Genomic DNA, 72,089 nt, shown 5'->3' on the forward strand with positions numbered 1-72,089 from the left:
CTCCAGGGAGGGGAGGGAGGCGAGGTGGAGGGAGGGGCCTGCAGGGGGCGAGGTGGAGGAGCTGCTGGCCTCCTGGTCGCTGGTTCCAGGGAGGGGGGCGAGGTGGAGTGGTGGAGGGGAGGGGTGCAGCGAGGTGGGGTGGTGGAGGAGGGGTGGCCGAAGGGGTGGCAGGGTGCAGGGGTGCCAAGGGGGGCTCGGCAGGGAGGGGAGGGTGCAGGGGGGGCGACGGTGGGGAGCTCCTGTGAGTTTTCGGGTGCCGACTCCGGCGAGATGGCGCGCGAGCTAGAGGCGAGGAGAGGGGAGGGTTTCAACGGGAATGGAACGAGGAGGTGGAGGGGGTTCTTATAGAGGCGACGGGAGGTGCTGGGAAGGGAAGGGCTTCGCGAATCCCGGAGGTGGGGATCTTCTGTCCATGGAAGGAAAACTTCCTGTGACGTGAGGGAGAGAGGAGGAAGAAGATGATCTTCTTGGGCCAGTGAAAGGAAAGTCTTAATGGGCCACCTGGAGTTTCCTAATAAAAACGATTCCTTTCCTATTTCTAAAACTAGGAAACTAAAACGATAAAAAGGAAATCAAATCAATTCGGAATAAAGAGTTTCTATATACTAAAATTATCAGAAAAATAAAATATAGATGATGGGCATTTTTCCACGGCAAAATAAAAACTTCAGAAAAAATTATTTTCACAAAATTTCCTAAAAGGTTTATTTTCTTTTGCAAATAATTTTCAAATGACCCTCTAAGTTTGAGGGTTCAAATAACTTTCAAAATGCCCGTGGGTTCGAGGGTCATGTTCCTCCTCTCTAGAATGTATTTCCCGACATTTCTTGCACGAAGAAAACGAATGGAAATGCAAAAGAATTCTATGCAAATATCTCCGTTTAAATTCGTTATAGTTGAAGAAGTCATGTCATCTTCTCTCTTTGCTTTTAAAAGATTGAATTTGAATTCATCGGAGAAGGGGAAAGTCATTTTATTCCCTCTCATTCAAAAGTTTCGAAAAGTTTCAAATTTCACACAAGTTTCAATCACTCAGGCAACCAACAAACAATCTAATAATAATTATATTAACATTCCAAAATTTGGGATGTTAGAGAGTCGGCCACGACCGTTAACCACGCTAATACTTAGTCCAGGCCTACCGCCTGTCTGAGGGTAACCCGCACGGAAATCCGGCCGAGGTTTCCGCCACGGCCCCAAACGATGTGCGCAGGGTTCCCAAGCCCACCATCCGGGTGCCACTTGGTACACCGTGCCACTGCCTACCGCATCACAACCCACCTCTCAGGTCAGCGCTATGCACGGCCTCCAGCATGACTATAAACACGAGAAACTACATGCAACTCTTGGACCGAGTACTAAGCAATTAATAAGTCGAGAGGGTCAATTAAGTATCCCAACGTGTGGTAGTATCTAGTCTTGGATTACATACACGGAACTCAGTTCCTAAGGACGGTTCCAATGAAACAACCCGCCATGTACTCCTACATGGCCTTTCACCGATACCTTTACCAAATCAGGTTCAACACACAACCCTTACTTACTGAACACATTCTCACAATTCTGTTCATCTCCCAGATGACAGACCATACACAACTCTAAGCATAGCATGCATAGCAGGATAAGGCACATCATGGCTCAAGCAACTACCAGGTATGCTAGGTTGCAAGGTTCACCTATTTACTGTGACAAAGACATGTCATGCAAAGGAAGTGGGTTCAACTAACGTGGCAAAAGCAGCTGAGCATTTGATCCTAATGCAATAAGTAAGTGCAGGAGAGAGAACATGGGATTTATCGGGATGATCAAAATGGTTGCTTGCCTTGTTGCTCGGAGGAGGGACAATATCCGTTAGTCAGATATTCAGTGGAATCCGGAGGAGCGGACCCTACCGAAAGAAATGACAACAATCAATAACAATCAAATGCAACAAAATGATGCATGAGCATGGCATGAGGATGCAAGGTGGTATGCTAATATAGCTAACATTTATTAGGTTTGAAGTTGATTTAAATCAGATTCAATATCACTTCAAATGGGGTATTCTCGAATACCGTTTTAATTGATTCGACCTGATGCTCAGATCAACAGGGTTTTAACTTGCATGGAAATGATATGTTAAGTTGCTGGTTTTGATTGGTCAAGGTTTGATCATAGCATTTGTAATGGAATTCAAATGATTTTCAAATTCCATCTCCATAGCATTTATAAAATTTAACGTATTCATTATTCTACATGTTTGGTCCAGTAACATTTTCAAACATGTTTGAGAATGACATATTCAGATTCCTTGGATTTTTCTGATACTTTTTCATATATAAATTATTTTCATTGGAGTTATAGATTAATTTTTATGATTTTTAGAAGTTTTGGCATTTTCTGGAATTCTTTTAAATCATAAATCCACTTATTGCGTCACCATGGCATCAGTAGGTCCAACTGGCCGTTGAAAGTCAAACCTGACCAGCGGGACCCACTGGTCAGTGACTCTGGTCAGTTTTAGATTAGTTTTAAACTTATTTAGCTAATTAACAGAAGTGGACCCACATGTTAGTGACTTAATAGTTTAATTAATTTTATTTTTATTAACTAAAATCATCCAGAGGCTGGCCCCACGCGTCAGTGGCTCAGGCCAGCTGAGAACCACCGGCGGCGAGGTCGTCCTCGCCGGCGGTGAGCCTCCGGCGACACCAGAGACGGCGGAGGGCATCGGAAACTCGTCTCCGACGACCAAACGCACGGCGGAGACCACAGGGAGATCGGCCACTCGACGAGGCGCACGATGGGGCAAACCCCGAGGGCTGGGGTAGCCGGAATCGACGCCGGCGACGAGCTCGGTGGCGACCAAAGCTCGGCCATCGTCGAGGTCATCGGAAACAGGGTCAATTCACGCGGGACTGGGCTCCTAAAGCATCTACGCGACGGCATGAAGCTGTTGGTGGCCTCAGATGGACCAACCGTTCACCGGAGAGCTACCCGCGACGAGCTGCAGCGGCAGTCCTCGTCGGGCTCCGGTGGAACTAGGCCTAGAGGAAAAGATCGACGGGGAAAACTTGGGGGAAAGCTGCGCAAGCTCACGGGGAGTGCAGTGGTGGCGCTAGTTTGTTCGGGGAGGCGCTGCAGGCGGCAAATCGATCAAAGCTCGCCTGCAGCCGAAGCTTGAAGACGGCGGTGCCGTGGGCGTTGTAGGGCTCGGGGGACCTTCAGCTTCTGCAGGGAGGACCAGCTCGTCGAGGCGGAGCGAATGGGGCACTCTGGGGAAATAACTAGTGGCCAGAGGCACGGCCAGCTCGAGCTCGAGCTCCTGTCAATGGCGGAAGAAGGGGAAGAAGGAACCGAGAGGAGAGGGGGGACATGGTGCACGGGAATGGATAGGCCAGTGCTCGGGGAGGTTATCCCCGCGCGTGCCAGCGCGAAGCGGCGGCCAGGCAGGCAGGGAGCTGCGTGGAGGCGCCGGACGTCGCGGCGGTCACCTCCTGCTCCTATTGGCGAGGAGGAAGACGACGCACGGACTGGGCCTGGGCCAGGTGAGCGTCAGGTAGTCTTTCTTTATTTCTTTCTTGTTTTGTTTTCTGTTTTACTAACTGTTTTGGTTTGCTATTTATTTCAGCTCCAAAATAGTTTACCAAAAATATTTTGAACACACCAGAATATTTGTTGGAATATATCCAACCATTCCTGAAGATTTCAGCATTTTTGAAAACTTAAAGTTTTTGAATTCAAATTTAAAATTGAAACCAATAGCTTTTTGCATTTAAATAAAATGCCAAAAGTGTTATGAAAGTAGTTTTCTTCACTGCATATTTGCTTCCATGAATTATCAGAAAAGTTGAACTTTTCTTGAGGCCATTTTGGGTTCATTGATTTGAACAAGTTTAGAATTTCTTTGAATTTGAGAAGTGGCTAGGGTTTTTGAGTTTTGCTTCACCACTTGCTTTGATCTTGTTGAAAGTTTCTTGGATGCAATGCAAAGAAGATATGAGCACAATGCTATACTTGATTAGGGTTTCAGGGATGTGACAACCTTAATGGTTGGGCGTGAACTCCAGATCAAGCCCCAAGAACACCTCATGCTCCGGCGCGGCGTCAAGCCACTCCCGGAACCGTGACAGAAAATTTGGCACCGGCCTGCTCTCGTTCGTGTACCCGCACGTGAGCCAGGTCGGGCCATGTGCGTGCACCTCTCCGACTAGATATGTCACGGTGGAAGAAGAATGGAAGAAGAGAGGGGAAGAAGAGAGGAAGAAGAAGAACGGAGGAGAGGAGAAGAACAGAGAATGGCGAGAGACTCTGCTTCAGTTGCAGTTTTCATCACTGGAAACGAAGCGGGAGGGCGGACCTTTTGGACCTTTAGTCCCGGGTTGGACGACAAACCAGCACTAAAGGGGTGATTCGAAGGGTCACAACCCCGGTTTGATCCACCAACCGGGACTAAAGGGGATACGAACGGTTGTCGGCCTATTAGTCCCGGTTCTTGACTGGAAGTGAGACAAAAGGGGTGAGACGAACTAGGACCAATGTCCCAAGATGCCCGGCCGGCGCCCTGGCCTCACGAACCGGGACTAATATCACCATAGGTCCCGGTTCGTATGAGAACCGGGACTAATAAGATTTCAGGACCTGGACCAAAGCCCTCTTTTCTACTAGTGATTGGTCAGAGGTCATGGGATAAAATTATCCACGAAAGAGGGAACAAGATCGGCGTTGAGCCGTGGTGTTGTCCAACACATAGCTAGGCACTCGTGGCCCCAGCCACATCGCTCCTCCTCTCGACACGGCTCTCCACAGCGGCGAGGAACGTCCACCTAGCCCTCCATGCGCAGCTAAATGATATGGACTTAGATATGTAATACTTATCTCACATCTAAATGTCTCTTGTAAAAACAACAGCAAAGATAAGAAACCTTATATGTTTGGCCGCTTTAACCCATTATTTTTTTGTTAGGTCCTCGGACTAATATAATTTCCAGATTAGTAATCAAATCAGGCTATGTGCTCAATATAAGCCTTCGGGCTTAAATTTCCATCATGTTATTTGCAGGTTATTACTGTTTTCAGCAAATATACACTTTCCTTACTACTATTTGCATACATCATAGTTATACACCTTTACAATTGGTATAATTGTCATTTGAAGACCTCATGTCTTCATATATTTCCATAAGTATATAAATTGATTTTCCACCTATATGTATTACCTCAGTAATACTATTGCAAACAGTGTTCTACTTGCATTTCAGATCCTACTCCTTCGGAATTTAGGGCATCATCTATGCCTTTACACTTAGCATTACATGTGATTATGACAACAACTACAATTTGCAATAGAAATTATTTTTTCTTGCAAAGGGTCATGCAAATCCAAACAAGGATTATGAAGTGTCATACTTAGACCTGTATGGAACCACAATAAATTATGATAATCTGGGTCATGAAGATAGATTATATAATGAGGTATACAAAAATAATCTAGGTGGACATGTTTGGAGGCCAGATTATATAAAATGTAATCTAGGATTTTACATTGCATAATGACCTGTATGTCCTGTGCGCGCACTGAGGAGAAAAAATAAGGAGGGTGACATTGGCAGAAATTAGTCATTACCTCCAACTTTACAAGGATAATGGGTCATTAGCAATCCATAATCTGATTTTATCTGCGGTAGAGTAGATTGTGAGTTTTTAATAATCTGTCCATCTAGTTTTTATAATCTACAACATAATCTGTCATGTTTGAAGACAATATAGGTTATAAAAACCTGGATTATCATAATCCGAATGGTTCCAAACAGGGCCTTAATATGACTACATCAAATTTTATTTGTGAACCACAACGTATTGATGACATCTACTACACAATTTACATATTATACATCAATATTGTAAGGTCTATGTTTTGTTATTTTGATAAGATGACTACCTTTGACGTGCTCTTCCAAATATTAATGTGACTAGCCGATATTTTATCTGTAATCACAACGTATTTGTGGCATCTACTGCATGATTTGCAGATCATCCACCAGTATTGTGAGGTCTACATTATGTCATTATGACATATGACTACACCATGTCATGAGTTGCATGTGTATGAAAAGTTAATGGAAGCATGCGCATGAAGAGTTAATGGGAAAACGTTTTTACATAGTGACTATTTGATGATATGGATACGGTGCATGTCAAGTTAAATAATATAGCGGGATGAATCTATTATGTATATAGGATTTCTACCAGATCTTTCTACTATTATCTTTATATTGTGATTCTGGTATATAAGATATTATGTTTTCTTGGGAAGATAGAGCAAATGTGAATGCTCTTACACACACTACAAAGATGACTTCTGAGGCGATCGGAGGGGTGCTCCCCGAGGCGTTCGGAGGGGCGCTCGGAGGGGCGAACGGAGAGCCGAGTGGAGGGGCGATCTGCACACCCCCTCTGATCTGGAGTGACGACGAAGGGAACTGCGGGGCATCTCATCGGAAGTGGACGGTGTCGTTCGAAGACACCTCCTCTAATGATCGACTGCAGCGATTCGGTTTCATCAAACTTCATCAGGTATCTTGCTGGATTACCATTCGGGATGAAGATAACGACATATTGGCAGGTAGATACTTGAAGGATGAGGAATATCCGAAGATCGGGCATACCATGGAGATTGATGGTTTTCAGTTCATCGTTGGAGAGCTCTGTGAGGCTCATCAAGGGGATCTTTATAAGAGCAAGGTAGGTTTTGATCTTAATTCTAATTCCCCTCGGTTTGGAGGGCGTTTTTGGGTCCTCGCAGATCAGGAATCAGATGATGAGGTAGAGGAGATCAACTACGAAGAGACAGATAGTACAAGAGATGAAGCTCATGCTTGTCGATTGGAGCCGGTTACCATTAGGCAAGGTGTTAAAGCAGAAGTTAGCTTCCCGAGGAAGGACATGATGAAGCAGAGAGTCCGTCCATGGATCGGTCCCTTGCCAAAAGGGAAGCTACCACCGATCACTTTGTCCGATTTCTTCACGACGGCTGCCTGGTGTGCAGGCAAGAACAGAAAGAAGAAGATGGTAGGTACAAGGATCATGGAGATAACGCCTATTACAGAGACGATATTACCGCATGCAGCGGTGCGTTTCCAAAAGGAATCATTTTTGAAATCGGCAGCGGTTGCTGCGGGATTGGTGTTGGATTCCAACAGCCTAGATATCAATTACAATGGGTATATGGCCCAGGCGGTAAGGCCTGTTGTTGACATGGCCAAGTTAGACAGCGATAGTCCTGGGTATAGGGCCCAGGACTTAGCTTCTTCGACTGTATCCAACGTTTCTACCGTGCAAAGGATTGGTCTGGGCGGAATAGATCACATCGCGGCTCCTTCTCTCCTAGACGCCATCCCATGCATGAAGTCGCCTGACCCTAGGGTTCTTCGGCGACAGAACCGCGGCTTCCCGGTGTTGGGAACAGGCTAAGCAGCTCGGGTGTCGCCTCCTCCTACTGGCGGAAGGGCCATGGCGGGTAGGGGTGCTAACAAGCAACCGCCGACAACGCAACCTAGACCGCCGGGACAAGGGGACATACCCAATATCGCAAAACCGGCTGCTGCTGCGCAGGTCGCGAGACTCCCTCATGGTGCTGCACAGGCGGGGAGACCGCCCGGGGCAGCCGGTCAGGTGGGGGAGGCGGGGGATCATCGGTCTCAACAGGATGGACGCTGGGGCAATGATGGAGGTACCACTTATGGAGACGGTCAGTTCCGTGGCTCAGCATCATATGGTGGTGGGCGAGGTCATGCATCACTAAACAATGGGGCTAGCAACCAGGGTTTTACTGCACCACCGGGCAAATTTGTGCCGGGGACGTCGGGACCTTCGCATCACAAGAGAGGTGGCTTTCGACAGAATTGGGCGGGCAGAGGGGGAGGTAGGAAGAAGAGGCCTCCTGTGCCTGCTCAAGAGGCGCTGACAGATATTGATGAGTCTGCTAGGGCGACTGTGCCAGAGCCAGTGAATGAGGTGGCCGATCCTGCACTAGCTGAACAAAATCTTGTGGTGGCAAAAGGAGATGGAGGTGATAGACCCTCCAAGTGGGCACGTAAGGAAGAGAAAATGGTGTGTTATCGATGCAGTGAGGCAGGGCACTTTGTTTCTGAATGCAAGGCCGAGCTCTGTGTGTATTGTCTTAAGCCTATGCATGGTTCAGCTAAGTGCCCTCTTACGATTGGGCCTATGCCGGTTGTGACCATTTATGGTGTTTTGAGTCAAGAATTAATGTTCTTTGAGTCGCCGGCGGCGACGGCGACACTTCATACACCAGATGCTGGATTCACGGGCACGGTGATGGTGACTCGGGGGATCTTGACTGTGGAGCAGGTGGTGCAACAGCTCAAGGAGCTTGTATCATCGACTTTCAGGTGGGAACCGGTTTTCATATCAGATAATGTTTTTAAGGTCGTTTTTCCTACTAAGGAGGATTTGGCTCGCTTGCTTAAGTTCGGTATGTGCAGAGTGGCTAGCACAAGCTGCATACTTGAGTTTGATGCCTGGAAGTGTGAGGAGCCCAAGGGTGTTCCTCTACCTCAGATTTGGGTACACTTTGCAGGAGCTCCTTCCAGGGCTATGAATCACTTTAGAGCTGCATGGAGTTTGGGTTCGCTTATTGGTAAAACAGAGGAGGTGGATATGGTGTTCACTAGAGCCAAAGGCGTTGCGAGGATGCTGGTGAGTGTGCTAGATATTCAGCTTATTCCAGATGAGGTCATTTGGACATATGAAGGGATGCGTTACACTCTCCAGTTGGAAATTGAGAGCCCTACTCTTTTTGATGCACCGGACACGGATACGGATACCAATATGACTGATGGTGATGATGCGGATGGTGCCAAGGATAATGCGGATACTTCAAATGATTCAGGGCCTAAGTTTTCTTCTCAGAAGAATACACAATCACAACCCACTCAGTCTATGCAATACTCACGCACGGGTACAAAACACTTGGTCTCTGCTTGTGATCTCGACTTGCGGTTTGGTTCTTTTGAGCCTGCATCTGCGCCGGCAAAATTTTGTCGGTCGACACGCAAGGATACTTACTCGCGCGAGAGACTACCGAGGTTCATGGGAAAGAATCCCCGGAGCAACATAGGTATTCTGCAGTCTACTAATAAGTTGCAATCAGTTTCCTTGGAGACGTATTTGGCAGAAGCAAAGTTAGTTAGTAACCAACCTGGGTGTATTCGTTCTGCTTTGGAGGCTGAACTAGTACGTCGTATCGGTGGGATCGAGGGTGCTCCTGTGCTGGAGAACCTTCCCGCTATCAACATGACGAGAGGTGCGGGAGGGCCGGTGGTAGCTGCTGGTGCCATGGCGGCATCGGGCGGGACGCTAGCGGCAGCTCAGCCAGCTAAGGCTGCTGTATGTGCACAGATGGGAGGCGGCCCATGCATGGGAGGAGACCCAGGCGAGCTGGCTGCGTCGAGTAAGGTTGCACCTATTTTGGCAGCTCATGCAGCCGAGGCTGTTGCTGCTCATTTGACTGTTGCTGCTGACCACCTTTTGCATGGCGGTGCACAAGCATGTCCAGCCATTAGTGATCGGCCAGCTGGCATCGGAGTCGAGCTGGGCGCCGCTATGTGTGCTGCTGAACTGGGAGATGCGAGCACGGGTACCATAGGCTCTTTGCCTGTACCGGATCGGCCTATGGTGGGTGTGGAGGCTATCCCACTTCCAGTTCCTACATCACAGCTCGTTGAGATCTTTGTTGACGAAGTCATAGCATTTGGAGGAGTTCCAGATCCGATGGGTCCGGATAGACGGGCTAGTCAATGGCTACAGTCTCAGCCAGATGCGGATGACTTGTAGATTGGGCGAGCTATGCGGGCGGCTATAATGAAGGAGGTTCAGAATTCGACAGGTATGTCCATTAATACTGAGCATTCCATTCTACATTTTTCTCCGCAAGACATATTAGATAATGCTACCTCTGTGGGGGTCAACTTGGGTAGTACAAGAAAAGAGGTTTCCAAATCTATTAACGACTTATTGGACTTAGAAGTTGATAGGGCTTTGGATATTATTCGCAACCTAGCTGCAATTAAACCAATGAATGATGAGGCAATATCTAATATGGGAGGTCTGAATTTACTTTGTGAAAATTTAGTCTCACCTGAGGATAGAGAAGAGCCACAGGTGTTTCTGCATCATAACCAGCAACCCAATGTTACACTTAATGATGGTGGCAAAGATACAACTGGTTATATGGACCAGGAGTATGCTTTTGAAAAGCCAAAACGAACTTACAAACGGAGGGTCTATACAGTATCTGCAATACGTAGGAGTGCTAGATTCAAGACTGCTAAAAAGTTCTATGATGAAAAATGAAAGGAATGTTTTGGAATAGCAGAGGTCTGAGAGACTTGGCTAAAATTTGGTTCCTTGCAGAAACAACGTTACAGCATAGTCTTGACTTCATTGCGTTGATGGAGACGGGGCGGGATAATTTCACATCGCAATTTCTAAACTCTCTTTCGGGAGGTGTTGAATTTGATTGGCATTGTCTCCCTCCAAGAGGAAGGTCCGGAGGGATCTTACTTGGTGTCCGTTGTCATACACTTCAAGTACAAGAAGTGGTGCTAGGGGAGTTCTCGGTCAAATTTCGAATTAGAACCAAAGGAGATGGGTTCCAATGGGCTCTTGTTGCGGTTTATGGGGCGGCCCAAACAGAGCAAAAGCCAGCCTTTCTTGCTAATTTGGTTCGAATTTGCGATGACACTTTACCACTGGTGGTAGGTGGTGATTTCAATATCATCACGAGAGCTGATGAGAAGAACAATCATAACTTCGATGGTAGATGGCCTTTTATGTTCAACACAATTATAGAGAGCCTAAACCTACGGGAGATTGATCTCTCAGGTAGGAAATATACTTGGGCCAATTCTCTACATAATCAAACTTTTGAAAAATTGGACAGGATACTTACTAGTGTTGACTGGGAACAGAAATTCCCGCTAGTCACGGTTTGTGCACTTCAGAGGGCTATATCTGACCATACCCCGCTCCTACTAGATTCTGGCCAGGCCACTCACAAAGGGAAAAAAGATGCTTTCTCTTTTGAACCAAGTTGGTTCACACGTGAGGGGTTTGTGGACATGATTGCTCGGGAATGGAACAAGGATGCGGGTGGGAAGTCTAGTGTTGATATCTGGGAAAATAAAATCCGCCATCTTAGACAATTCTTGAGAGGTTGGGCTAAGAATGTCTCTGGGGTTTATAAGGATGAGCAAGACAGACTGCTCCAATTTATAGATACTCTGGATCGTCAGGCAGAGACTCGCATGCTGGATGAACACGAGAGGTCGTTAAAGAACGAGGCTGAACAAAGAGTTCGAATCCTTCTTCGAGAAGAGGAAATGAAATGGTTGTCAGAGCCAAAGTTAGGGCAATTGTCCAAGGGGATGACAACACAAAATTTTTCCACTTGATTGCGAATGGCAAGCATCGGAAAAAGAGAATCATACAACTAGAGCAAGATGAGGGTACAATAGTAGGTCATGAGAATCTAAAATTGTACATCACAAATTATTATAAACGGTTGTTTGGTGCTCCGGCTCATAGTTTTGTGTCTATGGACGAGCATGAGATCGCGGATATTTCTCAGATCGGACAAGCCGATAATGAGAGTTTATCCGCTCCATTCCTAGAGAAAGAGGTGTTACAGGCGATTTAGGGTATGAAAAACGGTAAAGCTCCTGGGCCAGATGGGTTCCCAGCAGAGTTCTATAAAAAATGTTGGCATATTATTAAGAAGGATCTTATGTCTATGTTTCATGATTTGTTCTCCGAACAATTACAACTCTTTCGTCTAAATTTTGGTACGATAATGTTGCTACCAAAGAAAGAGGGTGCTTCGCGAATTGAACAATTTCGTCCGATATGTCTGCTCAATGTTAGCTTCAAAATTTTCACAAAGGTGGGAACGGATAGGCTAACTAAGATGGCACATTCTGTGGTGCAATCTTCGCAGACGGCCTTCATGCCTGGTCGGAATATACTTGAAGGGGTGGTCGTACTACATGAAACCCTTCACGAATTGCACTCCAAGAAGCTTAACGAAGTCTTATTTAAGTAGACTTCGAAAAGGCTTACGATAAAGTCAAATGGTCTTTCTTGCAACAAACTCTACGTATGAAGGGGTTTGGCAAGATTTGGCGAAAACATATCGATTGTTTTATAAAAAAGGGCAGTGTCGGTATTAAAGTAAATGATGATGTCGGTCATTTCTTTCAGACACTTAAGGGACTTAGGCAAGGAGACCCTATGTCACCTATTCTATTTAACATTGTAGCGGATATGTTGGCACTAATGATCAGGAGGGCTAATGACAAAGGTTTAGTAGGGGGACTAGTGCCACATCTAGTTGATGGGGGTGTATCCATCCTACAATATGCGGATGACAGGATCCTTTTCATGGAACACAATCTCAAAAAAGCCAGAAACATGAAGCTAATATTATGCTTATTCGAACAGCTATCTGGGCTGAAGATTAACTTCTATAAAAGTGAACTCTTCTGTTTTGGGGACGCAAAAGCAGAACAACTCACTTATAATCAACTCTTTGGTTGTGAGGGTGGTACGTTACCATTTACGTACTTAGGGATACCTATTCACCACCGAAAATTAACTATTAAGGACTGGAAGTGTATCAATGATCGGTTTGAGAAAAAATTGAGCTGCTGGAAGGGCAAGCTACTATCCTATGGAGGATGATTGGTTTTAGTCAACTCAGTGTTGACAAGCATGCCAATGTTTCTTCTATCCTTTTTTGAAGGACCAATCAGGGTGCGAAAAAGGTTGGATTTTTACCGATCCCGATTTTTCTGGCAGAGTGATGAGATCAAGACCAAATATAGGCTGGCTAGATGGGATATTATTTGTAGGCCAAAGGATCAGGGAGGTTTGGGGATTGAAAATTTAGAGGTTAAGAACAGGTGTCTGCTCAGCAAGTGGCTATTCAGACTCCCTGTGGAATCAGAAGGTATGTGGATACAAATTCTTAAGAACAAGTATCTACAGCAAAAAACCTTAGCTCAGGTCACCGTGAGACCTGGAGATTCACCTTTTTGGAAGGGTCAAATGAGGACAAAAACGGTTTTTTTAACAGGACTAAATTCATCATAGGCAATGGTGAATCTACTAGATTCTGGAGGATACTTGGCTAGGTGACGAGCCCCTAGCTCTTTAATATCCGTAGTTGTATAATATTGCCCAGCGCAGACAGACGTTCGTTGCGGCAGTGTTACGTGAGACTCCTCTTAACATTCAGTTTCGCAGATCCTTAGTTGGCAATAGATGGGTTAGATGGCTACATCTAGCCAGAAGGCTAATGGATGTTAGTCTTTCTGACCTGATAGTATTACTTGGAGGTTGACCTCCAATGGTACATTCTCGGTGAAATCAATGTATCACCATATTATTGATACTTCACTTATTCCAAAATCAATGCATATTTGGAAGGTCAAAGTTCCCCTTAAGTTAAAAATCTTTATGTGGTTTGTTCACAAAGGAGTTGTTTTAACTAAGGATAACTTGGCCAAGCGAAATTGGAAAGGAAATCGAAGATGTAGCTTCTGTCAGACGCATGAAACAATTAAGCACCTCTTTCTGGACTGCCCTATGGCTAAAATCTTATGGCGCTCAATCCATATTACTTTTAACATTTCCTCGCCTAGTAGCATTAACATGTTATTTGGGACGTGGCTGGACGGGGTTAATGTTTCTTTCGCCAAACTAATTCGAGTTGGAACCTCTCCACTTTTGTGGGCTATATGGAACTGCAGAAATGACCTAGTTTTTAACAGACAACAATGTATTAATTTTTTGCAGGTCACCTTCAAGGCTACCGCCTTGATCCGCATGTGGTCCTTACTCACTCCTGTGGAAACCAAGGAGCCTTTGGTTACTGGGTGTGCACGATGGAAGATGGTAGCTCAGGCTATCTTCAACCGATATGGATGGCGACGTGCTGATAGAATAGGGAGTTAGTCAACTACGCCTATTTATATCATCGGTTTTGGCGTTGGTCGCCTTGTAATTTCTTTTCGCAGTTTTTCGATCTACTTTGTACTTTTTTTAAACTGTTTCCGTACTTAATAAATGGCTACATGCATCACTCGATGCAGAGGCTGGGCGATGCCTCCTTTTCGAAAAAAAAACGCACACTTCAGCACCTTTGAGAGGCTGATTCGGATCTATAGATTGATGAAATCCCCACGATGCTTCCTAGTTGACAAGCAAATCATACGCTGAAAGAATAGTGTCTGAGAACCTGAAACAAATTTAAGAAATATGCAAGCATTCATACCAAATTTAAAAGTTGAACCCACATGGATTGGTTCTATCATAAGAAATCTAACCATCTAAGCTTATGCTTAGTCATGTACTAGCTTTTTGAAACAATAAAATCCAGGATTCTGCCTTCCAGGTCCAGATTTATAAAATAAGTAAAAGTACAAGACCATGAAACTGTTGGTGCAATATACTGATAGGGATGCGTGATGCTCCAGAAATCTTTAGAATGGGACACGGCAGTTCGAATGCTTAAGTATATACCTAGGGCGACAACATACATTCATCAACCCGTGTAAAGCCATGGGATAGCCATCGAGCATGATTGACTACACGCAACGGCGAGTGCAGTTTCTCCAGCTTCGCCGGCAGCGTCTTCCCCGTTCACCTCCTCAGGCCGAGCAGAGCGAGGACCAGCGACACGTAGTCATAGCGGAAGACGTGCCGCAGCAACCCGAGTTTGCTTTCGTCGTTCCACGGCGGGTATCTGAACATGAACTCCACCAGGAAGCTTCTCCTGAACACCGCCTTCTTGTGGCTGAACATCTCGAATGAGTACTTGCCGTGGTACTGCCCGAACCCGCTCTGCCCGACGCCGCCAAACGGGATGCTCTCCAGCCCGTACTGCACAATTGCGTCGTTGAAGGTGACGCTCCCGGACGATGTTTCCTTGATGATCTGCTGCTTCAGCGCCTCGCTCGTGGTGAAGGCGTAAATCGCGAGCGGTTTGGGCCTGGAGTTCACGAACTCGATGCTGTCCTCGATCTTCTTCACCTGCAATCACAAGCATCACATGTTTGCTCAACTGTCGGTTTCAGTGAAAGTCTGCCACTGTTGTCGTTGATTGATGTACCGTGATGATCGGGAGGAGAGGGCCAAAAATCTCCTCTGTCATGACATCAGAGTCGAGTGGTGGATTGAGCAGTATGGTGGGCTCGATGCTCCTGCACCATTGGAATCATGGTATAAGACAGACAGAGACACACGAAAAGCCAAGTACTGCAGCGTACAGGGAGAGCCAATAATAAGAAGCTAAACACCGAGGCTAGGTGCTGTGGAGGAACTTACAAGGTCTTTGGGTCCAGGTCTCCACCATGTACAATGGAACAGCTCACCTTGTGATCCTCCAGGAGGCCACTCAACCTATTGAACTGTCTCTCGTTCACAATGCGCGCCATGTCCTCTGGTTTCGTGAAGAATCTCTCGAGTGTTGATTTCAGCAGCTCAATCTTAATTCAGAGAATAACTATATTGTCAGAACGAAAACAGCAAGTAACTGGTCTCATGACACAAGAATAATTCAGCAGAAACTAGACCAGAATCGGTGCAAACTGTTCCTCCACGAGTATGTAATCGATGGCTATGCAAGCTTGACCGGCACAAGTAGACCATTTCCCGCCTATTATACGATTCACAGCAACCTGGACATGTTGAGATGCTTGTCGTAAGGTTGTTTTATCGGCACCTTAGGAAAACCGTAAACCAGGACGCTTACCTGACTGTCTCTTCTGCTATCCAGCCAATCTACAATGCAGGGGCATTTCGAGCCAAGTTCAAGCGCCACTGGGGTCAAGTGCTTTGCAGCTTTTGTCATGATAATGCGACCTACACGGGCACCCCCTGAACGCCAACAACAGAACAATGATCATCAGAATACGAATGCCTTTTCTTCAGAAATCAGGGTCCAGATGATCATCAGAATACTGGCAGGCTTGGAGTACCTACCGGTGAAGAGGACCTTGTCCCATCGGTGCTCCATGAGTTCTTGTCCAACTTCCGGTGCACCCGGGACGACCTTCACAGCCTCGGCGTCAAGGTATCTCGGTATGTTGGCAGCCAAAAATGCTGCGGAGGACGGCGCGAGCTCCGAGGGTTTCACAACCACGGCGTTGCCAGCCGCTAAAGCACCGGAGAGCGGCTCAAGAGCTAAGACTGCATACATCATAAACGAAAGACGGTGGACATTTTGATTATGATGAAAACTACAACAGTTAAAGACTAGGTTAAATACAGGTGTATCTGATTAAAACGTGTCTAGTCTAGATACATTTATATGTAGATAAATTTAAAATAAATTTCGGTTTTTACCTCTTATTTTAACAGTTTTGACACTAATTACCCCATTTAATGAGATTTCATTCGTTTTACCCCATTTAGTAAAAGTTCTGTCACGATTTATCCTTTTTAAAACTTTGTGAGCGTTCTGTCAGATAAACCTTTTTTCCTGCCTATTTTTCTGTCTGCTGAACCGGTCATCACAACTTCTTCGGATCAGGCCCGACCCAACCCGATGAAGGTCGCTCGCATCACGTCCAACATACAATGTCTGAGTCGGCCGCGCGCCACACTCGCCCCTAATCGATTGCATCACCCATTCAGGTTTCTGATTGCACGCACCCATCAGGCTGGCTCGAACATAGGTTTAGGGATTGTCAGGCAGCGACGACGACGATGGCAGCGCGATTTCATACCTCTTCGAGTAGGGCTATATGGCCGCAACATCAAGGCAAGATACGACCCATGGAGTCTTACAATTCCGTCAAGCTCGCCGACGTCTTTGTACTTTCTACTTTGACGACATAGCTGGACACCATCAGGTTGTGCTCTATAGATGGCGGGTCTATGGCCCTGTCATTCGTATCCTATTTCATATGATTTTGATCATCACTATCATAGCAATTTGTATATTCTGAAATTTCCGTGGTTCATGCATTGGGCGATGAGGCATTTGATTCGGGCATAATTAAGATGCTTATTAGAAGATCACGTGTATACGTGTCACCCTTCTAAAATCAAGTTATGCATTGGCCAAGTGACGCGAACGAACTGTATTGGTGGGATCATATCGGGCCCGCCAGGTCGGGATAAGCTGCGAGGACCGGTTCAACATGGAGCAAAATAGGCAGAAAAAGCCCATCGATTTGGCATGCCAGATGAACCTGACAATTGGGACTTTCCCATCCAGACGCTCACAAAATTTTAAACAAGGTAAATTATGGCATAACTTTTGCTACTCCCTTCGTCATAGTTTAGAAGGCATGCACGTGTACCTAGGTCGTCAATTTAACTTACGTAAAAATATTGTTTAACATAAAAATTATATTATTAGAAAATAGAACAACTAAAGTTTCTAATGATATGTTTTTTTATAATATATGTCTTTAATTAAGTTGGTCAAATTGATGACCTAGATACATGTGTTGGACTTGTAAACTGAGAAGGAGGGAGTAAATGTGGTAAAACCGATGCAATCCTATTAAATGGGGTAATTGCTGTAAAAAAATGTCAAAACATGGGGTAAAAATCGGAATTCACTTATAAATTTAATACAAGTAATTTGGGAGGAAGTGAGTGTGATTTTGTCATTGCAAAAGAAGACGATTACATTAAATTTTATCAGATTTCCTTTCACTAGAGTATTTCGATTTACCGGGCAGACAAAACCGCTTGTTCGCTCTCTCCGCTTTTGGGGTATACGCATGTGCACCTCCTATGCACACTATGAAATGCTGCTCATCATGTATGACATGCTTAGGCTTTTGGGATATACGCATGTGCACCTCCTATGCACACTATGAAATGCTGCTCATCATGTATGACATGCTTAGGACATCTTTATAATGGACCCGCAATCCCATGCATCCATTGGGGCACGTTGTCTGGACTGTGATCGTCATCCAATGTAGACATGTATAGTTTCGTGGGACGATTAGGACACCATTTTTCATGTAAATCAAATACAAAAGTGGGGGAGCTTTACGGGAGTGCGGACATGAGAAACGTCGATATCCATCACCCGTGGCCCACCCAAAACCATTTACGGACCCCATGACTCCATACCTTTTATTTTCTCTCCTTCCTTCTTTCTCTCTTGCCTTCGCCGCCGCTGCACCACCCCGGCCACCATGCTACATCCTAGCTGGAATTTTGCGTCTTCGTGATCACCCTCCGGCACTCCAGCGGAGCTCCTCGCCGCTTCTCCTCTGTCTCCGTTCAACTAATGCCCTCTGACCGCCCCGCCAGGTACTCCGATGAGATGGCTCCTCAGACAAGGAGGAGTACTATGATGAGACGGTGATGATGCATGTGGTCCTTAAAGGCATGGAGCATGCAGAGGAGCATGTTCTCAGTTTCAAGCGATCAGTCAAGGGTCATCGAGTGCTCAACCGCAACAAAGCACGTAGGCATTTGACACTTATAGCGGACTACTTTGCCCCCGATGCACTATCTGTTAACCATTTTCATCGGCATTTTCAGATACGTAGGACTGTCTTCAACCGTTTATACCATGGCGCGCGATCATACGATGACTACTTCATCCTGAAGAAGGACGACGTGGGAACGATTGCTTTCTCTGGTTACCGGAAGTGCACGGACCCAATCCGGATGCTTGCATATGGCATGTCCACTGATTCGTGGGACTAGTACCCGTTATGCTAAGTCCCTCCACATGGAGGTGTGTTGGCAGCCTAACATCAACCCATAAGTCCAACACATGATAGCCGTTGATCCTTACTGCATCCAACGATTGAGAGTGCTTCGAGGGAAGGGAAACAAGAAGAAAACCCTAGCCACTCCACCCATGCTGGTGGTGGCTAACATTCGTGAGAGTGAGTGAGAGCACACAAAGAGAAAACACAACCTGTGAGAGAGAGGAGAAGAAGTGGAGGTTCTGTCCAGATTTGCAGCATGTAACTAGAAAGTGTTCAACCTCCTGATTGGAGGCTCGATCAAGCGTGCTTGGATCGACCTCGAACTTGGTGAGGCCATTCATTACTTTGAGTAGTTCGATCTAGTTAGCTGGTTTGAGGATTGAGTGAGTGGAGCATCAGATTTTAGAGTGATTTTCATCTCTGACTACTGCAGTTTCAAAACAGAGTAGTTTTGGGAGACGAACAATTTGGGTAGGCAAAAGGTGTCCAATTGAGCTGAAATTTTGAGGGGATCTCAGGAACTCATGCGCTAGCTGTCTGCCAAATTTGGTGTTGTTTAGTTTAGTGTTTAATAGCAGCTTGCAAAATAGTGAAGGGGACAGAAGTTGTGTGTACTCTACTTTGCTGAAATCTTGCCTCTTGTGGTTGTTGTTGCTCTTGCCGGTTAGCAATGTGTAGAATATGTTGTAAATATCTCTAGAGGTTCTATAGAAGACTTTATACTCATAATTCTAATAGTGAAATTGTGTGGACCGGTCCGTCCACATCCATGGTTTTTTACTCCTCAACTTGAGAAGGTTTTTCCACGTTAAATCTCGTGTCACATGTGCATGTTGTTTCTGTTATTCCGCTGTTTACTTCATTGTTGAGCTGTTAGTAAAGTTTATCACAGGTGGAGGGGCTGTGTAGTATGCATATTTGTTATGAGAGTGAATTTGTGCAGGTCATTGTTGTTGTCCAGCTCTAACAAAGTGGTATGAGAGCCTTAGTTTGCTTGTGTAAATTGCCGAGTTTCTTGTGATGAAAGATGGAAGTGAATACCAGCAAAATGGTGTTTTTGAATGGTACACATTATAAAGCATGGAAGGGCAAGATGGGGGACTTGTTATATGTCAAAGAATACTGGAATCTAGTGTACTCCACCGAGATGTCGGAGGGCAATGAGGAAGGTCAGTGGAAGGTACTTCATCGCAAAGCTTGTGGGTTTATTCGGCAGTGGGTCGATGGCAATGTTCTGAACCATATCATTGATGAGACACATGCACACACTTTATGGTAGAAATTAGACGAGTTGTTTTCCTGAAAATAAGGTACAAACAAGATATTCTTGATCAAATAATTGATGAGGTACAAAGAGGGCATTCTAATTGCAAATCATGTGAATACATTTCAAGGCATTATAAATCATCTTTGTTCAATGGGAATTATATTTGAAGATTAAGTGAGAGCCTTTCTTCTACTAGGCTCATTACCAGAGAGTTGGGAGACCTTTAAGGTCACTATTTGCAATTCAGCATCTAATGGGGTTGTCACTTGGAATCTTGTGAAAACTAGGTACTAAATGAAGAATCCAGAAAGGTGGCTGAAGCAAGTTCTTCCTCACATTCAGAGGTGCTAGTCACTCGGTCCAAAGGGAGAAGCAAGAGTAGAGGTCTAGGTAAAGGGGAAGAAAGAGGTAGGAGAAAATCAAGAGGCAAGTAAGCTGATTATGAGTGCCACCATTGCAATCAAAAGGGCGAAATTAAGTGGCAATGTGACAAGTTGAATAAAGAGAAAAAGAAAAAATGAGAAGCTAGAACAGAAGCAAGCTGACAGAGATAGTGACATAGGGGCAACCGAGTTACTACAGTAGAAGAGGACACCATGCTTATTATGCATGAAGAAAATGAGGGAAGGTTTGGTTCCACTGTTGAGGAGAGGATCACTGTTGTTTCTGATGAAACTGTCAACCTTGTGGGTGGTGTAAAGATGATTTGGATACCGGACAGTGGTGCTACCATTCATGCTACATCTTGCAGAGACCTCATCAGTAACTATATATGTGGTGATTTTGGTGTTGTTTAGATGGGGAATAGTGATAAGGCCACCATAATTTGGAAAGGAGATGTGCATTTGGAGACCAAAAATGATACAAGGTTAGTTCTCAAGTCTGTGACGCATGTTGAGGCACTTCTTCTCAATATTAACTCACTTGGTTTTCTTGATGGAGATCATTACTTGAGCAGTTTTGGTAAAGGGCAGTACAAGCTCACCAAAGGCAACATGTTGTTGCAACAGGTAAAATGGTCTTAGTTTTGTATCATGTTCATACTAAACTCTTTAGTGATTATGTCAATTGTGACAGCGTGAGACCGACGCTCCAGAAGATTCCCCTTTTATTATGTTTTCGTCATGTGGTTCGTTTGTCTGTCGCATTCATCATCGCATCATGCGCATAACCTGCATTGAATCGGCACTCCGTTGCCGTCAGTTTTCAAAACTTGCATATATTATTAGTTTCTGGTTCTTTCCGTGTTCATCGTTGTCCGTTTTGAGCCCGACCACGCACGCACGTGCCCGCGGCATCGATAAAATATTGTTTTTAAACGTGTGCAGAAAATATTCTCGGATTGGGTTGAAACTTGGCGTGCGATCTTAATATAGTGTAGGTAGACCGCCTGTCAAATTTTGTCACAATCAAAGTTTGTTTGATAGCCGAATGATCGACCGTAGCGGCACCATCTTCCGTTAACATTGGACGTATTCGTTTTGTAAAATTGTGTCACGGGCCGCACAATTATTCCCTCTCTTCCCCACCTAGCCCCTCTAACACAACCACCTAACTCTAGGGCACAACCGAAGCCGTCCGATTGAGATCGGAGGGTCCGAAAAGGCCCCAAATAGCAAACCCTAGATACCCCCGCTATAAAAGGAGGGCTAACCCTTCCTAGATGATCAAACCCTAACCCTAGCCTCATTTTCCGTGCCCCCCAGCAGCCATCCACCACTCCACCTCCACCTCTCCCCTCAGCCGCCAAGGGCCCGCTAGGCCCATATGAGGCCCGCCTCGGGCCCGGACATAGCCGCCTCCGCTAGCCAAGGAGCCTCGTAGCCCCGAGCTCCCCTAGCTGCCCGCCCAGCCTCGCACTGGATCTCGTGCAGGTCGCCGCTCCAGCCGAGGCCGAGTGATGCAGATCTGTCGGCCATCGCCTCGAGCCGCCCGCGCAGCTCCTCTCCACCCTGCCGCCGCCCAAGCTCTGCGCCGCCACCTCAAGGCCGCCACTAGTCGGATCCCGCCGCTGCGACTGCGCCACTCTCGGATCTGGCCCGTCCCTCGCCGGTCCCTCGCCCCTGCCTCGCTGCCGTGTGCTGGAGTTCGAAGCCGCCGCCGCCGCCCTCGTCCTTGGTCCTATCGGGATCAGGATGACTAAGCGCATCCGCATTCGCGTTGGTCTGGGATGTAGCGCCCTGACCCAGCCGACTCGCTTCGCCCCTGCCTAGCCCAGGGGCTCGCGGGCCCATCTTCCCGAGCGGCCCAGCTAGGCCTCGTCCCCTCCAGATCCGGCCTCTGGGCCGAGGTGAACAACCGAGCCCTATTCCTTTCTCGTGCACATTTTTATTAACTTGCGCCATGACCTATTAGGCCAGTGTAGGGCAGATTCGGCCTAGTAGTGTTTTTTAAGCACCTCTGATTTTCTTTAATTTCAGTAAAATGCAATATTTTCAAACGACCGTAGTTTTAAATCCGTGCGTAGGGTCGCACGAGTTATATATGTAACTTGTCTAGAATTTCGTGTAGATTGATATTTTCCAAGTTCCATGCATGTTTAAAGGTGTTAGCCTTGTTGTTTGCCTCGTTTTGCGTGTTGTGTCGTGAAAGAAACGGTTTAGGTCGTAGTTAATTAACCGTAGCTCCGTTGGAGATGACTCATATATGTAAATGGACTAGAATGACGAGTAGAATCACGTGAACCATTTTATTTTTCCGTTTAACAAACATAAAAGTTGATTAGGTAAAATCTAGACATATTATAATTTAACATATGGGGTCCTATCGGAGATGCTATATGTCGTTTCTGGCCTCATTTAAAATGCCTAGATTGGTAGATTATTTGTGCTTCACTCCTTGCCATGTAAACAACATTTTAATACTGATGTGTTAATAAACGGGAGTTAACTAAATAATTAAACGTGGAGTTTCGTCAATATGCAACTCGTTGCATATTGAGCTTCACTTAACATGTAGTGTTTGACTGTTGTGAATGGTCATGCCGTGCCTTGCATAATTTAAACTCGATATGCATCATATTAGGGTGTGCATCATATTGGTTGTGCTTGTGTCGTGGTGTATTTCGTGTGTTGATTCATGTTTCCGGTTTGCTTCGTCGTGATAGAGTTCCGCAAGCGTGTCGGAATGTGAGGATCCGTTCGACTACGTCGGTTTGTCTGCTTCACGGAGTCTTTCTTCTTCCAAGCGGGATCTCAGACAAGATGACCATTTCCCCAGATATCATTACAATCATTGCCATGCTAGTTGTCTCGTTTCTTTCACTATGTCTCGCTGCCTACCACTTAAATGTCAGCCTCTCAACATTTCCATGAAAACCTTCAACTTGATCACAACCTAGCAAACCACTGATTGGCTATGTTACCGCTTGCTTAACCATGTGTTAGCGTTGCTAGTTGTAGGTGCAGTTGCTTCCATGTGATAACATAGGTTCCTTGTTATATCACCCTACTATTGCTATTTAATTTAATGCACCTATATACTTTGTAAAATGTGGAAGGCTTGGCTTTCTAGCCTGGTGTTTTGTTCCACCTTTGTTGCCTTAGTTTCGGCTACCGGTGTTATGTTCCATAAATGAGCGCTCCTAACATGCTTGGGGTTGTTATGGGGACCCCCTTGACTTGGGATAAAGCTCATCTAGCAAGGCCCAACATTGGTACTATATTTGCTCAACATAATAATACTGATATTAATGTGACGCATAGGGAGTTAGCGCTACCCGAGGAGTAATTCAACATAATACACGGATGGCCAGTGTTGATGGTGCTGGTCCTAAACAGAGTCGTGTGCGGGGCCAACCCGGGGCAACTTGGGTGATTTCTATCAGACCACTGTATGCAGCGCTCATCCGATTATGCCCTGAGAACGAGATACGCGGCTCCTATCGGGATTGTCGGCACGTCGGGCGGCCTTGCTGGACTTGTTTTACCTTTCTCGAGCGTCTTGTGCAAGGGATTCCAAGGATGCTTTGGATTTTCTCGAGGTTGAGGTTTTCCAATATGAACCAGAGGAGATCACGGGTTTCCCTGATCGAGGTCCTTCCATCGAAGCGTGTGGTAGTTTGTGATGGACTAGTTGGAGCACCCCTGCAGGGTTAAATCTTTCGGGAAGTCGTGCCCGTGGTTATGTGGCAACGTGGGAACTTTGTTTAACATCCGGTTCTAGATAACTTGAAGTTAACTTAATTAAAACTTACCAAATGAGTGCGTAACCGTGATTGTCTCTTTCGTGAGCTCCTTCTCCGATTGAGGACACGGTGGGGTTATGTATGCCGTAAGTAGGTGATCAAGATCATTCATTTGATCATCAGTAGTTCACGTCTGCTATGTGTAGATCACCCCCCTCTTTTATTCTTGTACTCGTAAGTTAGCCACCTCAAATAAATGCTTAGTCGCTTGATGCAGCCTCACCACTTAACCATACCTCACCCATTAAGCTTTGCTAGTCTTGATACCTTTGGAAATGAGATTGCTGAGTCCTATATGGCTCACATATTACTACGACACGAGTTGCACGTACAGGTAAAGGATATTAAGAAGTGAGCGCGATGATTGTTCATTTGGACTTTCTTCTTCTTCTTCTTCGTCGATCTAGGATGGGTTTCAGGCCGACAGCCTGGGATAGCAAGGATGGACATCGTTCTTTTATCGTTTTTTTTCATCCGTAGATGGACCCTGCTCTTCTTAACGATGATTGTATGTATTGTACTAATGTGACTTTGATGTAGCTTGTGGCGAGTGTAAGGCAACTCCATATACTCATATTTTCAGTACATGTACTTGTAATGATATCCGTTCTTGCGAAACGACGAGATGCGTTTACACCCTTGTCGAGGACGTCGCACGAAAATAAGGATAGGACCACATCTTGGGTGTTACAAGTTTCTATCGGAGCAATACCGACCTAGGATCCACCTTGATTGATCGAACATGGGCGAGTTGAGTCTAGTAAAAAAACTGCTTTGAGTCTAGTTATATATCGGAGAGTAGGATTCTTTTTTCTGCTCTTCTATGCTCTGGTGAGGAATCTTGACGTAAGAATTTTAATTCTACTCCTCTTCTCACTCAATTTTTTTTAGGATCATGCGGATATTTTTGGAATCTATATGATGTTGATGTGATGGAGTTCTGTCTTGGTGCCTCCTGCTGTGTTGATTTTATTCCGGGGAGTTGAGCTCCAAGGGGTTCTTGAGCACATCGTTATCGTTCAGATTTCTTAGTATCTCACGACGAAGGATGTTCGAAATTTCTTCAATACTGGTAGCGGCGAGATAACCCCAACATCCCCAGTACTGGTGCGGAGAGTTCGGGGGTACTGTCGTACTTGTTATCGTTGTGATTACGAGGGTGTGAGATAGATGAGTTTCCGAGATCTCTGGTTATGTATTGACGGATGTGATACACTTGGCGGGTTAGATGCTAGGAGTTGAGTGAAATTTTACTCCTTGTATCCGTGGACCCGATTGCATGACCAGAAAATTTTGGGAGTTCTTAGGTGGGAATTCAAGTAGTTACTTATAGGACAATCTTCCAACTGATGCATGATGTGAAGTTGGGGTTCAACATCTAGCGGATTCGTTTTTCACGGTCGTCTTACAACGGTTCTCGTTGTGTCTTAAAGAGTCCTTGTAGCTTGCTACGACTCAGGGACACTTTGTATGTTGTGTGCACTGCCTTGTACATGATGGTTGTTGTAAGATAGATCCCGTGCGAACCTCATCCATGAAAATATCGAATGTAATCTCTGTCATAAATTTGTTCCGGCTTGTTTCGTAAGCTTCATCCTTTGTTTTGTTGGAGTATGGGAATTCGAGTTGCTTCAATGTCAAATGGTGATTTCATATCTTTTACAAGAGGTGTTCTCATATTTGTATGGGAATGATGATTCTTTTGCTCAATCAAATTGTCTCGTCAATTCTTTTCACCCGGTGTGCTTCTCTTCAAGTGGATTCAATCCTCTCCAATTTTGCAAGATCAATCTCTCATTTCTTTTCGGAGTTCATCTCATCTGTCCCAAGTTGTCTTTGTTTCTCCCTCCTTCCCTCCATTTTTGTCCAATGATTTAGTTATCATCCAAGTGCCTTTCTTTTAATCAATGCTTCCGCTCTATTTTCCTCTGTATTGTTTCCGGCGATTCATTGTGAAGATTCTCAAGAGTTCCGAGTTCATCATTTTTCATTCGTTTTCTCTTTTCCAGTGAATTCAATTCAAGTTATCTGTGTTAATCATATCCTTTTCATCCTTTAAATTCGTTCCCATGTTGAAAATTCTTATCAAGCCTCTCTTGTTATTCATCTATCTCTGTTCTATCTGTGTTGTCCAAGATATCTTAGATTTCTTGTTCTCAATCCTTTTAATTATTTTGAGGTTCCCAACCTCATCAAGTTTTCAGTTATACCAGTGCAGTATCTCTCTTTCTGAGCAATCATTTCAACGATGTTTCTTTTGAGTGGGCTCATAACCCACAAGTTTCTCACAGGATCTTATCTGGCTCTTCTAATCTTTTCTGGAGATCCCTAATTCTTTTCAGCTATGATGTAAGTATGAATTTCATCAGATATATCCCTTCTCCAAGATCGTTTCAAATTCATTTTCATCATTAGCTCAACTTTTCCTTTTTCTTATACCAGTGTGTCTCAGTTATTCTTGGTGGTGGTCTCATCATCATTTTCAGCTTCGAAGACCGGAGGAATGTTTTTCTCAAAATCTTGGTCCATTCTCTTGAAGATTCATCATTTCAGCTCTGTGTTATCATCTTGAATTGTTTCCAATCATGAGAATTCCTTCCATGTCTATCGAGTGCATTTCTCAGTTGTTTTCATTTCTTGATCATCCGAAGTCCATCATTTCAGAAGATTTCTTCATCCTCACCTTTCAACTTTCATTCTCAAATTCTACTCGGTTATTGTCTCTTTGTTCGTCTTTCAATTATTCCGATGCCATGTTCAAGTTTTTCTCTCAGGTGGTTCATGATCTCTTCATTCTCATGTATCCCCATTCATTCCAATTCTTACCGGTGTCTCTTTGAAGACTTCTTCAAGTTTGTGATCATGTCCCTACTCAATCTTTTCAAGAAGAATAAGTGGTATGCTAAATCCGTTGCTTGTCATCATATTAACTTGATGAAGGATAAGCATAACATAATTCTTATTCTTGTTTCATAGTGATTTCAATTCTTCTTCCGGAGTGGCTCATGATATCAATTATTTTCCCAACTGCTCCATCTTTTCCTTTATCCTTTGAGGTGGTGTTATACGTTCTTGTTAGTGGAGGAGTCTCGAAGAGAATTTGTTTCAACAATTAATTATGTAAACCCACCAAATCCTTTGATCATGAGATTTTTAACCCATGGTTTCTTCATTGAGTTATCTTGGATTAGACTTCACCTAAAGCCTTTTCTATGGATTGTTGCTATTATGGTGATTATTGTTGATCCAAGTTTTCAATGTGTCCTCTCGGTGTAAGAAGTTTTGCCTTTCTTGTTGCATCCAATCAATCCTTGTTTCTGTCGCTGGCTGCTTGTCACCTCACTATTTTGAAATGGTTTCCATAAGCCCACAACAAGCTTGTTCTTTCGTTGTTGATTTCCAACAACTCCATTCAATTCTTCTGTTAGGCCGCTCTTCAATTCAATTGTGATGGAAATTGTCATTCTATTCTTCATTGTTTCTTCTCAAAGATCTAGTTTCTATTCTCTTGTTCCAGAGTTGTGGTGATGTTGCTCTCTTCAATATATCATATTGTTCTATCAAGATCATGTTCTTTCATTGCTTATCAATTTAGTTAGTTTCTTGTGAATCTTCTCAAGGTCTTGCCATCTTATAATTTTTGTCCTCAATTTCCTACCGAAGTGTTGCCGAAATTTCATGTGAATTCTTGCCTTTTTCTCATATCATTCTTCATCCCTTGCAACCTTCAAGGATCGCTGGTTTCACTTGTTTGTCAAAGAAACGGCTAAGTTTTACCTATTGCTTTCTCATCCTCTCCCCCCTTTCATTCTTTCATCTCGGGGCGAGATCTCTTGTTAGTGTATAGAGTTGTGACAACCCGAGACCGATGCTCCAGAAGATTCCCCTTTTATTCCGTTCTCGTCGTGTGGTTCGTTTGTGTGTCGCATTCATCATCGCATCATGCGCATCATATGCATTGCTTCAGCACTCCGTTGCCGCCAGTTTTCAAAACCTGCATGCGTTATTAGTTGCCGGCTCTCTCTGTGTTCGTCGTTGTCCGTTTTGAGCCCGACCACACACGCACGCACCCGCAGCATCGATAAAATATTGTTTTTAATAGTGTCCGGAAAATATTCTCGGATTGGGTTGAAACTTGGCGTGCGGTCTTACTATAGTGTAGGTAGACCACCTGCCAAATTTCATCGCAATCAGCGTCTGTTTGATAGCCGAACGGTTGACCGTAGCGGCACCGTCATCGACTTAACATCGGACGTTTTCGGTTTGTAAAACTCTATCACGGGCCGCACAATTATTCCCTCTCTTCCCCACCTAGCTCCTCTAACACAGCCACCTAACCCTAGGGTGCAACTGGAGCCGTCCAATCGAGGAGGGTCCAAAAACACCCCAAATAGTAAACCCTAGCTACCCCGACTATAAAAGGAAGGCTAACCCTTCCTAGATGACCAAACCCTAACCATAGCATCGTTTGTCGTGCCCCCCAACAGCCAGCCGCCACTTCCACCTCCTCCTCTTTCCTCACCCATCAGGGGACCGCCAGGCCCATCCGAGGCCCGCCACGGGCCTGGATAGAGCCGCCGCCACCAACCAAGGAGTTTCGCATCCCCAAGCTCCCCTGGCTGCCCGACCAGCCTCGCGCCGGATCTCGCGCAGCTTCCCCGCAGCCTGCAGGTCGCCGCTCCAACCGAGGCCCATCGTTGTAGATCCGTCGTCCATCGCCCCGAGCCGCCCCGCGCAGATCCTCTCCAGCCCACCGCCGCCCAAGCTCTGCGCTGCCACCTCAAGGCCACCGCCAGTCGCATCCGGCCGCCTCGACCACGCCACCCTCGGATCTGGCCCGTCCATCGCCGGTCCCTCGCCCCTGCCTCACTGCCGTCTGTCGGAGTTCGAAGTTGGCACCGCCGCCCTCGTCCTCGGTCCTATCGGGATCGGGAGGAGGAAGCGCCTCCGTGTTCGCATTGGTCTGGGCCGCAGCACCCCAGCCCAGCCGGCCCGTTTCTCCCCTGCCTAGCCGAGGCGCTCGCCGACCCATCTTCCCGAGCGGCCCAGCTCGGCCTCGTCCCCTCTAGATCCGGCCTCTGGGCCGAGGTGAGCACCCCGAGCGCTATTCCCCACTCGAGCGCATTTTTATTAACTTGCGCCATGCCCTGTTAGGCCCGTGTAGGGTAGATTCGGCCTAGTAGTGTTTTTTTAAGCACCTGCGATTTTCTTTAATTTTAGTAAAATGCAGTATTTTTAAACAGTCGTAGTTTTAAATCCGTGCGTCGGATCGCGACAAGTTATATATGTAACTTGGCTAAAATTTTGTGTAGATTAATATTATCCAACTCTCATACATGTTTTATACTGTTAGCCTTGTTTTGTGTGTCATTCCATGATAGAAACGGTTTAGGTAGTTAATTAACCGTAGCTCCGTTGGAGATGAGTCATATATGTAAATGGACTAGAACGACGAGTAGAATCACGTGAACCACTTTATTTTCACGTCTAACAAACATAAAAGGTGATTAGGACAATTCTAGATAGATTAGAATTTAAAACAGAAGGTCCTTTTGGAGATGCTATATGTCCTTTCCGGCCTCATTTAAAAAGCCTAGATAGGTAGATTATTTGTGCTTCATCCCTTGCCATGTTAACAACATTTTAATATAGTTGTGTTAATAAACGTGGAGTTTCGTCAATATGCAACTCGTTGCATACTGAGCTTCACTTAACGTGTAGTGTTTCAGTGTTGTGAATTGTCATGTTGTGCCTTGCATAATTTAAACTCGACATGCATCATATTAGGGTGTGCATCATATTTGTTATGCTTGTGTCGTGGTGTATTTAGTGTGTTGATTATTGTTTCCGGTTTGCTTCTTCGCGACAGAGTTCCGCAAGCGTGTTGGAATGTGAGGATCCGTTCGACTACGTCGGTTCGTTTGCTTCACGGAGTCGTTCTTCCAAGCGGGATCTCAGGCAAGATGATCATTTCCCTAGATATCATTACTATCATTGCCATGCTAGTTGTCTCATTTCTTTCGCTATATCTCGCTGCCTACCACTTAAATGTCAGTCTCTCAACATTTCCATGAAAACCTTCAACCTGATCACAACCTAGGAAACCACTGATTGGCTATGTTACCGCTTGCTTAACCATGTGTTAGTGTTGCTAGTTGTAGGTACAGTTGCTTCCATGTGATAGCATGTGCTCCTTGTTATATCACCCTATTATTGCTATTTAATTTAATGCACCTATATACTTTGTAAAAGGTAGAAGGATTGGCTTTCTAGCATGGTGTTTTGTTCCACCTTTTCCGCCTTAGTTTCGGTTACCGGTGTTATGTTCCATAAATGAGCGCTCCTAACATGCTTGGGGGTTTTATGGGGACCCCCTTGACTTTCGTTTTGGGATAAAGCTCATGTGGCAAGGCTCAACATCAGTACTATATTTTCCCAACATAATAATACTGATATTAATGTGACGCATAAGGAGTTAGCGCTACTCGAGGAGTAATTCAACATAATACAGGAACGACCAGTGCTGATGGTGCTGGTCCAAAACAGAGTCGTGTGTGGGGCCAACCCGGGGCAACTCGGGTGATTTCTATCAGGCCACTGTATGCAGCGCTCATCCGATTGTGCCCTAAGAACGAGATACGCGGCTCCGATTGGGATTGTCGGCACGTCGGGTGGCCTTGTTGTACTTGTTTTACCTTTCTCGAGCTTCTTGTGCGAGGGATTCCGAGAATGCTTTGGGTTATCTCGAGGTTCAGGATTTCCAATAAGAACCCGAGGAGATCACGGGTTTCCGTGATCAAGGTCCTTCCGTCCCAACGTGTGGTAGTTTGTGATGGACTAGTTGGAGCACCCCTGCAGGGTTAAATCTTTCCGAAAGCCGTGCCCGCGGTTATGTGGCAACATGGAAACTTTGTTTAACAACCGGTTCTAGATAACTTGAAGTTAACTTAATTAAAACTTTCCAACTAATGTGTAACCGTGATTTTCTCTATCGTGAGCTCCTTCTCTGATCGAGGACACGGTGGGGTCATGTCTGACGTAAGTAGGTGTTCAGGATCATTCATTTGATCATCAGTAGTTCACGTCCTCTATGCGTAGATCATCCCCCCTCTTTTATTCTTGTACTCGTAAGTTAGCCACCTCAAATAAATGCTTAGTCGTTTGCTGCAGCCTCACCACTTAACCATACCTCACCCATTAAGCTTTGCTAGTCTTGATACCTTTGGAAATGAGATTGCTGAGTCCTATGTGGCTCCTAGGTTACTACAACACCAGTTGCAGGTACAGGTAAAGGACATTAAGACGTGAGCACGATGATTGTTCATTTGGAGTTTCTTCTTCTTCTTCTTCGTTGATCTAGGATGGGTTCCAGGCCGGCAGCCTGGGATAGCAAGGATGGACGTTGTTCTTTTATTGTTTGTTTTCGCTCGTAGACGTACCCTGCTCTTCTTCATGATGATTGTATGTATTGTACTGATGTGACTCTGATGTAGCTTGTGGCGAGTTTAAGCCAACTCCCTATACTCTTGTTTTAAGTACATGTACTTGTAACGATATCCATTCTTGCAAAACAACGAGATGCGTTTATACCCTTGTCGAGGCCCTCGCGCCAAAATAAGGGTAGGACCGTATCTTGGACGTTACATCAATGCACTAGAGAAGGGTGATCATTGTGCTCTATGTCACAAGAGACTTGGGCACATGAGTGAGAAGGGGTGACAGTGCTAGTGAAGGAATATTTGTTGAAGGGTGTGAAAGGAGTTCACATCAAGAAATGTTCAAAATGTCTAGCAGGGAAGCAACAAAGAGTTGTCTTCAAGACTCTACCTCCTCACAAGAAGCACAAGAATCTGGACTTGATACATTCCGATGTTTGCAAAATGTCAGTCACATCTCTTGGTGGTGCTAAGTACATTGTGACTTTTATTGATTAATTTTACAGGAAAGTTTGGGCCTTTACTTTGAGGACCAAAATCAAGTACTAGGTGTATTCAAGAAATTGCAAACCTTAGTTGACAGAGAAATTGAGAAGAAGATCAAGTGCATTCGCACTGATAATGGAGGAGAAGAGTGGTATTATACATCAATTTACCCCCTCTAAGAAACCACAACTGGATGGTCTTGCTGAGAGGATGAACATGACAATTTGTGGAGAGAGTTAGATGCTTGCTGTCAAGTGCAAAGCTATGTAAACACTTTTGTGGTGAGGCTTTGATGACTGCAGTTTATCTTAATAATTTCTCACCAAGTTATCCTTTGTAGGGAGATGTTCCTATCAGGGTTTGGTATGACAATGACGTCTCATATGACCACCTGAAGATTTTTGGTTGCAAGGCCTTTATTTATATTCCTCAAGATGAAAGGTCAAAGCTTGATTCGAAGACATGACAATGCATCTTTCTTGGCTATGGAGGTGCTGAGTTTGGCTACAAGCGGTTTGAACCTATAGCAAGGAAAGTTGTGAGAAACTGTAACATTGTGTTTGTAGAAGATGAAACAATTTAGGACATTATGAAGATAAAGGGACAGGTTCCTCCTCAAAGCAGCAAGACATGATTGATTCCGACCCAGTTCCTACAGTTCCACCTCCTTAGCAAGTTGAAGCAGATGAAAAAGATTTACAATATGATGTACATGGTGGTGCAGGTGAAGAAGGTGCTCCCTAATAGCAGCAAGACTATGATGTTGAAGTTGATGATTCGGATCAGCAGGAAGCACAAGCACCAGAAAGTCCAACAGTTGATCCACTCAGAAGATCCAACAGAGGTTGAATTCCTTCCAACGGGTATCCCTCAGATCAATACATGGGGTTATTATCTGACGGTTCAGAACCTGGATGCTTTGAACACACAATGGAAGATGAGCATAAGGAGGAGTGGAAATATTCTATGCAAGAAGAGATTGATACATTGCATAAGAATCATACTTATGAGTTGGTTAAGTTGCCCAAAGGCAAGAAAATTTTGAAGAACAAGAGGGTCTAGGGAATCAAGAAAAAAGGGCACACATCACATCCAAGGTACAAGGTCAGGCTAGTTGTAAAAGGATTTAGCCAGAGAAAACACATTAACTATGATGAGATATTTTCTCCGGTTGTGAAGATAACATCCATTAGAGTAATCCTTGGCATGTCAGCAAGTCTCAGCTTGGAGGTTGAGAAAATGGTTGTGAAGATTGCATTCCTTCATGGTGAGTTGGAGGAAGAAATATACATGGAGCAACCTGAGGGATTTATTGTGAAAAGTAAATAAGACTATGTGTGCAAGATGAAGAAAAGTCTTTATGGCCTCAAACAAGCACCAAGACAATGATACATGAAGTTTGAAACTATCATGGGGGAGCAAGGCTACAAGAAGTGTAGCTTAGACCATTGTGTGTTTATTCAGAGGTTCTCAGATGATGATTTCATCATATTATTGCTCTATGTTTATGATATCCTGATTGCGGGAAGAATGTCTCTAGGATTGCTAAGTGGAAGAAAGAGTTGAGCAACTGTTTTGCCATGAAAGACTTAGGTCGAGGGAAGAACATTCTCGAAATGAGAATTGAGCGAGACAGAAATTCCAACAAGTTGTACTTGTCTCAAGAGAAGTATATCGAGAAGGTACTTTAGAAGTTTAGGATGGAGAATGATAAAGTTGTGAGTTGTCCACTAGGATCCCATTTCAAGTTGAGGAAAAAGTAATATCCTACTAGTGATGAGAACAAAAAGGAAATGCAAAATATTCCTTATGCTTCGGTTGTTGGTTGTTTGATGTATGCTATGGTGTGTACAAAGCCTCACATTGTTCATGCGTAGTATTGTGAGCAGATTTATGTCTAATCGAGGAAGACTTCATTAGGAAGTCGTGAAGTGGATTTTGAGATATCTTCGGGGCAGCACAAATCTGAAGCTTTGCTTTGGTGGTGGTGAGGCCAAGTTGATTGCTTTTTCAGATTCTGACATGGTTGGAGATGTTGACAAAAGGAAGTCTACTTTAGGTTACTTGGTTACCTATCCAGGGGGGAAGTGTCATGGCAAAATAGGCTGCAAAAGTGTGTGGCACTTAATACAACTCAAGCTGAATTCATTGGAGTAACATAGGCGAGCAAAGAGCTATTGTGGCTGAAACGGTTGGCTTGTGAGCTTGGTTTTAAGCAAGACAAGTATGTGTTGTTTTGTGATAACCAAAGTTCTATCCACTTGAGTAAGTATGCAAGTTTTTATTCGAGGCCTAAGCATACAGAAGTCCTCTATCATTGGATTCGAGATGTGTTGTATTCCAAGCAAATGCAACTTGAGAAGGTTCACACCGATGACAATGGGGCTGATATGTTGACTAAAGTGGTGGATAGGAAGAAGCTCGAAGTATGCTGCTGGCTTACTGGCATCGCTGCCGGAAGGCAGTGAGACCCTCCATGATGTCGGGAAGGGGAGTTTGTTGGGATAAGTCCCTTCACATGAAGGTGTGTTGGCAGCCCAACATCAGCCCATAAGTCCAACACATGTCAGTTGTTGATCCTCGCTGGATCCAACGATTGAGAGCGCTTCCAAGGGAATGGAAGCAAGAAGAAAACCCTAGCCACTCCACCCCTGTTGCTGGTGGCTGCCATTCATGGGAGTGAGAGAGAGCACACAAGGTAAAACAGAACATGTGAGAGAGAGGAGAAGAAGAAGTGGAAGTTCTGTCGAGATTTTCTGCATGTGACTAGACAGTGTTCAACCTAGTGATTCGAGGCTCAAGCATGCTTGGATCGACCCCAAACTTGGTGAGCTCGTTCCTTACTTTGGGTACTTTGATCTGGTTAGCTGGTTTGAGGATTGGGTTAGTGGAGCATCAGTTTTGAGAGTGATTTTGTTCGCTCTGACTGTTGCAGTTTCATAACTGAGTAGTTTTGGGAGACAAATAGTTTGACTAGGCAATCAGTGTATGATTGAGCTGAAACTTTGAGAGAATCCCAGGCACTTGTGTGTCTACTTGTATGCCAAATTTGGTTCTGTTTGGTTCAGGTGTTTAATAGCACTTTGCAAAATACTGAAGGTGACAAAAGATGTGTGTACTCTACTTTGTTGAAATCTTGCCTCTTGTGGTTGTTTTATCTCTTGCCGGTTGGCGAAGTGAAGAGTGTTTGATAAATCTCTCTAGAGGTTCTAGAGAATACTTTGTACTCATCATTCTCATAGTGAAGTTGTGTGGACCGTTCGGTGCACATCTGTGGTTTTTTACTCCTCAACTTGAGGAGGTTTTTCCACGTTAAATCTTGTGCCACATGTGCATGTTGTGTGTGTTATTCTGCTGCTTACTTGTTGGTTGAAGTTGCGCTCAAAGTTCATCACAAGTGGAGGGGACTATGTAGTGTGCATATTTGACATGTTAGTGAATTTGTGCAGGTCATTGTTTTTCTCCAGTCCCAACAGTACCTACGGATGTCTGAGAGCACGCGAAGAGATGTCATGGTGACGTTTGCAACTGTTGTTGTCTAGGTATTCGAACCACATTACGTGAGAGAACCGACTGTGACAGACACCAAGAGGCTCTTGGCAATCTCAAAAGCAAGAGGATGGCCAGGTTTGCTTGGATCTCTTGACTGCATGCTTTCAAAATGGAAAAACTGCCCGAAGGCTTTACAAGGACAATATTAGGGTCATTTTAAGAAGCCGAACATCATTCTTGAAGCAGTTGCATCACATGATATTTGGATTTGGTACACTTTCTTTGGCATGAACGGATCTCACAATGATATCAATGTGCTGCAACGATCTTCGTCCTCTCCGAGGCTGTCTGAAGGAAAAGCTCCTCCTTGCCACTATACTGTCAATTGACATGAGTACAACATGGGTTACTATCGGGTAAACGATATCTATCTTCATGGGTTACCCTTGTCAGCACCATCTCTAACCTAAAAGGCCAAAAAAGTTTCACTTCCAAAGACAAGAAGCTGTTGAAAAGGATGTCGAGAGGGCATTTGGAGTTCCTGGGCGTTGGGGCAAGCATATCACCGTGCCACTTGTCCTCCTGGGCACTGAATCGAGCCTCGCACGCTCCCAGGCCGCCTGCTAGATACGTTGGACAATAGACGATCGCTGGCTTTCTGGCAATTGTGTGGGCGTCTCGATCAAAAACTGTGTAGCCACATCAATACGGTAGGAGGATGTCGACCGCATATAGAATTGTAGAGGCACGCGAGACGGTACATCCAGACCAGATCAAGATCGATCGCATCCAAAGTCGTCGACAGATGACACGGTGACAGGCGAGTCAACGAGCCTACCGTTTCATATTAAGTTCATCAGATCAACATGTTGCTCTCACCAAAACAGGTAGCAAGCTGCCATTCGCTTGTCCTCCTAATTAACTTGGGCTGCGATAACGCCCACACGTGTGGGTGTTAAAGGGTGTTGCCCACACATCCCGTGTGGTGTGTAAGGAAAACAGCCCACACACATGCGTGTCGGCAAAACAACTAATGTCCACACGTCCGGCCTCCTGCCCTCGCGACCCGCACATCTCGCCTGCCACCTGGCGGACCAGCGTGCCCCCGCGTGACAGTTCCACTCAGTTGCCATGTAATACAGGGAAGACATGGCAACTTACATGCATGCGAGCACGGCTAGTTCCACTCAGTTGCCATGTAACACTAGGAAGACATGGCAACTGAAAGGCATGTGGGCACGACAGTTTCACTCAGTTGCCATGTAGCACTGGGATGACATGGCAACTGATACGCATGCGGGCATGATAGTTCGACTCAGTTGTCATGTATACTAGGAAGACATGGTAGCTGACAGGCATGCGGGTATGACAGTTTCACTCAGTTTTCATGTAACACTCAGAAGACATGACAAATGATAGGCATGTGGGCACGGAAGTTTCACTCAGTTGCCATGTAACACTGGAAAGACATGGCAACTAACAGGCATGCGGGCGTGTGGGCGCGACGCCAGTTCCACCACACGTCGGGGTGGCAGCCGCGACCTCTGCATGCGCCAAACAAACGTGTGGACGAACTGATAAATGCCCACACACCAACCCCTTCCTACGTGGTTGTCAAAAATTAACAAGATTAATGCAATCACAAATGGACGCAGATCCATGCTTATGGACGGTTTGCAAACGCCCATACATGTGGACGTTATCTTTTCTCGTTAACTTTGGCTTCTACAGCCGTACTCCTAATTCCTAAATTTTAATTAACTTTTGACATGGAATGTTATCTCGTTAGAGATTTGTTCTTGCCTCTTTGTTAAAGATTACACTAGTAATTCAGCATGAAAACACACAAGACTAGGCTATTATTTTTATTTCCTTTTTTTAGAATCTATATTCAATTGTTATGTAAGATATTATATTATATTATATTATATACAATATAATTGTTCATTAGTGAATAGACCATTCTTTTTAAGTTTCGTACAGGGCTTCGAACATTGCAGCCCTGCTATTCGCTCCATGGATGCATCACCTATCCATGAGATCCACCCTTTGTCAAAAGTAAAAACAATGCATGCAACTTCTGCTTAAATGAGTTCACGCCAAGCTTGACCTCATTTCTTGTGATTTTAATTCTATGGTGGAACGGCATGTGGAGGGCACTCTATGGTCAACAAAACAATTGTGGCTGGGAAAGCCTAGGGGTTCTTTAAAAACTATTGTAGTGGATCTTAGTTTTTTTTTTCTTCGCTTTTTGACAACTAGATCTTGTGCATCCTCAATATGTCTCGAGTAGGTTTTGATATAGTGTCGTTGCAGAAATTAGAGCTAATTGGTATCAGCTTAAAATTAATAAATTATCCGTTCTTCAAAAATGTATATCATCAATAGTGCATTTGTTCATATAATTTGGAAAGAAATGTAGTTAGAAGAAGAGAAAAAGACGAACACTGAAACGGCTTTGGGGCATCTTCAACGCCAACTTGTAAATTTGCTCAAGTATGTGTCCGCAGATAGAGGGGATCGATTTGCGGACACTAATGTGAAAGGCTACCATCCAACGCGGACAACAATTTAATAACTATTTGAACTAACGAGACAAAATTCATGTAAACACAATAGATTTCATACAAATTGGATAAAAATATTTACATTTTAAACATATTTTAACAAAAATACTAAAACTATGTGCATTGTGTGGCCACGTGGAGCTTCATTCCCACGATACAGACACAATACACTAGTCTACGGACGGCCACAGCGGATCCCTTTGTCTTTCTCATGACTGACAGCCCGCTCATCAGAGTGTCGGAAACCCCGAAGGTATACTCCTCACCCTTATGTTTACTATGCCGAACTGCGACGCTCGGTGGAGTCACAAAGGGGGTGCTTCAGAAGGAGGGGAACGGTTGCATCTATTTCATGAAGCGTGGATCAAGCTCGGTTTCTTAGGCAGGGAACGACGGTGGCCCGTGAGAGAGGACGAGACCACAGTTGTGTATGCCGACGACTCGTGTGCAATGGCCTTCCTGGGAACAAAACTGCGGCGACCTCCCATGTTGTCTTTCCTTGATGTTAGCAGCAGAAGTGGATGCGCTGGCCACTGACTTGTTGATCTGTGTGTAGCCGGCTTCTTTCTTCACCGACCGGGCATGGTTCTGCCAATGTTGACGATGGATGGCACGACGTCTGCCTCGTCTATGATAGCCACGATGCTCGCTCTGCGGTTCTCCACAGCATGTCTGCCAAGAGCAACACGCCACTCCTCCACGAGTTGGCTTGGACCAGCGAGATGTCGAACCACGTGCAGCTGTGAAGCGGCAACTTGCACTGTCGGGCTTGGTGAGGGAGGTGGAGCTATGAGTTGCTTTTCGTGTATCCAGTGGACTCGGCGGGCCACCCAACCCACTTTTATGTCGGAGAACTGCTCTTCCTGTTCGTCGGATGCCATGGAAAGGGTGAAGAAAATGGTGGAAGGAGGTGATGAGGAGCGGAGGAGTGGTGTGATTCTTGTCCGTCACTTAGCCTCCTTTAAATATGGAGCCGACATGAGGAGCTTATGTGACGTTATGTTTAATGTCGGTCGGCTCGTGAACGGACGTGTGACCAGAATAGGTTTATCAGCACATGCGCGGATTTAATGGATGCATTTGAATGCGACGGGGCCTACCCAAACTTATTTGGGACTAAAGTCTTTCTTGTTCTTGTTGTTGTTTGAATGCGGTGGGAAGGCATGCTCAGCTGGGCATGGAGCGGACGGCGCTTCAATGCCGGAGCCAGTGAGAGTCCCCATCCATTTAGAGTTGGCTTCAACGTGAAGCGGCCATTCCATATATAGACATGAATGCGGTAGCTAACGCCGGGCGTCACACGCACGGAAGAAGGAGGCGTGTTTTGAGTGAGCTAGGATGGCAAGAAGTGGGCATGGATGTTGTCGGACGCTCGCGAAGCCCCTCGAGTTTGTCAACGGTTTATAAAAAAAGTGTTCACACGATTTGACGGGTCGATACAAGTCCACATCAGATGAAACAACATGTCCGGAGCGCAGGGTTCAAATGCTTAGCGACAATTCGAGGATCGACGCTGGAAATGCCCTTAGAGCATTTACAGACGGACCACTCAAACCCTTCACAAAAGCCCTCGCATGCCGCCCCATCACTACCGAGTCACAAAAAATAGACACAGATGGGCCTCTCAAACCCCCGGGCTGACCGGCACCCCCCATTTCCAACCCAAATATGGGACGTATATGGGGGAACCTAGGCGCGCTCGGGCACACCTGCCACGTCGGACCCGACAGCCCGACCCTATCTCAGATTGCACCAAATCCTCAAAACCCTTCCTCCTCCTCCCGCCGCCCGCCAACATTTCCCGCGTCCGACCCCTCACCATCCAGCACCCTTCCTCTCCAGCCTCACCACCTGTCCCGATCCGTCGTCGTGATGTCTTCCACCCCATCCAGACCTCCGTGACGGAGACATAGTCTGCCTCGTCCAATCGGCAGGCCTTCCTCCACTTCATCTTGCAAGCCGGAGAACATCGCCCGTGAGCTGCGCCGTCGCCGGCTGCCACAGAGGGAGTTGGCCACACAGCTAAATGCGGGCGCCATCGAAGAGATTTCTCCCTCGGCGCACCGGGCTCCCCTTACCCCATCCATGCAAGCGCTAACGTGGATTGTACCGTCCGGCATCATCGAGACCAAGGAGGAGGATGAGACGGCCTGCTGGATCCTTCCGGACAGATTTTCGGCATTGCAGCAGCCGTAGGTCCAAGAGTGTGAGTCCTCGCAGCTCGTTCGGGAGCGGGTGAGCACGGGCAACCCAAGTGCCCGGGCTGCACACGACATGTTCGAGAAATGTGTCAACAAGACCGGGTACGTTTTCTCCTGTCCGATCAAATGATTAATGTTTCGTATAGTTCACTAGTTAGCACAAGATGATTGCTTGCAAACATTGAACGTGTAGGAGACATACTTGTCAAATATGATCAATGAGAATGAAGATCCAACCCATGTGGAATATGAAATGGAGAACACCGACACATTTGTGATTGGGGCAACATCCGATCCCAATCCTACCAAGAAGAAGAAGAAGAAGGGCAAGATGACGAAGGCAAGAGGGCTTGCTTTCTCAAGATATGAGGATATCTTGTTGGTTCAACCTTGGTTAAATGCAGCATTGGATCCAATAAATGGCACGGAGCAAAAGGGAAGCACGTATTGGGAGAAGATTCTGAAGGACTATCATGAACGAAAGGAGTATGTGGAGCCGAATCCTATCGTGAGCACCCGCAATGTGGCATCTCTCCAACATCGATGGGGGATCATACAAGGAGAAGTGAACAAGTACGTCGGTTACTATTCACAAGTGACCAAACAGTCGCAAAGTGGGATGGGAGTGGCAACTCATGTAAATTCGATCGCCTCATCTTACTGTCATTTCAATATGTTCATGTGTTTTTCATTCTTGTGCTCATACGTACTTTGTATGCTAGGTCACGGTGGAGGCCAGTTTGTATTACGAGACCGAGAAGAGGCCATTTACTTTTAGCCATTGTTGGCTCTTATTGGATGGCAACCCAAAGTGGCAACAGGTTGTGGCCGACATTAAGGCCGGAAAGAAGAGGAATGATGGCTCAAGCTGCCACCAATCCATTGGGTTGGACAATGATGACGACGTTGTCGTCATCAAAGGAAAAGCTACAGTGCCAAAGGATAACCGGCTACTCATGGAAACTAAGTGGGAGAAGGCAACGACCGCCCGTGATGCCGCGGCTACAAAAATGTCATCCACATGGACGGGTATTTTTTTCGGCAAGGGAGACCAAGAAAAAGGAGAGGTACAAGGTTATGTTAGACGCGCAAAGGGAGACGATGGACTGTGATCAGACAAAGGCCGAGAGGCGGCTTCAAATCGAGAGGGAGGTGATCAATTTGGAGAAGCAAGAGGCGGCGATCAAATGGGAACTCGAGAAGGCCCAGACATTTGGAAATATTGAGCTCGAGAAGGAGAGGTTGTAACTCTCACGCAACGTGCAGGATGCAAAAATTATGCTCGCGGATGAATCCACTTTGGATGAACATGTTAAAAAATGGCTTGGGGACAGGAAGAAGGAGATCAACGACCATAGAGCGTTGGAGGCAGCGAGGGCGGCAATGGCTACGACAGAAGAGTAGGTGGCGAGGATGCATGCGGCGATCGTTGTTAGGATGTAGGCGGAGGACGAAACCCGATTGTAGGCGGAGATGGATGCCCAGGCGGAGCAGGACACATGGACGAACTCGTCCGGTGAGTGATCCGACAGCACTTGTTGGTCGGACATTGATTTTATTTTGGCATGTTCGTTTGGTTGAACTATGCTATCGTTTGCTTTTGTTTAAAATTGTTAAATTCGAATAATTTGTATCGGATGATCGATGTGCATAGCTTTGTATGAATTTAAGAATTTAGACATGAAGTATGTGGATGCACCGAGCAAAATATGAGACGCCGTTCGGATGCGTCTGCGGACGTGCGTGAATGCGCCCACGGGCGTTTGAAGGATTAAAATTGAGGAGTCTGGCTATAGATGATGTTACTCATATCAATCTATCATTCAAGGGACCAGCCAACCAGATGCATCGATGAAACGGAACGCACTTGTCAAAATCGCAAGTGCATAAGAGTACACCTAGCTTGTTGCCATCGCAAAGGTTGTTTAAACTCACACATCGTACAGTTCCACTCGTCTTAGGAGGTACGAGCATGTGAGGTACTTTGGCAGTAAACCATGTGAGCGTACAGCGAGACAGCAACAGCTTGTCATCGTCGTTTTAAAAGTTTGTTATGCTCGTACTGTCATCTTCGTTTTCTTTTCTTCTTCTTTTTGATGCTACACTGCTATTAATGAGAATTGATCCGTAGTTTTTTTTTCCGAAAAGAAGGATTACCCAAGGCTTCTGTGGTCGAGAGAAATTCTAAGGTGCAATGGTATGGATTTCTATCGAAAAGAATGCTAGGACACCGATGATGTCTAACGTATCTTGTTGCGAGTAGATGATGTATGACGTCTGTTCATGCGAACGTTCTTAATCAAATCCACTATTTAATGTAATTAACGGCTTAGATCTATTTTACATTCTTACCACTCATGTGAAAAGAAAAGATAAAAGGAAACAAATTAAGAAAACCTCCTAAATCGCTCAGTTAGTAGATATAAGATCAGCGTCACTTTCTTAAGAGCTTAATACTGAGTGGATGTTTGAATCCAAGAGACTAAAACTAGTCTGACTAAAACTAGTCTTTTTAAAAGGCTAAAGTTACAAGCACCCTGACTAAAGAGAGACTAAACTAGTTTTGAGGCTAAAATCTTTTAGTCAAGGGTACCCCTACTAAAATGTGCATTAGTTCTCTCTCTCCTCATTTAAATTCTCATGCAAGTTCTGGATTGGAGGGTTTGGAGGATAATAAATGCTCATTAACTTGATTTTAGTCTCTTTAATATTTGAATCCAAGCATGGGTGAGACTAGCAAGTTTTAGCCTCATTACTTTTAGTCATGTAACTAAAACGTATCCAAGCACCCTCTGATTTCGAGTGGGCACCGGCGGTCTAAGTCAAGTCATTAATAAGTCAATACGGATATGAGAATTGCCGGTCAATAAATAGATGATAGAATTCGTTTATTCATTGGGAAGATAATAAAGAACTGAGAGCACAGATATAATGAAACTGGAGGGGGTGTGGAGCAAATTAAAGAGGGTCACCTAATGGAAAATTCCAGCAGGAGAAAATGAGCACGACCCCGAGCGGCTCCGGTAACACCAGCGCCGTCGCCGGAAAAGAAACCAACGGCGTAGGAGCCTACACTGACGAAAATAACAAGTCAAGCCTATATCCAAAGCAGCAGCCGGATTAAGGTTCCAAGCTATGGCGAGGGCTTGCCTTCTCAGGGACCGCCCATTTCTCCAGGTTTTGCAGCGTGTACTTGATGGATTTGACGAGAACCCCAACCTAAAGACGAGCAGCACAGATCAGGGAAGAACTTGGCCAAACGAGGCACAAACCGTCTATGTATGTACTATAATGTACCTCGTCCCTGAAGGATTCAGTCCGGTGCTTGCCGAGGTCATCGCGGAGCACGTCGAAGATCTCCTCCTCCTTCTCCGTCAGGAGCCTGATGAGCCCCTTGAGCTGCGACTGCCTCCATGCGAGTTCTTTGGTCCTCCCGCTCTTGTATACCACTCGCAGGCTGCTCACGAGGCTCCCCAAGCCAAGGGCCGGCTTCTCCTGCACGGTTTCCATGGATGGATGGAAGGGGCGCGAACTGGCCTAGCTTGGCTTGAGCATGCGGGCGACCCGACGTGTGCTAAATAGGCAACCAGCCGGAGCCTGGTAGCGCGTCGTGGTTCATGCGGAGTGAACCGGGCAGTTTATTGATCCTGGTTACCCAAATCCACATTTTTTTTCTTTTGCCAAATCCACATTAACAAGAGAAGTTGGGGCCTTTTTAATAACTAGTTAGCATGCACGTGCAACGCACGACTAACCGAATAATTTATAAATTGCTTTTAATATTAAAATTTTAATATATATATATATATATATATATATATATATATATATATATATATATATATATATATATATATATAACTGCAAAAATATTGAAACACACACAATATACACATTACTTGCGCTCCATTGAAAAATTAAAAACAAATGTATTCAGTGAAATAATGGAAAAAAATATTTGGAGTAACATAAGACAAGGAGACCATGATACTAGTTAGCATGCACGTGCAACGCACGACTAACCGAATAATTTATAAATTGCTTTTAATATTAAAATTTTAATATATACATACATATATATATATATATATATATATATATATATATATATATATATATATATATATATATATATATATATATATATATAACTGCAAAAATATTGAAACACACACAATATACACATTACTTGCGCTCCATTGAAAAATTAAAAACAAATGTATTCAGTGAAATAATGAAAAAAATGTTTGGAGTAACATAAGACAAGGAGACCATGATCAGCAACAAATCATTTTGCTTAATTGAATATGATCAAGTTGAAATTTATATCTCTTCTTAAATTCCATGTAAAAAGCCACTTGAATTATATGGAAATAAAATATTGATCGGATGCATGAAAGGGCTCTGTTTAATGTAAGCAAATCATACATGGTAAAGTGCAAAATTGTTTCCATAGATGGATGTGCGTCATACACACATTGTGCAAAAATGCTGTAAAATGAGCGGCCTCAACATGTGTGAATGCACAATACTAAGCATTGCAGCCGCAATTTAAAAAAGATTCATAATTTTGCCAAAAAAATAATTATATAATTGATTGGAAACATAGCATATTCCAAAGGCAGTTCATTTCAGGCAAGAAATACGACCAGCATGCAGTCTTGCCAAAAAATATGAATATTATATATGTGATACATAATCAATGCAATTGCCGTAAAAAAAGAGTACCTGACCAATTAACAGCATCGTTAACCATAATCTAAAAAGCACCAATACTTCAAAGTCTGCTGTATCCGCATATAAACGTGTGATACGTGATACACAGGATATGTGTAACACCATTTTCTGACTATAAATAAATAAATAAATAAAGGTACGCTGCTAGAACGCCGTTGATACGTCGCGGACATGGAAATGGTGCAGCCCGGTAAAGCCCAACTACTAACCCTAACAGACAGCTCTCCTCCTGTGCTATTCAATGGAGGATTGGATCGAGCGCACGACCGCACCTGGGCATCACTTCCAACGCCTCCATCACCTGGAGCCAAGCAAAGCAAGGTAACTTCCCCTGTTCCAAAATCCTCTGCTCGCCTCTAGTATGGGGGTGCTTGCTTGTGTGCGTGCAGCGTGATTGCTGGTTGGCTGCTGCTGCTTAAGTATTGATTGTTGCTGGCTAGCTACTGCTGGTGCTGGCTGTGGCTGCTATAGTTGAAGTGTTGATTCCAAATACACAGGGATTGAGGTAATTGAGGGCATGAAAAGAGTCAGAGAGACAACAAATGGGGCAGTATTTTGATCTCATATGATATCTCAAAATTATTCTGTCTTTATTACATGGATTTTATTAATTATTCCGTATCACCTATGAGTGTTTCTAGAAATTGCAGTATCCCTTGTCAATGCTTCCTAGAGGATAACCAGCCTAACCTCGTTTCAAAATGATATAAAGATTTAAGCAAATGTTTAGCATAGAGCTAGGTCGCAAGCACATTATACACAACAATAAGAACGGTATGGAAGGGGGTCGAAGTGAGAAGAATGACCTGTTTGGAATCAAACTCTCGCTGCCACTTCCTAGCATCCCAGAAATCCTGACCCATCTCTCCGCAGTAGTGCCCAACCCGATAGCCAGTCCTCTCGCATATCACCTCAGCTTGCTGCAATTTCAGCAACACGGTTACACCCACAAGATATGAAACCTTAATCACTGGAAGCTCGGTCGTATATGTATGTATGTACCTGATACACAAGAGGCACCTTGGAAACCAAGAACACGGCAAGTATTTTCCTGTTCTCCTTCATCATTTTGTCACATATGCTTTTGATGAGCAGCACATCAATGAGGGTCTTCCCTGCGCCGGTCTCGAGGAAGGCTATTGTTTTCCTGCTCTTTGCTTGCTCGAGCACCTCCAACTGGCAATGTCTGGCCTGCTCCTCGGCGAGAGGCTTCTCCTTGTGGGCGGAAGCCGCCTTATCTGCGTCTGCATTCTTCTTCATGGAGCCTCCGGTCTGTGTTCTGGCACACTTTCCGTCGCGCTTAGACTCCTGCCCCCAAGTGCCAGGGCGGAACACCATCTTGCCACCGTGGTCCCGCTCCCGAAATCCTCGAGCCTCGGGTCGGTGGGCAGAGTTACTGTCGCGGTCGCGGTCTCGCTTGCGAGGCCTGTCGACGAAGTCGCGCCTCCCGCGCCGTTCATCCCAGCCACGCGAGGTCGGCGGCAGCATGGGGCGCCGCCGCGAATCAGGGTGTGGGCCCCCATCAGCCCTAGGGGAGAGCCGAGGATGCTTCCCGTCTCTCCACTCCCCGCCGCGATCGCCGTTCGCTGAATCGCCTTGCGTCTCCCTTCTCGTCTCCTTCCTCGGCTCGGTGCTTCTCGTCTCCTTCCTCGCCTCGACGGACTGGCTCCTCTGCCCCGAGCCCACCACCGCCACGACATTGTTGGCCACAGCCGCAACAGCAGCAGCCTCCTGCACCCGCTCCGCCGGAGGTTGCGGGGGAGCCACAGGCGGGGGCTGTGGCGCGGGGGCGGTCTCAGCGTCGATGCTCTCGAGAATCCGATCGATCTCGGCGACGAATCCGTCGTCTACGCCGCCGCAGTCCATGGCGGGCATGAATCCGGGGTCGAAATCCGTGGAGGCGGCGAAGTCGATGCTGCAGTCCATGGCGGGCAAGGGCATGAGCCCCGGGTCGAAGTCGGCGGACGAGGCAAAGTCGATGCCGCACAGCAGCGACGCGTCCTCGTCGTCCTCGCACGCATTGTACCAGTAGGACACCGCCTCCGGGTGCTCGCCCGCGCCGCCGCCTTCTCCTCCTCCCGCCATCTCCACCGCCCGCAGCTGCAAGCACAACAAACAAATCGTCACACACAACCAACACACCAAACAACCAGCAGCAGAATCAGAAGAAGGAGCGGGGAGAGGGGAGGGAAGGGGGGAAATGAATGTTAGCACTGCTGTTGCTGCTGCTCTGCCGGTGGCGGCGCCGCGGGAGGGAGCAGCTCCTGGCGATGGCGGCGAGGAGGATAGAGAGGAGGGAGATGGAAGTGGGGAGCAGGCGCCACTGCGCCGCGAGCTCGAGCTCCTTCGCTGGTGGCTGTCTCACGCTCAGGGGAGGGGTAAGATCTGGTGGGATTACGTGATGCAGGATGGGTGGTGGAGTTGGAGCACGGTTAGTCATGGGAATTTGCTAAGTGCACATATAGATGTATTAGATAAATGCTGGCTGTTGGATTAGAATTTGTGGGACTAATTGTGTGATGCTGATTGCTTCGTGTATTTTGTTGTACTAATTGTTGGGTGCACGTAAGAAAGTTCTCATTTGCTTGATTAATAGTAATATAGTTTAAATAATGAGTACTACAATAGGACTGAAATCCTAGTCATCCTTAATAACATTTTTTTTTGTGTGAACCAACTTTTATGGGGACTGATCTGCGCCGGCGCGTCGGCCCAAACTTTCGGCCGGCCGCGCGCGAGCCGCAGGATCCACCAACCCCGCGTCGTCCGCACCGTTGGATCGGCATGCAACATTTTTCTCCCTATGCAGCAAAATTTCGATGCTGTGCAGCAATTTTTTCAACGATTGCAACAGAAAATAAATTTTGTATTAATAAAATATCTACGTGATCGTAGCAAAAAAACGAAGCTGATGGTACGTGGTAGCAAAAGTCAAACGCCGGTTGTAACAAATATTTACGTGACGTGTATGCAACTTTTTTAGTGAACGGTTGAAGCAAAACATGATGCGAGTTGTAGCAAAAATTAACACGGTTGTAGCGAAAGTAAAAAACATCAATTGTAAAAAAAATCCGACAAACTGGAGTTGCAACCAAACGTATATGTAGCTTTTTTACTCGGACAAAATGTAGTAAAAAATGCTTGCGACAAAAATAACGCTGGTTGCAACAAATTTAGACGAAAAATGTTGCATTCACTAACCAGAGAAGCGCGCGGATGGAAAAAATGTTACATGGGCCCGTGCGCGCGATGGGGCGACCGGCTCGTCGGTTCGGTGTGGGCGGGTGGGAAACGATTCCCAATTTTTATTCCATAGGAAGAGAGTCACAATCTGCTTATAAGTGATGAAAGATGGATAATTCTGTAGCCAATAAGCCGTGCTACATTGTAATCTTCCGTAATTCCCGAGGCGATCTGCTAGGCTGTTTTGGTTTCTAAAAAAATCAAAGAAAAAACTAGTATCTATCAACTAAAACAAACTTAATCTCCAAGATTAACTGACAATAGTTGATCAGTCCAAAATATCCGAGGTTAATGAAGAAAGAACCATAGAGGAGTCATATTGGATTACCACCGGTAGGTTTGATCGCTCCATGATTGTTAGAAGGGAGAGAGAAATTGGTGAAATAATTGTTGTATTGCTTGAGCGTTATATATATATATATATATATATATATATATATATATATATATATATATATATATATATATATATATATAAGTATAATGATTAACTTAAAAAACAAGACAAGGTAGAACTAATCTTAGTCTATCTCATATTTCCTAATAATCAATATACTCAACATCCTCGCACAGTCACAATGGTAGCGACGCATACGGTGAGACTGAAGAAGAATCCAAAGGTAAGCCGACGGTCATCCCCTCCAGAGTCGTAACGGTCGATGCATCGCGAAAGTTGTGGCTTGAGTGAAAAACGACGAGGTTGCTTAAGCAAGGCGGTAGCCCTTTGTGCCGCTGTCGAGATAGCCGAGAGCGTAGGGTGGTGTAGCAGTGGTCGAGGTAGCCGTGCGAAGAACGTTGTGGTCGATGTTGCGTCTGGGTAGCCGGTGTCCAAGAAGTCGCCATGGAGCCGCGGGCACAAGGAGGCGTCGATTTAGTCGTGGACGCAGTGGTGTTGAAGTAGTGGTGTGCCGGGAAGAAGACATAGTTGAGACGCGTCGCGTCGGGATTGCCAAGCCCCGGGACACGTTGTGGACGAAGGCACGCATCAGTGTTTCCAACACCACGCGTGCGTAGACGGACGAAGTCGATGTTAACGATATGTCGCTCCAGGCTTGCCAGTCCTGGGAACACACCAGTGACGAAGACACGCATCGATGTTGTCACCACCGGGCATGCGTAGATGGGGACCTGCACATAACTTGTATGACATGTGGAGGAGGCTAGCGTAGAAGCACTCGACGACGGTTGGGGCGCAAATCGACGGGGTCGATGTTGCCCGTGGTTGTCGTAGTAGACAAAGTGGTCGGCGAAGACGATGACAACGCTGGCGATGAGCTGGTGCTGGACGGAGATGAAGGAGGTGGACGGGCGGCGCGGCTCGGGTTAGCAAGTTGTAGCGGCGCCAAAGGAGAGCGGCGGCGGCAGCCTGACGACGGCTGCTTAGGAACGCGACGGCGATGCTCGAAGTAGGCGAGAAAGAACCCGACAGCGTGACGAAGGCCGGCGCAAACGATGCCATTCCCGCACAGAAGGAGATGGCGCGGCAAGTACCATAGGAAGTCGACGTGTGGGGACGACGGAGTGGACTGCATGCCATGGCACTACGGCCCGATGGGGCAACGAAGTTGTAGCCAACCAGGATGAGGCCATCGACGACAGTCGCGGGACGGAGCCGGCAGCCAGCCCGACACTGCTGACGAGGCAGCCGGCCCGACGCAGCCAACCCGATGTGACCGATCACGGTCGCAACTAGAGCTGGAAGCCGACCAGAGGAGGCCCATGATGCAGCCAACGCAAGGCAGCTAGTGAGGCCCATGACCGCCAGCCAGCAGCCGGCCTAAGGCAGGCGGCGAGCCCCACACGACCAGAATCGGTAGCCGTACCGAAGCAGCCGACGATGGCCGAAGGCGAGAGATGGCCCGACGCAGTCGATGCCAGACCGTGCGAGACGACGGTGGAGGCAAGTGGTTATGAAGAAGATTCGATCGGAGAAGGGCGGCAATGACCGGTGCATGGCGACAGCGCAGGCGCGCAATCGACGACCGTGAGGGGACGATGCATCATGCGAGGTCGCCGGGTCTGTGAAGAGGCCGTGTCGCGCCGATTTTGGGGTAGAGACGCGATGGTCGACGGCGGCGGCGGGCAACGCAAACCGATTTTAGATAGAAAAACCAAAAAAGAAGACGCAGATCAAAGTGACCGAGAGAAGAGAGAAAATCCCGTATCAAGAGATCGAGAAAAAGACTCTCTAGGACAGGCGGTCAACAATACCATCGGACAAACCCTAGGTACGAGCGGCACGGGTCATGGAGGCCGACCGCCTTCGGGGCGGCACGCGGGGAGGGGGGGAGGGGGGAAGCGGTTGACGGTGGCTAGGTCTAGAAACTTGCGACACATACCATGTTAGAAGGAAGAGAGGGATTGATGAAATAGTTGTTGTATTGCTTGAGCCTCATGAAAAAAAAAAAATATATATATATATATATATATATATATATATATATATATATATATATATATATATAGAAGTACATTGATTAATTTGAAGTATAAAACAATGTAGGACAAATTCTAATCTATCTCGTATTTCCTAATAATCAATATATTCAACAATGATGATCACAACACCATCTCTCAACGCATGTAGTTCCGCTTCAATCGCTTCGTTAAAAAAACCAACTCCCTCCGTTCTTAAATATAAGTTTTTTTATTTTTTTAAAAGACTATATAAAAGATAAAATGAATGAATCCGCACTTTTAAATATGTTTATATACATCTATATATAGTCTTTTAATACAATCTTTAAAAAAATATTTAGTAACGAAGGAAGTAGACATTAAGAAAATCAACAGAAACATGTACCTGGATGTTTTCTTTACCATGCAACATGTCCGCCCCCAGCAAACTAAAAAAGTCAGAAACGGAGGGCCTATGCCAAGAACATGCAAAAACAATCGTCCTACTATATTTTTGTCAAGTTCAACTCAACAAAGACGTTAGCACTTGTCCCTTTGACCCACGATTGACAGCTCTCACTAGTGGGAACAGGGACTATAGCCCCGACCCGTAAGGGGCTTTAGTCCCGGTTCACCAACCGGGACTAAAGGGGCGGGACTAAAGGTCTAACCTTTAGTCCCGGCCCTGTTCCAAGCTGGGATCAAAGGTGCTTTACGTGTGCGCCTCGGAGCGTTCTCAGGGGCAGGCCCTTTAGTCCCGGGTCTTAACACAGACCGGGACTAAAGAGTTTCTGCAGATTTTGTTTATTTTAGGGTTTTAGGGTTTAGGTGTTCAGGAGATTAACGTGATACCTCGTTATAAGATTAACTTATCTTACAAGCGAGCATATATATACAATTATATGAAGATCTGAATTATCGGGACTAGAGCCCGTCTATTCGATTACATGGACCAACATCAGTAATGGCCCCTAGCTACACTAAATCGTCCTTTGTCATCTATAGCTTCCGTCCTCAGAAAGGTCGCAAGCTCCTCTGCAACAGCAATCGCGCGTTGCTCTGGTAGGGACGTCTCCCTCATGGCCGTGTACTATATAAGAAGAGAAGATGAATATGAATATCAATCATGATAACAAATAATGACGGGTAAAAATAGAGGTGTGAATGTTCATTGCTTACGTCGTATCTGTGATCCTTGTGCTGAGAGGTAAACGTGCGAATGGTCTCGCAAACATAGTATCCACATAGATGCGTCCCCCGTGGCTGCTGGTCGCACTTTACGAGAATAGAATATATATAATCAAAATAATAATCTAGCATCATAAATGTATTGAAAATAGAAGTATATCATACTACTACTTACCTGAGCCGCTCTAAAGGTCAGCTTCTCAGGCTCGATACCGGGAGTCACGCACTTGAACCGCTTCCAAACCCTGCCCGACAAGGAAAATGATTTGCTAAGTTTTTCATTAATTGATATATCAGAAAATCAACGAAAGAGACCCATAGAGCGCAAGAATGATTGAAATTACCCTTGGAGCATGTCCTGCAGGCTTTGGAACTGTTCCAAGGGTCTCCATAATGGGTCGAAGGCATCAACTCTTCCCTTATCAATTTGAATGTCCAACAGAATCCAATGCAAGCTGCACATGTATATATATATATATATGTGTGTCAGTAACTTATCAATTACACTTATAAGTGAATGGACACAACAGAGTAAAGACCCTCACCTAAAGTTGTATGGAAACATTATGTGGTCAGAGAAATTTTGATCTGTTAGAAACCTTAGAAGGTTTTCCTCCGTCTCCTTGGGTTTATCAGTTAGCGTCGCTATACATATTTTATCTGGGTCAATAAACCCAATATTTAGGATGTTCCTACTTTTATATTTCAGAATCTTCATTCTGCATAATAGAGTACAAGTTATATGTAGACAATGAATTGAAATAACTAAACAAGTTATATGTAGACAACGAATTGAAAAACTTACAGACAATAGCAACTCATAAGCGATTTGTCGAGGGCGTCGACATTGTACATCTGGAAGAGTTCATCAAAGTCGATATGGATTTCTTCGGGCAGCCGTAGTACTCCCGTGGGACACTCACCACGATCATCATTCTCCCATTCTTTGATTCACTTAAGTACCATGTATGCAAGTAACGCATATTTGTTGGGAGATCATCTTTGCTGACCAAAGGCGCTCCCATGACAAACTGTGGCTTAGGGGCTACCACAGCCTTGGGTAACCTGTCGTCTTGGGAAGCCAGAACGTCTTCAACCGGGATACCCCATTCATCCGCCCACTTCTTCGCTAATTCCAAATCTTTCCCCCGCACCAGAGGGGGGACATTCTCGGGTAACACCCTGAGGGCTGGGATTGACTATTTGGCCTGTTGTCCAAGCTGAGGAACGTGTGATCTTTTTTTGCTTGTAGTTGAACTTGATTTGCTCCCACTTGCACTTGCACGCGATCTGCTCTTTTTCCCTTCCTTCTTCAATGTGCCTGTATAGTCATCAGGCTTATGGTGTAATTCATACTGTGATGGAAGTTTCGTGAAGTATTTTGCATATGCTATTTGCTTCTCGGTGTATTCCGGGCGGGGCTCGGGTTCCTTCTTTTTCATCTGTGCATCATGATGTTCCTTTGCTATCCTGGCGTTTTCCTCGGTGGTACGATCATAAGGTCTGATAGGAAGATTAGCATGAGGTACCTTTGGGAGGGGCGATAGTTTGCGCTTTGGGGAGCTCCATCGCTTAGAAATCATCGACGGAGCGTTCTTGCTGGCACGCTTCCTCTTAGTATCCGGAGCGGGCGGCGGCGAAGACGGACGACCCAAGTCCGGCGGCGGTGATCAAGATGGACTCGTGTTGTGCTGGCCGTCGTCATGTGGAGGGCTTGGAGGTGATGGAGGTGTAGGTGACCTGCGACGACTCGGAGGCGGTGTTGTCCTTGGGGTCGAGCCTGGAAGCTTGATGTAGTTCTTGTCCCATAGGATGACTCCACCCAGTACTTCTCCGAGTGTCCTCTCATCTTCGGATCCAGCTATGTCGAGCTCCATATCATGAAACCCCGCCATGATTTCATCCACCCCGACTTTAGCAAAGCCAGCTGGAATCTCACGGCCATGCCAGCGTGCATGAGGGCCAGAAGGTAAAGCTTGTCCGACGGCCACCTTCATGGATATGTTCTTGAATTTCTGATGGAGTTCACATGATGTTGACTCCTTGATTCCATCCACGGGCTAGCCGGGACCGCCCTCTATCATTCTTCGTGCATCGTCGGGCGGGGCCTCAGATCCAGCCACGCTGCTTTTCCGCTTAGATGGGGCGCCGGTAATATCGAGTGCTGGATCTTCCTGGCGCGCTACTCCTCTAAGCTCATCAATCTGCTTCTGTTGCTCGTTAATCCTGGCAAGCAACTGGTTGAACTTTTCATTCTCCTCATCCTGATGTCGCTTCTTTGCTCTCGCTCGGCTTCTGTAAGTGTCTTGGTCTCTGGCAAACCCAAGCCACCACGGGTAAGAAGGACCGAAGCCTCGCGTTCGTCCTCCATGTTCGTCATTGCCGAGGACCAGTGTGAGCAAATCTTTCTCTCTATCTGCAGTGAACTGTCTTTTTTCCTCCTTAATTTCTTTCACTATCTTTTTCCAATTCTCCCTGGGTATCCTAAGACCGTCACTGCAGATGAGGTCCACTGTTTCTTCGTCGTACGAACCACCATGCGCAAGGAACCAATTTCTTGCTCTCAATTCCCACTCATCACGGAGTGGTTCAGGTATGATGCCTTTAGCTAGCAGATCTTGCTCTTTCTTATCCCACTTTGGGATGGCAGTCTCATAGCCCCGTGGCCCCAACGTGTGGTGATATTTCTTCTTGTCGGCATTTTTCTTGTTCTTTTCTGATAATGCCTTGGCATCTTCTGAATCCTTGTACTCTTGAAATGCCTTCCAGTGATTCGCCTGCTTGGCTAGATACCCCTCGAATACTGGCACTTTCTTTGTCTTCAGATTGTTTTTCCATAACTTCTTCTTCCAGCTACGAAACAGTTCGGCCATCTTCTTTAGAGTCCACTGCTTGACTTTGGCCCTCAGTTTTTTTGCGGCGTCTTCATTCTCACATTCTGGAAGGTTGAAATGTGACATGAGATCATTCCAAAGATTATCTTTGTACCTTTCGGCGACATAGTCACTATCGGCTGCCCCTTTGCGCTTGTTCCACTCCCGAACGCTGATCGGGACGTGATCCCTAACGAGAACTCTGCATTGCTTCTTGAATGTGTCAGCAACATTCTTAGGAAGCTTGGGTTCGCCCGTAGGCAATATCACCTCAAAGGTGTAATGCGTCTGTGCATCCAACTTTTTAGTCGGGCCTCGTTTCGTAGCTTTGCTCGATGTGGAGGCCTAAGAGGGAGAAACATTCGTCAAATGAATGTATATGTATACAATATAGAGCTATCTCCAATATTTTTCACATATTACAAGTGATTGTCGAACTTCATATGTATACCTTGCCGGACTTTATTATTTCTCCACCGGCTTCTCCATCAGTGGAGCTATCACCTTCTCCGTCATTGGACCTATCTCCTGCCCCATCGGCTTCATCTTCGTGTCGGTCGACCTCCATTCCATATCCGGAGGGGTTTAGATATGACGACGGAGATTCAGCTGGTTCAATGTCGGGGCCGTCTTTGATTATATCTTCGAGAAGTTCTTCCTCTTCGAGGTTCCCGATATGTGGATCCATAGTTCTGCAAAAAACGGACATTTGATTAACTAATAAACTAACAAACTATATAAGAGGGGTTGGAAACTTCGATGTGTCATTTTATATAGGAGGACCTTTAGTCCCGCGTCTTGGCTAGAACCTAAACTCTAAAATATGTCTAACGGATTCTCTTAACCTTTAAGGATTTAACAAAATGGCGACATTCTAGATGTGTAGAAAATGATCCTATTTTTCCTGATCTCATCTACCCTTCTATATGTCACATTATCTAGTGTCAAAGGACTTTGTTGAACTTTGTACCAAAAAAGAATTATTCTATCAGGAACTCCGTTCCAAAACAACTTTAGTCCCGGGTCGTGGCTCCACCCGGGACTCCTAGATTTCTGCATAGTATTCAAAGTAGGAGTACTTTTCCAATTTGAGCATTCAATAAGCAAAACCAAATCATAAAATAAAGTAGTATTCAAATTAGCATGCATTCAATTATAAGCAAAACTACATCATCTCTTGTGTCCGTACATCGTTGAATATTATCATTAATACTCCTCGAATACTATCATACATATAGCATCACTAATACAGCTAGAACCATAGCGCCCGACGGGTATCGTCGCGGGCGGTGGACACCCAAAGATAAGGAACCATCACAGGATCATAGCTCCAGTGAGATCCCTGAAGAACCTGCCAGGTATGCTCGAACCTGCCCTCCACCGCAACCATGTAGCGACGGACGTGCTCATCCTCCTCGCTGACACGGTGACGTACCACCTCCGCGGTGTCCGGAAGCCTCGGCACCGTCATTGGCCCACGTGACCGCCACCAAACAAGGATCGGGTCAACAACGGGCTGGCTCCTCACCAACCTACGCCCCCCGGAAGGTAGCACCTCCCAATACCAGCCGGGCGGAGCTCAGTCCCGGACATGGCCCCTCTGATCAAGCAGGTGTCCTCCGCCGAGTCGACGACGAGGATGCGGGATAGGCATCGTAAAATGAACTAAAAAAAATAAACTAGTTCTATTAATTTTACTGCTTAAAATAAACTAATTGTATATATAGTAAAATAAAGTACTTTTATTAAATCAACTAGTTCAACTATATATTAATTAACACTAACTACCTAACCCTAATAACACAAATTTAAATAACACAAAAATAACACAAATAACCTATTTAACACTAACCTACCTAACCCTAAATTCACCAAATATTCTACAAATAACACTTAAGCATATACAATAGCAAAATTAAGTAATAATTTAAAAAACACTAATTAAGCATCTATATACGTAGAAATGTCTTCTTCTTCTTCTTCTTCTTCTTCTTCTTCTTCTTCTTCTTCTTCTTTCTTATTTTCTTCTCCGCTTCTTCTTCTCCTATTTTTCTTCAACCTCTCTTCTTCTACTTCTCCTCTTCTTATATTTTTCCTCTTCTTCTCCTCTCCTCCTCTTCTTATTCTCCTTTTTCTTCTTTTCTTCTCCTCCTCTTCTTATTTTCCCTTTTCCTAATCTTATTTTCTTATTTTTGTTCACCTTTCTTCTTCTTGTAACCCTAACCTAATTCTAAATATTAGTAACCTAATAATCTAGCACAAACCTAATAACAACAGGAATTAATGACAAAAAATCTTTTCTTCTTTTCTTCTCCTTTTTCTTCTTTTCTTCTCCTTTTTCTTCTTCTACTTCTCCTCCTCACCGGCACAAACCTAATAACAATAGGAATTAAATGAAAAAAAATTCTTTTTTTCTTTTCTTCTTCTTTTTCTTCTTTTCTTCTCCTTTTTCTTCTTTTCTTCTCCTTTTTCTTCTTTTCTTCTCCTTTTTCTTCTTCTACTTCTCCTCAACGGGGACGGCGGCGGTGGCGTCCCCGCCGGCGGGCGCCGGCGTCTACTGTACTTGTTGGGGAGGAGGGGGCGGGGGGCTTACCGGCCGGATTGGGAGGGGAGGGCGTCGACGACGGCGAGAGCGAGGTGGAGGAGGACGCCAGGGGGACGGCGAGGAGAACGACAGGCGGCGGCGAGGAGGACGGCGGGCAGCCTGGCGGCGTCGCGCGAGTTCGTCCGGTGCCGCGCCGGGCAGGAGAGTCCGAGGAAGAAGAGAGAACGAAATGGCGATTTGGGGTTGGAAATTTCCAACTCCCGCTTATATAATAGGATCTTTAGTCCCGGTTCAGGGCTCAAACCGGGACTAAAGACACCCTTTAGTCCTGGGTGGAGCCATGACCCGGGACTAAAGACCCTTTTTCGGCAGACCAAAAGGCGGAAAGCACGGGCCTTTAGTCCCGGGTCAGGGCTCGAGCCAGGACTAAAGACACCCTCTAGTCCCGGGTCTAGCCACGACCCGGGGCTAAAGATCCCTTTTCGGCAGGCGGCAGGCGAGGGGCTTTAGTCCCGGGTCGTGGCTCCACCCGGGATTAAAGCCCCTCCGCTGGCTGCACGATAAGTTTAGTCCCACCTAGCCCAGCGAGGGGCACTGACACTAGTTTATAAGCCCCGTCGCAGCATCTCCATCGAGCTCCTCTCTAAAGCAGGCTTACGGGCCTAACACATAGTGTAAATTTAAAAATTGAAACTACATTTGAAATTATGGAGAAAATTCAACCTGAATTCAAAGTGAGGTCACTTTGAATTTAGGTTTAATTTTCTCTATAAATTCTCATATAGTTTCAATTTTTTTCTATTTTCAAAATTAATTATTTTGACTATCCAAACTATTAAATATTTTGTTATTTTCAATTAAAAACTATGTTTATTAAAATTCTTTTGGCATATTTGAGAATTTGACAAAACTATGAAAATGAAAAGTGTTTGAAATTGAATAAATAATTCAAAACTATTTCTATTTTCAAAATTAATTATTTTTACTATCCAAGCTATTAACTATTTTGTTATTTTCAATTAAAAACTATGTTTATTAAAATTCTTTTTGCATATTTGAGAATTTGACAAAACTATGAAAACGAAAAGTGTTTGATATTGAATAAATAATTCAAAACTATTTTCTATTTTCAAAATTAATTATTTTGACTATCCAAACTATTAACTATTTTGTTATTTTCAATTAAAAACTATGTTTATTAAAATTCTTTTTGCATATTTGAGAATTTGACAAAACTATGATAATGAAAAGTGTTTGAAATTGAATAAATAATTCAAAACTATTTTCTATTTTTAAAATTAATTATTTTGACTATCCAAAATATTAACTATTTTGTTATTTTCAATTAAAAACTATGTTTATTAAAATTCTTTTTGCATATTTGAGAATTTGACAAAACTATGATAATGAAAAGTGTTTGAAATTGAATAAATAATTCAAAACTATTTTCTATTTTCAAAATTAATTATTTTATCTATCCAAACTATTAACTATTTTGTTATTTTCAATTAAAAACTATGTTTATTAAAATTCTTTTTGCATATTTGAGAATTTGACAAAACTATGATAATGAAAAGTGTTTGAAATTGAATAAATAATTCAAAACTATTTTCTATTTTCAAAATTAATTATTTTGACTATCCAAACTATTAACTATTTTGTTATTTTCAATTAAAAACTATGTTTATTAAAATTCTTTTTGCATATTTGAGAATTTGACAAAACTATGATAATAAAAAGTGTTTGAAATTGAATAAATAATTCAAAACTATTTTCTATTTTCAAAATTAATTATTTTGACTATCCAAACTATTAACTATTTTGTTATTTTCAATTAAAAACTATGTTTATTAAAATTCTTTTTGCATATTTGAGAATTTGACAAAACTATGATAATGAAAAGTGTTTGAAATTGAATAAATAATTCAAAACTATTTTCTATTTTCAAAATTAATTATTTTGACTATCCAAACTATTAACTATTTTGTTATTTCAATTAAAAACTATGTTTATTAAAATTCTTTTAGCATATTTGAGAATTTGACAAAACTATGATAATGAAAAGTGTTTGAAATTGAATAAATGATTCAAAACTATTTTTTATTTTCAAAATTAATTATTTTGACTATCCAACCTACTATTTGGTATTTTTCATGCATTTACTTATTTTTTTGAGCTAGTTGACCCTAAAATTGAAAAGCACTACAAATGAACTCTGAAAATGTTGAAAGTTGGCATGCTATCATCATTTCACCCACATAGCATGTGTTAAAAAGTTGAGAGGGCTACGACAAAAACTGGATGCACGTCATGTACAAAACAGACAATCTCTCTCGAATTATGAGGGTTTCGAACGAGAACTCATCTGTTACAAAGGGATTTCATTTTTTGAACTTATTTGAACTCCATACTTTTTGTGTGTTTAAAATGCACCTTTCAAAGGCACATCACAAATTTTCAACAATTTCTGACTTAATTTGGTATTCTTCGTGCATTTACTTTTGTTTTTTTGGGCTAGTTGACCCTAAAATTGAAAAGCACTACAAATGAACTCTGAAAATGTTGAAAGTTGGCATGCTATCATCATTTCACCCACATAGCATGTGTTAAAAAGTTGAGAGGGCTACGACAAAAACTGGATGCACTTCGTGTACAAAACGGACAATCTCTCTCGAAGTATCAGGGTTTCGAACAAGAACTCATCTCTTACAAAGGTTTATTAAAATTCTGTTTGCATATTTGAGAATTTGACAAAACTATGAAAATGAAAAGTGTTTGAAATTGTATAAATAATTCAAAACTAAAAGGTTTAGTACATTCCATACATGCATTACATAAAAGGTTTAATACATTATTACATTATTGCACCAATATTCCTATCTATTATTTCTGTTTTCTTCTGGGTCGTAGCCATGGAGAATCTTCATCATTCAGTAGGATGCTTGGGTCAGTTTTCACTTTGAATGGCGGAATTTCATGAAACTTATTATAATCTACTGACATGTCTGTCTTGTCATCTACTCCCACGATGTTTCTTTTCCCTGAAAGAACTATGTGGCGTTTTGGCTCATCGGACGATATCTTCTTTTGCTGATTTATTTTTCTCGTTTTTGTAGACATGTCCTTCACATAGAAAACCTGAGCGACATCATTGGCTAGGACAAATGGTTCGTCCATGTACGCAAGATTGTTGAATCCACTGTTGTCATGCCGTACTTTTGGTCTACAACTACCCCGCCTCGTGTCAGCTTCACCCATTTGCACCGAAACAAAGGGATCTTAAAAGTAGGTCCATAGTCAAGTTCCCATATCTCCTCTATGTACCCGTAATATGTTTCCAAACAGTGCCCATTCTCGTCTGTTGCATCAAAGCGGACATCACTATTTTGGTTGGTGCTCTTTTTATCTTGGGCAACCATGTAAAATGTATTCCCATTTATCTCATACCCTTGGAAAGTACATATAGTCGAAGATGGTGGCCTGTCCAAACAGTACAACTGATCTCCAACGGTGTCGTCATTCATGAGATGTGTCTGCAACCAACTGTCGAAAGTCTTCTCGTGTTCCCCTTTAATCCAAGAGTCAGCCTTCCCCGGGTTTTCGGAGCGTAGCATATTCTTGTGTCTCACGATATACGGAGCCACCACGGTGGAATTGTGTAGAACTGTGTAGTGTGCTTGAGAGAAAGAATGCCCGTCCATACATACTTTTGCTTTCCTTCCTAGTGTGCCTTTTCGTGTCAGCCTACCCTCATACCGAGATTCAGGAACACCAATCGGCTTAAGGTCAGGAAGAAAGTCCACACAAAACTCAATGACCTCCTTTGTTCCATAGCCCTTGGAGATGCTTCCTTCTGGCCTAGCACGGTTACGAACATATTTCTTTAAGACTCCCATGAACCTCTCGAAGGGGAACATATTGTGTAGAAACACAGGACCGAGAATTCTAATCTCTTCGACTAGGTGAACTAGGAGGTGTGTCATTATATTGAAGAAGGATGGCGGGAACAACAACTCAAAGCTGACCAAAAATTGGACCACATCAATCTATAACCCTGATAGACTTTCTCGATCGATTACCTTCTGAGAAATTGCATTGAGGAATACACATACCTTCACAATTGTCAGGCGGACATTTTCCGGTAGAATTCCCCTCAATGCAACCGGAAGCAATTGCGTCATAAGCACGTGGCAGTCATGAGACTTTAGGTTTTGGAATTTTTTGTCTTTCATATTTACGATTCCCTTTATATTCGACGAGAAGCCAGTCGGGACCTTGATACTGAAAAGGACTTCAAAGAAGATTTCCTTCTCTTCCTTAGTAAGAGTGTAGCTGGCACGCCCTTGAAACTGCCCTGGATGCATGCCATCTCTTCCTTTATGACGTTCCTGGTCCTCCCGTTCTTCTGGTGTATCTTTTGACTTCCCATACAAGCCCAGGAAGCCTAGAATATTCACGCAGAGATTCTTCGTCAGGTGCATCGCGTCGATTGCCGAGCGGACCTCATGGACTTCCCAATAGGGTAGCTCCCAAAATATAGATTTCTTCTTCCACATGGGTACGCGCTTATCAGGGCCGTTAGGAACAAGTTGGCTGCCAGGACCCTTTCCAAAGATTACTTTTAAATCTTTGACCATATCGAATACTTCAGCACCAGTACGGATGACAGGCTTCCCCCGGGGTTCTGCCTTGCCATTGAAATGCTTGCCTTTTTTCTTTAAGGGATGCTTGGGCGGAAGAAAACGACGATTGTACGGGTACACATTCTTCCTACATTTGTCCAGATATATACTTTCTGTCTGTTCCAAACAGGGCGTGCATGCATTGTATCCCTTGTTTGACTGTCCTGAAATGTTACTAAGAACAGGCCAATCATTGATGGTTACGAAAAGCAATGCTCGAAGGTCAAATTCCTCTTGTTTGTGCTCGTCCCACACACGTACACCTAGTTCGGCCCACAGCTGTAAAAGTTCATCAACTAATGGCCTTAGGTACACATCAATATCGTTGCCGGGTTGCTTTGGACCTTGGATAAGCACTGGCATCATAATGAACTTCCGCTTGATGCACAACCAAGGAGGAAGCTTGTAGATACATAGAGTAACGGGCCAGGTGCTGTGACTGCAACTCTGCTCCCCAAAAGGATTCATGCCATCTGTACTCAGACCAAACCATAAGTTCCTTGCGTCAGCTGCAAATCTCGGGAACTCTCTCTCGATTTTTCTCCATTGCCGACCATCAGCGGTGTGCCTCAACTTATCGTCTTTCATACGATCTTCCATGTGCCATCGCAACAACTTCGCATGATCTTTATTTCTGAACAGACGTTTCAACCGTGGTATTATAGGATCATACCACATCACCTTGGCAGGAACCCTCTTCCTGGGTGGCTCGCCCTCAATATCACAAGGGTCATCTTTTCTGATCTTATACCGCAATGCAGTGCATACCGGGCATTTATCCATATTCTCGTACTTCTCACCGCGGTAGAGGATGCAGTCATTAGGGCATGCATGTATCTTCTGCATGTCTAATCCTAGAGGGCAGACAAGCTTCTTTGCTTCGTACGTGCTGGCGGGCAATTCGTTCTTTCTTGGAAGCATCTTCTTCATCAGTACCAACAACTTTTCGAATGACGAGTCAGTCACACCGGTCTCTGCCTTCCACTTCAGCAATTCCAGTGTGCTACCCAGCTTCTTCTGGCCATCTTCACAAGTTGGGTACAACAATTTGTTATGGTCATGTAACATCTGCTCGAACTGCAACATCTCCTTTTCTGTGTCGCAACCTCGCCGTGCATCAGGAATGACCCGGCCAAGATCATCAGTGGGCTCATCTGGTTCCCGTTCTTCATCCTGATCTTCTTCTTCATTGTCTTCCATTGCGGAATTAGCATACTGAGGGAACATAGATCGGTAGTTGTCATCATCGTTCTCTTCTTCTTCATCGTCGTCTTCCATCATAACACCTCTTTCTCCGTGCTTGGTCCAAACATTATAGCCCGACATAAAACCGGACCGAAGCAGGTGGCTCTGAATGACTCTTGAGGAAGTGTAATCCTTCTTATTCTGACATTCAACACATGGACAAAACATATAGCCACCACCATGCTTGTTCGCATTGGCTGCATCTCGAAAAGAATGACGCCTTCTCTGTAAGCGGCTGTGCGTCGATCACCGTACATCCATGGATGGCTCATCTGCGTTATACGACAGTATATCAAATACAATCACGATCCTAAAAATTAGTACCGCACGGTCTAAACGAGGAAATATAGTTGCTAACCTTTTAGAATAAGTAGAAATAAAGAGGAAGAGGTTTAAGCGTGGCTCGGGCATCTCATATCGTAGTTGTGTTCGGTGAACTGAAGCGGCATCGCTCTAACACACATTTCAACAAACACCTCTAGTGCATCCAAAAAATAGAGAGCTAGCACACACCCACACTCTTCCATCCAAGAAAAATGCAAGGAAGAGGGGAGAGGGGGGCTGTGGCCAATATATATAGGCAGAGGACTTTAGTCCCGGTTTGAGACACAAACCGGGACTAAAGGTGGCGCACATGCGGGCTGCACACCGCGTAGCCCTTTAGTCCCGGTTTGATACACAAACCGGGACTAAAGGCTCCTTATGGGCCGGGACCAAAGCCTCGTGGGCGGCATTGCGATTTGGGGCGACGTGGCCGGGCCTTTAGTCCCGGCCCAGAGGGAGGCCAGGACTAAAGGGTCCAGGCCAAAGGCCCGTTTTCCACTAGTGTCCGGGACAGTGGGGCCCTTTTCTCAAGTGTCAACTAACGAACACACTCAGAAATAGAGTCAACAAAATAATTTCAGAGTAAAAAATAGGCATCCGACAAAGGTAAACGCTTCCATCCGACGCGCCGGCCGAATCATTCGGCCGGTCACGCGCGGGCCGCGCGCTTGCTGGCAGGTGCATGCAACATTTATTCGTTAAATTTGTTGCAACCGTGTTTTTTTTTGATACAAACGTTTTCCATGTAAGTTTTTTTCTCGTGTAAATTTGTTGTAACCAGCGTTCATATTTGCTACAATCTTTTCTATTTACTACATTTTTCCAATAAAAAAGCTGCATATACGTTTGGTTACAACTCGAGTTCGTTGAATTTTTGTTACAACCGGCGTTTTGACTTTTGCTACAACCGTGTTATTTTTTGCTACAACCGGCATCATTTTTTGCTACAACCGTTCACTAAAAAAGTTGCATACACGTCACGTAGATTTTTGTTACAACCGGCGTTTGACTTTTGCTACGACGCATCATCTTCTTCGTTTTTTGCTACGATCACGTAGATATTTTTTTTGCTACAATTATTTTTTTGTTACAACCGTTGACAAAAAATACTGCATAGCGTCAAAATTTGTTGCATGAAGGAAAATATGTTGCATGAAAAGATCTGACGGTCCTCCTGCAGATCTGGCGGTCACGCTGTGACCGGCACTAGCGCTGGCGCCAGTGCCGACGTGTAGTACTGTCCTTCGACAAAGGTCTTATATCTCTAAAATGTCGAAATAGTCTGGCAAGTGCCTGAAAAGAAGCACTCAGCAAACATCTATAGGTGGTCGACATGGCACATTTTCCAAGGGATCGATGTTGAACAAATAATTTTATTTTCCTTTTTTTACTGCCAAAAAGTCTCTCCAAGTGCCTTCTATGTGGCGCTTAGCAAATGATAGAGACTGATATGCAGCAGTTTTCCCACACCCGGCAAATACATCTTTGACTTAGTGCGACACTCCCTTCAACTCGAAATATCTTGCATGGTTCCAAGAAAAAACTCAACAAAAGCTTCCAATAAAGTCTTTAAATTTAATTTCTAAAACGCCATGTTAAAGAAATATAACAAGCTCTTGAAGAAATATAAGTGAAGAACGAGAACACATGTTTTTTTAAATTTTCAACTCTTAAAATAATATAATTGAAGCAAGAGATGATTTCTTCAAAATTTCTGCTATTCTCAAAATAATCTAAGTGAAGTATGAGAGAAAAATTCTTCAAAAATAAAAGCACCAGCGTGCTCAAAAAAATATATGTGGAGTACTTGAGGAATTCCATGGATCAAAAAATTTAAATGAAGCATAAAAAGCGATTCTAACAAATCATAACATAATTTAGCTCTCTCAAATGGGTGAGTCCAGCAAGGTTTATTATGACAAACTAGTCATCAAAGAAACCAAAGAAAGAAATGATACAAGACACTTCAAGCAAAACTCATGATATGTGACGAATAAAAATATAGCTTCAAGTAAAATTACCGATGATTGTTAGAAGAAAGAGATGATGCCTTTCGGGGCACCCCCAAGCTTAGTTGCTTGGTACTCCTTAGGTATTACTTCATCCATCGTGATCTCACTCGAAACTTGAAAACTTCAATCACACAAAACTCAATAAATTTTTTGTGAGATCCGTTAGTATAAGAAAATCAAACTGTACTTTAGGTATTGTTGAAAACCTATTCCAATTTTGTTTTTGCATTATACCTATTGTATTCTAACTTTACCATGGCTTATACCCTCGATACAAACCATATAATCATCAAAACAAGCACATAATGCAAAGAAAACATAATCTATCAAAAATAGAATAGTATGTTAAGATATGAATTTTACTCATACTTCTGTAACTCCAAAAATTCTGAAACACTGGGACAACGTAGGGAATTTGTATATAAATCATGTATAAGACGTACACACACTTTTGACGTTTCTGTAATTTTTAGGATTTTTTATAGTGGACGCAAGAGTTTCTTGTTTTTCAACAGGATTAAAGCAACTAGCACCCCACATTATCCCAAAGGCTTTACTTGGCACAAACACTAAATAAAACACACACACACATAAAATTGTAACAGTAGAATAAGTGTGCAAACACCCAAGAACAGAAAGCATAAGTGAAAAATAAATTTTACTCATTTGGTTGCCTCCCTACAAGCGCTATTGTTTTATGCCCCTAGCTAGGCATATGCCATAGATTCGGGTATTGTCATCCTTAGTTTCCAACTCTTCAATCACACATTCCTGATTTCTTAGAGATATAGCATAAATATTCTCAAAAATTACACTCCTAGGGGTAAATTTAAATAATTCATTCCTATGAGGAGGTTCATTCAAGTTGAAGTGAGGCATAATCATCTTAAGATCTACGTTGTTGCTAGAAGAGTCACTATTGTTCTTGGGAGTTTGTGTTGGGAAACGTTGCATGAGAAACAAAAAAACTTCGTACTTGCACACAAGATATATCCATGGTGATGACCATCTACGAGAGGATAGAGTGCATCTACATACCCTTGTAGATCGCGTAGTGAAAGCGTTAAGAAACGTGGTTGATGTAGTCAAACGTCTTCACGATCCTATCACGATCCGTCCCGTGAACTCCCAATCAAGTACCGAACGAACGGCACCTCCGTGTTCAGCACACGTACAGTTCGATGACGTCCATGCCTCCTCGATCCAGCAAGCCAGGGCGGAGTGGTAGATGAATTCCCCGGCAGGGAGACGGCGTGATGATGGTGGTGGTGTCCCGGTAGGGCTTCGCCTAAGCACTATCGGAAAAACTAGAGGAGAAATCGATCTAGGGAGAGAGAGGGGCGCAAAGGGCTTCGTGTGTGCTCTTGGGGCGCCCCCTCCTCTCTCTATATAGGTGCACAGGCGTGGGGAACAACCCCTCCAAGCCCTAGGGCGCAGCCAAGGGGGGAGGAGGTGGAACCCTAGTCCCCTTCCTTCCCTTCCATACAAAGGTGGACTTTCCACCTTTCCCAGCTGCATGGGCCTTGAGGGACTTGTGCGCTTCGCCCAATAAGGCCACGATGTCTCCCCTCAGCCCATGCAAACCTTGGGACGTCATGGAACCCATGATGGACTTTCGAACTCCTCCGGAACTTTCCAGAACCTTCTAGAAGCTTCCCGGTAGCCAAAATATGACTTCCCATATATAAATCCTTACCTCCAGACCATTCGAGAGACCCTAGTGACGTCCGAGATATCATCCGGGACTCTGAACAACTTTCGGTTACTACCACACATAACTCATTAATACCATATCGTCACCAAACCTTCAGTGTGCAGACCCAGCGGGTTCGAAAACTATGTAGACATGAACGAGACACTCTCCGACCAATAACCAATAGAGGGACCTGCATGTCCATATTGGCTCCTACATATTCTACACATATCTTTATCGGTCAAACCATGATGTCAAGGATTCAATAAATCCAGTATACTATTTCCTTTATCTATTGTTATGTTACTTGGTCGAGATTCGATCGTCGGTATCTCTATACCTAGTTCAATCTCGTTACCGGCAAGTCTCTTTACTCGTTCTGTAATACAAGATCTCGTGACAAACTCCTTAGTCATATTGCTTGCAAGCTTCTTGTGATGTTGTATTACTGAGTGGGCCCTAGAGGTACCTCTTTGTCCTACGGAGTGACAAATCCCAGTCTCGATTCACGCCAACCCAACGGACACCCTCGGAGATACCTGTAGAGCACCATTGTAGTCACCTAGTTACGTTGTGACTTTTGATACACTCAAGGTATTCCTCCGGTGTCCGAGAGTTGCATGATCTCATGGCCATAGGAATAGATACTTGACATGCAGAAAACCGTAGCAATAAACTGAGACGATCAATGCTACGTTCATAGTTTGGGTTTTGTCCATCACATCATTCTCTGAAGGATGTGATCCCATTAGCAAATGACAACTCTTGTCTATGGTCAGGAAACCTTGACCATCTGTGATCAACGAGCTAGTCCATCAGAGGCTCACTAGGGACAGTGTGTTGTCTATGTATCCACACATGTATTTGAGTTTCCAATCAATACAATTCTAGCATGGATAATAAATGATTATCATGAACAAGGAAATATGATAATAAATAATTTATTATTGCATCTAGGGCATATTTCCAACAGTCTGCCACTTGCACTAGAGTCAATAATCTAGTTCACATCACTATGTGATTGTAATGAATCTAACACCCATACAGTTTGGTGGTTTGATCATGTCTTGCTTGTGAGAGAGGTTTTTAGTCAATGGATCTGAAACACTCAGATCTGTGTGTACTTTACAAATATCTATGTCATAATGTAGATGCTGCTACCACGCGTCATTTGGAAATGTTCCAAATGACTACTCAACTATACGAATCCGGTTTACTACTCAGAGTTATCTGGATTAGTGCCAAAGCTTGCATCGACGTAACCCTTTATGATGAACTCTTTTATCACCTCCACTAGTTACTAAGGATAACTTTGACCGCTGTTCAGTGATTCAATCCTGGACCACTCTTTGTACCCCTTGACAGACTCATGGCAAGACACACATTAGGTGCGTTACACAGCATGGCATACTATAGAGCCTATCGCTAAGGCATAGGGGACGACCTTCGTCCTTTCTCTTTCTTCTGCCGTGGTCAGGCTTTGAGTGTTACTCAAATTCACACCTTACAATACTGTCAATAACTCCTTCTTTGACTGATCCATTTCGAACTTCTTCAAAATCTTGTCAAGGTATGTATTCATTGAAATTTATATCATGCGTCTTGACCTATCTTTATAGATTGATGCTCAATGTTCAAGTAGCTCAATCTAGGTTTTACTTTGAAAAACTCCTTTCAAACAACCCTTTATGCTTTCCAGAATTTCTACATTATTTTCGATCAACAATATGTTAACCACATGTACTCATCAGAAATTCTATAGTGCTCCCACTCACTTTCTTGTAAATACAAGCTTCATAAACTTTGTATAAAACCAAAAGCTTTGATCATCTCATCAAAGCGTATATTCCAACTCCAAGATGCTTGCTCCAGTCCATAGAAGGATCGCCGGAGCTTGCATACTTGTTAGCATCCTTAGGATCGACAAAACCTTCTGGTTGTATCGCATACAACCTTTCCTCAAGGAAATCATCGAGGAAACAATGTTTTGACATCCATATGCAAGATTTCATAACAAAAAAAGTGCAGCAACTGCTAACATAATTCCAACAGACTTTAGCATCGCTACGGGTGAGAAAGTCTCATCGTAGTCAATTCCTTGAACTTGTTGGAAACCTCTTCGCGACAAGTCAAGCTTTATAAATGGTGGCATTCACTATCATCGTCTGTCTTCCTTTTAAAGATCAACTTCTACTTAATAGCCTTATGACCATCCAGTAGTTCTTCCAAAGTCTACACTTTGTTTTCATACATGGATCCTATCTCGGATTTCATGGCCTTCAGCCATTCGTCGGAATCCGAGCCCACCATTGCTTCTCCATAGTTCATAGGTTCATTGTTGTCCAAAAACATGACCTCCAAGGCAGGATTACCGTACTACTCTAGAGCAATACGTGTCCTTGTCGACCCACGAGTTTGGTAGTAACTTGATCTGAAGCTTCATGAGCACCATCATCAGCTTCCACTTTAACTGGTGTAGGCGCCACAGGAACAATTTCATGCGCCCTTCTACTCTATGGTTGAAGTGACGGTTCAAAAACCTCATTAAGTTACACCATCCTCCCACTCAATTCTTTCGAGAGAAACTCTTTATCGAGAAAGGGCCCATTTCAGGAAATAAACACTTTTCTTTCGGATCTAAGATAGGAGGTATACCAAACTGTTTTAGGTATCCTATGAAGATGCATTTATATGTTTTGGGTTCGAGCTTATCAGGTTGAAGCCTGTTGATATAAGCATCGTAGTCCCAAACTTTAAGAAACGACAACTTAGGTTTCTCCAAACCATAGTTCATACGGTGTCATCTCAACGGAATTACGTGGTGCCCTATTTAAAGTGAATGTGGTTTGTCTCTAATGCCTAACCCAAAAACGATAGTGGTAATCCGATAATAGACATCATAGTATGCACCATATCCAACAGGGAGCGGCTATGATGTTCGGACACACCATCACACTATGGTGTTCCATGTGGCATGAGTTGTGAAACAATTTTCACATTGTCTTAAATGTATACCAAACTCACAACTCATATATATATATTTACCTCCACGATCACATTGTAGACATATTATCCTCTTGTCACGACGATCTTCAACTTAACTCTGAAATTGCTTGAACTTTTCAATATTTCAGACTTGTGATTCATCAAGCAAATACACGTGTATCTACTCAAATCATGAGTGAAGTAAGAACATAACGATATCCACTGCGTGCCTTCGCACTCATTGGACTGCATACATCAAAATGTATTATTTCCAATAAGTTTCTTGCTCGTTCCATCACAGGAAGACAAGGTCTTCAGTCATCTTGCCCATGTGGCATGATTTGCATGTCTCAAGTGATTCAAAATCAAGTGATTCCAAACGACCCATTTGCATGGAGTTTCTTCATGCGTTTACAACAATATGCATGGTTCACATGTCTCAAACGATTCAAAAACGAGTGAGTCCAAAGATCCATCGACATGGAGCGTCTTCATGCGTTTTATACCAATATGACTTAAGCGGAAGTGCCACAAGTAAGTGGTGCACTAAGGACACAAGCCTTCTATGCAGCACTGAGGACAATCCTGAGTTTACAAACCCAGTCCGCATAATTGCTACTATCATCTTTCAACTAAGTTTTCTCTAGGAACATATCAAAAATAGTGGAGCTACACCGCAAGCTACAACATAATTTACAAAGACATTTTGACTATGTTCATGACAATGAGTTCAATTAATCATATTACTTGAGAACTCCCACTGAACTCAACATCCCTCGGGTTTTTCGAGTGATACATGATCCAAATTCACCAACCCATGTCCGATCATCACGTGAGATGAGGTGGCTTCAATTGTGAACATCTCTATGTTGATCATATCTACTATATGACTCATGTTCGACCTTTCGGTCTCCTGTGTTCCGAGGCCATGTCTATACATGCTAGGCTCGTCAAGTTTAACCCGAGTGTTTCGCGTGTGCAAAACTGTCTTACACCCAATGTATGTGAACTAGAGTCTATCACACCCGATCATCACGTGTGCCTCGAAACGACGAACTGTCACAACGGTGCACACTCAGGGAAAACACAATTTTATCTTGACATTTTAGTGAGGGATCACCTTATAATGCTACCATCGTCCTAAGCAAAACAAGGTGCATAAAAAGGATTAACATCACATGCAAATCATAAGTGACATGATATGTCCATGATCTTGTGCTTTTGATCTCCATCTCCAAAGCACCGGCATGATCTCCATCGCCACTGGCGCCACACCATGATCTCCATCATTGTTCTGCCATCGAGGTTGTCGCGCCAACTATGTTGTTACTACTAAAGCTACTCAACTAGCGATAAAGCAAAGAATCACCAGGCACAAAATAATTAAAGACAACCCTGTGGCTCCTGTCGGTTGTCGTAGAATCGACGTGCAAGTCGATATTAAACTATTACAACATGATCATCTCATACATCAAATATATCATATCATGTCTTTGGCCATATCACATCACAACATACCTTGAAAAAACAAGTTAGACGTCATCTAATTTGTTGTTGCATGTTTTACGTGGCTACTATGGGTATCTAGTATGATCGCATCTTACTTACGCAAAAACACAACAGTGATATGCAAGTTGCTATTTAACCTTCTCCAAGGACCGCCTCGGTCAAATCTGATTCAACTAAAGTTGGAGAAAAAGACACCCGCCAGTCATCTTTATGCAACAAGTTGCATGTTAGTCGATGAAACCGGTCTCTCGTAAGCGTATGAGTAATGT

The 72,089-nt window shown here is 44.4% G+C and overlaps 1 protein-coding gene across 1 annotated transcript; it reads right to left on the reverse strand.

Moving 5' to 3' along the window:
• Positions 1–14,309: 14,309 nt before the first annotated feature.
• On the reverse strand, positions 14,310–43,991 carry LOC123403936 (aldehyde dehydrogenase family 3 member F1-like). The gene is made up of 9 exons (XM_045097843.1): positions 43,685–43,991; positions 43,538–43,606; positions 43,360–43,456; positions 16,045–16,251; positions 15,815–15,939; positions 15,636–15,740; positions 15,388–15,548; positions 15,173–15,263; positions 14,310–15,093 (listed from the first exon to the last, which is right to left on the reverse strand). The coding sequence occupies exons 1-9, from the start codon at positions 43,895–43,897 to the stop codon at positions 14,704–14,706; spliced, it is 1,458 nt and encodes a 485-aa protein (XP_044953778.1). The 5' UTR covers positions 43,898–43,991; the 3' UTR covers positions 14,310–14,703.
• Between the last annotated feature and the right edge of the window lie 28,098 nt (positions 43,992–72,089).

Source organism: Hordeum vulgare, chromosome 6H, assembly GCF_904849725.1.
Source record: "Hordeum vulgare subsp. vulgare chromosome 6H, MorexV3_pseudomolecules_assembly, whole genome shotgun sequence".
Classification (NCBI taxonomy): Eukaryota; Viridiplantae; Streptophyta; class Magnoliopsida; order Poales; family Poaceae; genus Hordeum; species Hordeum vulgare.

Coding starts and splice junctions, on each gene's coding strand:
- LOC123403936 (XM_045097843.1), bottom strand. CDS start 43,897: ATGGAAACCGTGCAGGAGAAGCCGGCCCTTGGCTTGGGGAGCCTCGTG. Junction 15,264..15,387: donor GACCTGGACCCAAAGACCTT/GTAAGTTCCTCC, acceptor CCAATGGTGCAG/GAGCATCGAGCCCACCATAC. Junction 15,094..15,172: donor CTCTCCTCCCGATCATCACG/GTACATCAATCA, acceptor TTGTGATTGCAG/GTGAAGAAGATCGAGGACAG.